The following is a 62,346-nucleotide window of genomic DNA, read 5'->3' on the forward strand; positions in this document are numbered from 1 at the left end:
AATTTGATCCATGTAAGTATTTTCCACAGCCTGCTCTATTTGCTTGCACCAAGAATTTATCCTTGGAGCTTTAATTGTTGTTTCAAGCCCTGCAGAGCATCTTGAGTAGAGGAAGCACCATCCCCAAAGATCGATCAGTCCAGGTTTACTCAAACTAAGTACACTTCCCACCTTTGCCCCTTCAGGATCCTGAGGTGACTGGTATTTTAGTGTTTCACCTTGATACCTCTGAAACTAGCATGTAGAAAATATAGTGCAAAATTATGTTAAAACTGTAATAAAATGTGTTACTGTACTTAATTGTCATAAGTCATTCTATTAAACTGCTGAGGAATATTAACAAGGGATATGATAATATCACCATCTAAAATTCATATACATTTTTAGCAGTTGTTAAATGTGTTATAATTATTTAATAGCTTTGCAACTGGTTGTGTTTGATACTTAACTGCTGTGGGTAAGGAACTGTGCTATTATTTTAACTATCTGGAAAAGACAACTCAGTTTAACCTGACAATTACCCACAAAAATGATTAAGTGGCAGAAAAGTATTTTTATTATTTTTTCTCCCCTCAGAGGCAAACATAAGGCAAAGGTAGCCTACATCTTCCAAGTGTGCTTGTTTATTTTGCCTGCATCAACATATGGATTAGATTGCTGAAATGGTCTCTACTGAGGTACTGCATCTAAAAAAATCCTTCAGAAACAGCAGAAATAGGTTTTATAATACTCATTATCTGCTCCTTAATTGCAAGGTTTGTGTAGGAGAGAAGAAATGTGTGGAATAGTATTGTCATGACCTATAATTCACATTTTCTAAAGTATTTAGGCAGGTGTTTAGGTGTGAAGTCCCTCCATGGGCAGTGAAGCTCCCGCTCTTACATCCTGCAAATCAAAAAGATGCTGCTACCTCCAAGGAGAACTGGAAAGAATTCAGACATCAAAATGTGCAACCTGAAAATCCCTGCTCAGCCCTCATCCAAACCTTGAAAAGCCTCACAAGCTGCGTCTGGAGATGCCTTAATTTTTAACCTTTAAAATCCCTGAGAACCTCCTGTTCTGCTTCTGTGCCTGCCCAGAAGTGCTCAGCCTGAGGAGGACAGATGAAAAGTGCTTCATTCTCACCCAAGTCCACATAGACAGTCCCTCCCGCCAAGAGACTCAGCCTGATCAGGCATTCTGAGAAACTGCTTATGGCATGCCTGAGAGATATCTATGACAAATGTATAGCAGTGGCTGCTGCTTTCCTTGAAAATGTGCACAGAATGGCTCTAAGTCTGCGTACTCATACAGCTACGGGAGACACAGATTCAAGTCACTTCCCCAGCTAAAGCAATTCAAGCACACCTTCCCCCACCCCTGAAAGAAGGACAGAATTTCTCAGTATCATCTTATCTCTAGCACTCAGAATATGTCTGAAATCCCATTTAAGAACTCTTTTCGAGTATTGGGCTGAAAGTTGAAATCAATCATAAATGAAGGGAGGGGGATGCCTGATAATGTTTACTTGCATTTGGTGCCTAGTTCATTTTGACAAGCCATTTAAAATGGTTGAAGGACTGCCTGTATGGGAGATCCTTCCTCTTGCAGTGCTCCATCTTACTGCAGGTGCCTTTGACTTCAAGTCCTATCTGTCAAGCTAATGAAGATTTTTTGGAGTGGTATCTTGGTACCACTCATGGTTTCATCTCTTTGTGTTAGAAAAGCTGACACTCAGAACTAAAACAAAAAACCACTTTTGAGTGGACTACTACACGCATGTGTTTCAGGGAGGAAAGGGCTATTTAGGGCTAATGGGCTTCCTGCTTGCTTTTCCTATGAGACCTAACACAAAATGGCTGGAAAACATGGAACCCATGTTTTGCCTTGCCTGTCTGCATGGTTTTTCATGGTTTTGAGTAATTTGAAGGTCACTTAGTATGCAAAGGTACATATTTTAGCTTACTATCTGGTATCAATAGTTAAATGAAATAAGCAATAACAGATTATTGAATAAGAATCTGTCAGTAAACGATCTAAACTCCTACTCAAGCTCTTTACATCTGCCCCTGCCACCAGCTACACTTTACAATGGATCAAATCTCTAATAATAGCAGTTGTTCATTCTTGCTTACAGGGAATTTTCTGAAAAGGCTAAATTTTGTCTTGTGCTTGCTACCTGACCAAAGTCAGTGGAGAACCTTGGAATAGAATTTGACCAAAGAAATAAGAGATGAAGGCAAGGAAAAATGGATAAGGTCATCCTTCAGCCACCGCAGAGACATTTATCTGTCTGACACATTTCTGGGAGATCATTTCTGCAGCTGATCCTAGCAGTATCTTTTTGTTTGACTGCCTTCTCCTCCTCTGACAGCTGTTATTCAGCCCTGTAAACCAGAACTGAGACTTAAAATCAGCAGATAAAGCCACTTTTAACAGGAGATGGAGCTCTCACAACACTTATGAACAATTTTTGAGGGTGCTGTTTACCCAAGGCAGGCAGAAGACAGAAACCTGTCCTTGTTTTTATCAAGGAGGAAGAGGTGCATGCTCATGGGAGGCATTCAGAATTTAGATTGCCTACTGCACAAAAAAGACTAGGGATGTGAACATATTTAGGAACTAGGGGTATCCACTACCTGCAAATTATTTGGCCCTTGTCTGTATTTTAAGTCATGAGAAAGTGTCCACACATGAAAGGAGAAATGCCATGACTTTCCTCCACCTGCTCCAGCACTGGTGGTCACATGCACAATGTGACACGAGTGTTCCAGGTGAGGTCCAAGAGGGTGGTGAAACACAAATGAACCTCTCAGGTCATTGGGCTTGTTTGAGGAAAACTTACTGAGGGGACAGTAGAAGAACTGACGCTTGCTTTCCCTCATCCCTTTGTTTCCTCCAAAGCCCCCACCAAAAGGCTCATTTTGCCTTTCCAGAATCATCCCCTTTGTGTTTACAGATACGGTTAACCTAAATAGTTAATGTTTCCAACAAATTAATATATTCAAATATTCTGGTTTTTTTTAAGAAAAATGGAGGAATATGTTCCTTTATTTAGTAAAAAGAATAACATATAATGATCTTATCATAGATTTTTGGTAACCTGCAAGAGAACAGATGCGCACCTCTTCCCTTTTCTTTGCCTACACCCCTTCTACAGAATTTTTTTTGTCCAGTATAGACGTTATTCCTTTTTGCTTTTTACATGTGTGCTCAAATGAACAAGACAATAGTGACAGCACAGCTATGGGGAAGTGAGAACATAAAAATCTGTAAGAACAAATCCAGCTCTCAATGTGATGATATAAATCCCAAGCTTCTCTTTTGGCTGCAGTGAACATACTGCTGACTTAGGCCTTAAGGTTGCACCAAAATCAAGTGCATGTTTAAGACTGCTGTAGGACGTCATTATTAATGTCAGTGAGACCCTCCTTGTATACCAAGGCTTTTTTGTGGGGAATCTCAGTGTAATTTCCAAAGAACAAGGAATGTGTCACTGGAAATAAAATGAAGCTGAAAGACTTCACATACTAATTTGAAACTAACCCTTTTCGCTTGTTTTCTCTAGATGACAGAAAGAGTAGTGAGTCATAATCTGTCATAAATCTGAGGAATGTTGAAGAAAGAGGGATTCTTCAAAGGGAGATCAAGAACAGAAACTTGTTATAGATTTACAATGTACACAGATATGTAATGAAAATGGTATACAATCTGATGAGACAAACCCCCACATTTAAACAAAAACCCAATAAAACAGAACATCATTGTCCTAATAACACAGCCAACTTGTGAAACTGTTTTGACTTAATGTTTCAAAATTATAAATTAGTTATTTTCATTTACCAGTAGTGTAGGAGTCAGAGCAGTTAGCTGAAATTTTGAAGAAAATGCTATTGCTTCCTTCTTCTATCTGAAAGGTTCAAATCCTTATCAGAAGTTCCTAAATGCCACTCCACTAGGGATTTCCTGATACTGTGTCATCCTCTAAAAATAATTAAATACAGGCTGCAGTGAAGATCAGAATCTTTCCAGCTCTCTGGCTAGAGATCCAGACTCACTGCTTTGCTATTATTCTCAGTAAGTGTTTATATGTGGTATATGAAATAGAACAATAAGAGAGGAAACGGAAACCTTTTTTTCAATTAATAGCTCATTTTAGCAATTGAGGACTTCCCTGTGGTAAAGCCTGATTCAGATCTTCTCCATTCAGGAAGAGATTCTGAATCAGAGAGGTCTTCACTGCTGAATACTGAAGACATGACTCTACAAAATCCATCATTAGTTATTTGGTATAACTGTCTAGCCAGGAGATGAAGACATTCATCTGAGGGAAGTGGGGCTATAGTCCCTATTCTAGCGTATGCTTACTTGGCTCTGCAAGGATACTCAGGCAGCCTAATATTTGTCCAGTCTCACGGATGGTGGATTATGGTGTTTCCAGTCCACCTAAAAGGGAGCTAAATCTGAATCACCCACACTCTTGACCCGTGCTCACAGAACGTAAGTTTTGGATGAAACAAAGATGATGATCTTTTCTGATGAATTTCTAAATCTAGGTCATCATCACATTAGTTTCATACAAGCTCTGGCAATCAGATGCATGGTGTCAATGAAACAACAATTTGTCAAGAAAAACCAAAGTGTTTTAAGTCTCTTTCTTCTGGACTATTCTTTCTTACTCTTCAATTTGCCACCCAAAGCTAAAAAATAGTGATTTCTATGGCTTTAGTTTTGATTAGGTGTTGCAATTCTTCCACACAGACTGTCTTTGAAAAGGGAGTTTAGCCTGCTATCCTGTTGTAAAATTGATGTCTCAAATTAGAGAACAGAGCAACAAAACTGATTGAGGAACTGAGAAAGTGAAACGTAGAGCAGGAAAAAGATACGAATTTATGTAGGCTTAACACTGATTGTTAAGAGGGAATTTATTGAACCTTATAAAATCCTCAACTGCATGCATAATATCCCTGTAGTTTACTGTTTTCTTTAATATAAAGAATTATAAATATGGAACAGATGGTATAAAACACCTTTTCCATACTGAGAATCATAAGTACATCTTACTGCAGAAAGGTTGTCAGAACAGTCTCTATGGGGAGTAAAAAAATTCAAACCTGTGTTTTATCTGAGTGGAAAATGCTTGTGAGAAGTTTTGATCACTTGGGTTTATATTAATTTTTGAACTTCAAAAGCCATCTCTGCCTACTAGATAACTTGGTGAGATAGAATCATGGAATGCTTTGGGTTGGAAGGCACTTCAAAGATCATCTGGGTCCAACTCCCCGCCATGGGCAGGAACACCTCCCAGTAGACCCCGTTGCTCAAAGCCTTATCCAATCTGGCCTTTAACACTTTCAGGGATGGGGCATCCAAAGCTTCTCCTGGTAACCTGTTCCAGTGCTCCACCACCCTCACAATAAATAATTTCTTCCTGAAATCTAATCTAAACCTTCTCTCTTTCATTTTAAAACCATCGCCCTTTGTCCTGTCACCCAGAGAGTTGTTGGATGCTGGTTCCCCAGGGAAGTGGTCTGACAGACTTCAAGAAGCATTTGGATGATACTCTCAGGCACATAGTGTGACTCTTAGGGATGGTCCTGTGCAGGGCCAGGAGCTGGACTTGATGATCCTTGGGGGTCTCTTCCAACCTGGCATATTCTGTGATTATGTGATTTTCCAGTGTGTCTGAAATTCCCTTTTAGCTATCCCTTACAGTCTGTACATTTTAAGATCCTATTAATATTCCCTGAAAGGGCATTGAAAATTGTCTCTGAACTGGCTATCTAAACCTCTCGTTCAAAAATATTGTTCAGACCTATTTGTGGGGAGGTTCACCGATGAATTCTGCTGACTTGTACATTCTATCGTGTGATCATAGCATATGGTAAGAGAAAGGACTTTTGAAGAAGAACCTAGAGGTCTGCAAGACGGAAATGAAGTTAATCCCAAAAAACTGCATAATCTGTAAAGGTAGGCAAATGTCCTTTCAAATTAATGCAGTTCATTTCAAGAGTTAACTTCTTCTCCAGAGTTATCTTCCTCCCTTCACCATGTATATGTCAAAAAAAAAAAAATTGCCAAAAGCCTAATCCTGAGTTCATTTACACCAGAATTAATTCAGAGTTTGGGAGCCCCTGGTGGTCTAGTGGTTAAGGACGCGGCGCTGTCACCGCAGAGACCCGGGTTCGATTCCCGGTCAGGGCCCCTCCCTGGGCAGATGGAGCTCGTTAGCCCTGTAAGGCAATCCATCTACGTCCTGAGGACCTCGCTGCCACCGTCCAAGCTCGCTTGGCCCTGGCAGATGAACTTTAGGATTAAAGGGTGGACTCAGTTCCGTGCACACTGTGTCTCACCTAAAAAATCCAATGTGCAGGCTGGAAGGTGTAAAGACCTTCCCCGGTTCTTCGTTCGCAAAGACTGGCCATTAATTCAGAGTTATCTTGTTGTAACTGAAAAATGAAATGGTGATAATCGATCACAGTATTTCCAAGTGAAATTACAATCTATTGCTTCCTGTTTTGTCAGGGTAAATCAGGAAGATTTTGATAGTGATATTTCTGGCATTACAGTTTAGTTGAGATTAATTTGAGTCTGTATTTCAGGAACTGATATTGTATGTGTACTTTAAATGAGGAGGGATGAAGAAATGTATCCCAAAGTCATATCCTGGTTGGGGATTGAATGACCATGTAATTAGACTTCAATATTATATTCCCTTTACTTAAAACAGTCTTTACTGGCTCATTTCTTCTTTATTGTCATTAGCTTTGGATTGTTTTCCAGAAGATTGCTTTATAAGCTACTGTGTCCAGTGCTAGACACTCTACAAGCACAGAACAGATCTGCTGCTGTGAAAAATACATTCCTTGAGATAAAAAATTGGTGAAATCTGTATGTCTGTAGATGCTAAACATAGGTAGACAGGAATTTATATTTTTATCCTTTGATCTGGTTTAATGTAACACTGCCTTAATCTAGAAATATATAACAATGTAAAAGTGACACTGTGCCTGTGGATTTACTGATGGAGCATAGTCCTTCGGACAATGTCCTGTGGCATCCTGCCAGTTTGGAGCATGGAAAAAAGATACTGGATCTATGTACCCATCAATAAGAGGCATGCACAATAACGCAAAAGCACTCAACATGTCTAAGATCCAGAGTGCAACCCATGTGCTTGCCCCAGTGTTGTACTGATATTTAAGAGTCTACGAGTTGGCCTCCCGAACTTTTGCAGAGCCTTTGGTTCTTCATACCTTGAGATAGTGTAAAGAGAAAATGCTTTTTATGTTTCCCGAGAGATTTCTTTTAATTAAGTGAGAAAACAGGCGTTTTGGCAAATTTAAAAGGGGTAACATACAACCAAGAAAAGCATTTCACCAAAGTACCCAGCACACACCAAGCCACACAATTTAGTAAAATACAACTCATTGGTTTTAAGTTACCCAAATGAGATTAAGGAACGACTAAAGAAAAAAAGAGAGATTAAAAGAGTAAAGAAAGAAAAGATATTAAGAAAAGATATTAAGAGAAGAATAGCTACCACTGAAGAATCCTATGGAAGTCTGGTTCCACATGGCAACGGTGGTCCTGAGAGAAAACACAAGATAGAGTACATGTGCTCCTGCATTTATGTGGTTTGGCTACTGTGGCCAGCCCTCCCAGGTGGGATGTCCTTCTCTCTGACCACTCAGTGCTCTCCTAGCTGGAGTGAGGGGTGGTGTAGACAATCAGTGTTTGGGTTGAGGTTCCAGGGGGTGGCTACCAGGCAGGCCTTTTGATTGACAGCTTCTCCACGTGGGCTCTGTGCACCCTGCCATGTGGCTCTTGTGGCTGCCATGAGTCTGCAGGCCTGACCATGTGGATTCCAACTTGGCCCCTCCCCCAGCACACACACGTGTTGGTTCCAACACAGTAATAAAATCTAGTGAGATTTGATTCAAATCCAGTGTCCCACAGCATGGAAGCCAGGAGATGCTCTCGACCTCTGTGACACTATGGGAGAAAAGAATCATGCTGCCTAAGAAGGAAGACTGAGTGGTGTCATTATGAATGATCCATAAAATATCATTGAAATGCAAAATTTCTTGTTTTTATCTATTTCCATCTACAACTATTTTCTACTGTTCTCCCTTAATGCAAGTGTCATTTGCTTTCATGATATATTCCTCTTTTTAGTCCCACTCCCTCTATTTATTAACCAGATAATCCATCTTTACTATACAACCAGTGCCATGATTGCAAATCCTACAGGTTTTCAAAATGGCTATAAAGTAAAACTTTTTAAGAGCCTCAGGATGGTGACTGGTTGCATAAAACAGATTATTCCTGTCTAGGGTTTCAGGAAATTGTTGTATTCCACTTATTACCTGTCTTTGAAATGAAAACATCAAGATAGTTTATCTCTGAAATGCTACACTTCATAGTATACGAGACCAAAAACTTAATAGCATCATGAATTTCATATAAAATAACAATACATTTTTCCAAGATAGCTTTCTCCCTATCCCACATCATGAAATCACAGTCAATAAACTTATACACTGTTGTGTCATATAAACGTATTAAAATCCTTGATTGACTGAACTAATCTTTTTTCAAAATAGGCTGTAAATAAATAAGTATGGTGCAGGATACAAACCCTGGCTATATGCCTCTCATGAAGAGGAAAGTCCAGTCAGGTTCTGACATTTAAGAGCAGTATAAGTGAAATGTTAATGGGCACAAAGCGCTCTTGAAGCACCCTGGAAATTACAAGCAATCCGAACAGCCCTTAATGGTCTTCCTATCTATTGACTATCTTTTGCTGTCACTTACATCTCAGCAATTACTTGGTCTGCAGCAGAGTTACAAGGAGGTGTAGATTTAAATTATGCATAGACATAGGGGCGTGGATTCATTCTACTCAATTTAGACATCTCACTGAGATGCTGGAGTTAGGAATCTGGTCACTTTGCATTCCACAGTCAGTGGGTAAAGACAAACCTCCAGAGGGCAATGCAGCTCTTAAATGGGCAGAATCATCCTCTGGATGTCATTGTCCCTCTATATTTACTGCAGAGAGAGCTTTGGGCAAAGATGCTCTTCACTTAGGGGTTTCAGTTAGATTGGATTAAACTAGAGACGGCATTTTCTCATGTAGTGGAATAGGTAAGTTCTGAAGTCGTGAAGGTTGCACTGAGTTAAAATACATGTAACTGAGAGACAAAGAGCTCTATCTATATTAGGAAGTGGACATAACTATGAATAAGTTGTTTCTTGTAGCTACTGGAGGCTGGACAGGGGGGAAAAATGGCACATTCACCAGGCATAATAATTTGTGCTTTCCACTAAATAACTGCCAGCTACTTCTTAAAGCTCATCTTCTCATCCTTCAAATAGTTAATTTCTTCAGCACTTTATGCCTTGGACCCCAGAGACATTTCATTTAATTTCTCTGACCTGTAACTGAGCTGATGCTGCAGTGACATCTGAAGATAGACTTGAAAGCTATGAGTCTCCCCCTGAATCAGCAACAAGAGAAGCAAAACTAAGAAGCAAAATCCTGCACCTATGGGCTCAACAGCAAAGTTCCCATGGACTTCCCTGAGCCAGGGTTTTGCTCAGTGACTCTGCAACAAACATAATCACTTCTGTCATTTTGTCTCTCTCCCACTCTCAGTTGTCTGCAGTGCTGTTTGTAATTTTCATGGTTTAGATTTTAAACATTTTATGTAGGGACCCTGCCTGAATATGTCTGTAAATCACCTATCACACAGCTGTGCAGTGATACAATAATAATAATAATTAATTAATAATGGGCCTCTGCCTTAGAAGTGTCAAGAACTGGCAACTGACATTGATGTCGACCCCTCTCAGAGGAATCTAGTCATTAATAATAAATAATAGCAGGAAAATAATGATATCACATTCTGTTTTTTCTCGGCGCTGTGATGATCAAATCTTTCTTTCCATTTGCTAATACACTTGTATAGATCAAGTTACATATAGGACACACACCTGCAGTCATACTAGCTGACTGCCCTTCACAAGCTCTGGGCTGTCTTCAGCTATTTGGCAAGTTAGTGAAATCTGCAATCTCCACAACCTGAAAGCAATATATCTGAGGGACCAGAACTCCAAGTGTCCTGCAAAACAGTGATGTGAAGGTTAATTATGCATATAGCCAGTTATATAGAATCATAGGAACATAGAATCATTTAGGCTGGAAGAGACCCTTAAAATCACTGGTCCCAACCAGAAACCTAAGACTGTCGAGTCCACCATTAAACCATGTCCCTAAGCACCACATCAACACATTGATGCTGAAAAAATGCCCCAGCTGCGATTTTGTAAAGGGTTCCTCCAGTTTCTGCAGTGCTTATGTGTACAAGGTGTCTGTCAAAACAATGCTACATGTGAAAGATTCATTCTTCAGCTGCCATGTCTTTAACCTTGACTTGGAAGAGTGATTGTGCTGTGCAATTTGTCAATCCACATCAGATTAAGGATATCACTAATTGCATTATACAGCCAATCCAGTCTCTCTTGATGCAAACAAACAAACAAAAATCCCCCAATATTCCTACAACAAAGGTTTCAAAATTCAGGCTGGTATTTATACTACAGAGTTCCAAAATTCCATGGACAAGATGGAAACTTAGTCTGTGACATCCCAGTTTTTCCTTGCTAAGTCTGTAAAGCAAGTGTCTTATGATGGGCCAAACTAAGCCTCTCCTGCCGTCTGAGCACGTGCTGATGTAACAACGGCACACTGCTTTACTACTAGGCTTGCAGATAAAGATGATTGTGAGCACTGGGACAAGCTGAGGATTTTCTAGGATTTTCTGCCCTTTTCAGCGTTCATGTTCTATATCCCATTTGAAATAGTTTGATCAATGCTGAATAAATATTATTGTAAAGGTGGATAATAATCCTTGTAATGGTGACAATTTTTACTATAATTAAGATCGTATTGCTATAAATAACTCTGATTTTAAAGTAATTTTAAACTCCTTTTATTTAAATCCCAAATAGACTAATATCCTTACCACCCCTTTCTTCTCTCTCGTTAGAATTTGCTTACTTTCACATGCCTTGGAACTTCCCTCTGTAACCCTGTGCATCCAGCCTGCCTACAGATAACCTTGCAACCTAATCTAAGGCACTAGTGTTGCAAGGAGAGTATTTGTTTCACTGCTGACTGCAATGAACTTTCTCTGCTGCTACACAGAGGACTCCACCTGAGGCTGTCAATCAATCATCTTTCAAACATAAAAATCACTTTGGTAATGAAAGGGTTATTTTTCACATAATTTTCTGCTTTTTTTAAACTACTGTTTGTCTGAGTCCCTCATGCTACGTTATTACATCAAAGTTGATTGAAAGGAGTTAAATGGTAATCACTTGATTTTTAACATTGCTGGAATCTCAGAGGACTGTGTTACTTGTAATTACAACATTTTTCTTTACTTCACTTTGAATCTTAGTAGAAAATGCTTTCTCCAGTATTCCTGGTTAGTCTGCCTTTAGAATAGCTTTGTTTCTTCAGATCATCAGTTCTTGCAATGCTAGCCGATAAAACAAAAAACTGCACAGTGCTTACTTTGCCGCCTAGCTGTGTATATACATATATATATGTGTATGTATATATGCATGTATTTTGCCAAGACTGTCTAAAATCTTAGGGGATTTCTGCAAATTTGCTTAAAAACATGTGTGAATGATGTCTCTATTGCCTGACTTTTCAGAAGAATTGACATTCTTGACCATAAAGTTAACAAGCAAAATTATGAGAAGAAAAAAGAAAGGGAGAACAAGAGAAAGCCATATATATTAGAAAGAACAGTTTACAGTTATTGATATGGCATTAAGTTTTGGTTTGTGTTGTGCTTTACACTGCTTTTGTTGCATTCTATTTTGTAGGAAGGCCACTAAATTAACAACCTGACATCCAGAGGAGAAGGAAGGCTGAGACAGCAGCACCAAGTCACACAGAGAATGGAGACTATGATGGAAGCCATGCTTGTTCTTGGTAGCAATACAGAATTCAATCCAAATTCATATACTTCAGAGCTGGATTGCTTCATCCTTGAAAGAGGAAGGAGAAAAATTAGAATTTTTGTAAGCAGCATGTTTTTTCTTTGGTAGCTAGGATTACAGGCTCAATTGGAATGCCTAAACACAGACAGTTATTGCCATTTCAGATACTTCCTGGTCATTTGCTGCACTCCCTTTGGCCATGGACTTCTGCTAAGTCCTATGTTACCTCTGCTCTCTCCTTATTGACTTCCTGGTTACAGCAGACATTTCAAGAGGTGTGGTAGCCTGTTTTATCCAGAGCAGAGTCTTAAGCTTTCATGTCACTTCAATCAAGAAATAATTCACTTTCAATTTCATGATAAATTTTCACATCTCAGATCAGGGATATGACTTATAATTTTTAGGATGTGTGTGAGTTCTAGATAGAGGAGTGAGTACCCTGTAAGTGCTATTAGAGGTTTTAGGACGGCTAATGTGTTTTGTGATCATTATTATATCCTTACGTTTGCAGATGTAGCATGTGCTAAGCTGGAAACTTCACTGCAGAACTGGAGCTGAGGGTACACGTACAGAGTTCCCATTTAAAACAGAAGTTATTTTTTTTTTTTTTTATGTTCTTTAGCATGAAGATGCAGAAACATCAAGTAATTATGTTAGTACCTGAAATAATAATTTTCTTGTAGAACAGAAATATTTGTTTAAATTTTTAATTTTAATTGCTTTCTAATGGCATGAAAACTCACAGTTGTTGGCAGCAGTTGTGGCCTGAAATTGATTAATTTAAAGATATTTAAGAAAACTTGTGAACCTTATGTGGGTCCCATATCAACAGTCACAAATTTTAACCCAGCAGAAAATTAAACTCTCACAGAAATTTAGGACTCTGCCAGCTCAATCTTTCATAATTACGTTGTGCTTATATTTTTTTTCCCACTTAATCAAGGTGCTATTTGAGAGTTCCAAAAAGGTACTTGAGTATTGCAGTTCTCAGAGCAGTTTTTCACATAGCAAAAGTTTGAATTTGTACATTTTATATTAAGCAGGTGTCGATTGGAGGTGTAGACGTTTCTTGGAGTGGGAACCAGAACTCCATCTACCCATCCCCCATATAATTCAGTTTCTGACCCAGTGAAGCTTAGATCTTTCCTTAGGTCACAGACTCTTTATAGGGCTTACATAAGGCTAACTTTTGAGAAAGAGTTTTAAACTCTTTCCTTTGGAGTATTGCTTTTTCATAACTCAGAATAAAATGTGTACTTTGAATTTCTTCAAGAGAATTTCAGTATTGTAGAATATATTAAAAAATATATATTTCCACATTGTAAGCTGCATTAGTAAACAGAAAACCAATTTAATTTCTAAAATGTGTCTTTATAATTAATTTCAGTACAGTTCAGTGGGTTTTCAAAGGGTGATAGCTTTCACTGTGGGAGAACTGTTTTCTCTGGTAGATACTTTCAATAGATATTAATGAAAATGTGTAATCAATGTCACTGTAATGTCCCTGAAAATAATACTTCCAGGGATGTCTATCCAGACATGATTTATAAGTACAGGCCTATTTTAGGGTGCTATTGAATGCTGTATCTTTGAACTCCACAAACAGATCCATTCCCAAGAGTCAGCTTCTTGTATGCACTATCGGTTGTGTAGATTTTTAGGGAGGGACAGGACTGAAATAATTTAACATAAAAGAATGGGAGAAATTATAAATATAATTATTATTTTTTTAGTGGACCTTTTGTAAAAATTTGAGTATTATGATTTCCCATGTTGTCATTTTCTTCAGCTGTAAATCTGTTTCCCTGAATGAGACTGTATGTGATTCATTTCTACCAACACAGACAGAGTGCAAAAAGCTTCACACCTCTCTGAGAGTAGGTAATGACGATGACAGTTGTGCCAGTCAGTGCAATGCAGAAGTGCCAAAGGTGTATGGTGCTTCTTGCACCTGCAGAAAGAGTCCTTGGTGTGCTACAGCCAGTATCACTGCTGGAAGAAGAGGAAAACTGTTCTTTGAGTATCTTGTAGGCACATCAAAGATGAGCTGTGAAATCTGCATTACCTTCCTGAATATACGGGATATAAGGTACAAGTGCAGGCCAGTTATATTAAAGGCAAACCCAGAATTTGTGACTTTTTCCAAAACCTTTGCTATAGAATGCATCCCTTCCGATAGCAAAGGTGTGATGTCCCATCCTTAAGGTGAAGGGAGCACTCAAGATTCACAAATGGATATCTTTTAATGAACAGGTTTCCCTGCCTTGGAGACGGGCTCCTTGTTTGCTATGGGAATTAGTTATCATGTGCAGTCTGTTCTTTCAGATCTTTCTGGAAACTGGTCATGGAGCTTCAGGGCTCCTGGTTGGTCTTAATCCCCCCCTACAGTTCATGCCCATTTCTTGGCCTCATTCCTGTGCTTGTGTTTATCTCCAGAAACTAAACTGGGGATTTCTGACCAACAAAATGCTGCCCTGTCTCCTCATGTCCCTCTTCTCCAGCCACATCTTGTTCTTTCCCATAGTATTTTATTAGCAACAATCCTTGGCTATTACCATCAATCCTCATCTGTCACTACCAACAGCCCTTGGATGGCTCCACAGACATCTGGCTATTGGTGTTTGAGACATACACATTAGCCCCTTATCTTCTCGGATTCTACAAAAGACTGTCCTCTAAACCCCTGGCTCTAAAACTATGAAGTATTTGTCCATGAAATATTGCTAAATTACCTTTTGTGTTTCTGAACTGTTTTATTATGTTCCCAAAATGCAGTTGTCCTTAAAAGAAAGTATATCTGACTGTGGAATGCTACGTTCTCTTGTGTTTCAGACATTTATACACAAAATGCTATTTATTTTTTTCTTATCCAGTGCTTCAGTGAGACTTGTGGTGTGACTGAGGACAACTTGCATGAGTAAGAGCTCTTAGGATCAAAGGCTTTAAAATATTCTGTACTTGTTAAACTGCTGATGGAAGTAGAGTAGCACACACACACACACAAAAGACACAAAGAACTGATTATGAGCAAGCCTCATTTGAAAGCAGGTGCTGTTGTAGTTACCCAGCAGAAGACTCGGTTCACAAGTTGTCCGTAGACTACAGAAGAAAGAAGGTTTAATACAAAAAGATTGTCTCATTGACCCAGCTTGATCTGTTTCAAAGGCAAAGTTGTAAGTGTACTACAATGGGCTTCACATATTGATCTGTACAAGGAAAGAACGACACAGCTCAGCCCACACCATTGTCCTTTTTTTTACCTTTTGTCCCCTGCCCCTACTTCTTTTCAAGATAAAAGAAAAGTTGCAATTAGTTCACCTTAAAGAGATTAGATTTCCTTCTCAAAATCTGGAAAAGATGCTAAGAAATCATAGGTATCCTGGAAAGGTTTATTTTTGCTTTATGAGTTTTAGACTTCACACAACTAATAAATATTTCTAAATGAAAAAGAGGTAAGTAAGAGAAGAATTGGAAAAATTTTTTTCTTTTTTTCTCTCTCATACACACATAAATGCACACACACACAGACACACAGTAGTTTTGCAGACTGAAATGAATACGGACATCCCTGCAAATAATCTCTCAGCTCCTCGTTTTTCATTTTTGTGAGGATAATGAAATCTTATTAAAAAGACTAACAACAAAATGTTTTCCCACGAGTCAAAACCGATTTTCTCATATGAATGAAGAAGTTCTATACAGTGAATAGTGTGGTGTATTGGAAAAATTTTAATGACCTAGATTTGGATGTTTGTATGTGGCAATTATATAGGTCAGCCTCAGCCAAAAAAGATGTCTTAGCTACCAAAAGTCATATTTGCAGAAATCAGAATGAGGAAATGTAATTATTTTGTAAAAAAATCTCCAATGGAGCTGTTGCCTTACAATTAAAATGGCTGAATGCTGAATGTTGACTCACCTAACCTGTACTTATTCATCCACCCAATAAAATTTACATCACCTGAATTAGGTCTCTTAGATAGTGAAGAGGAATGATCAGTTAAGCATGTTTTGCACCGAAGCCAGCATGCTGATTGCTTACTCAAAGGTAGTTACTAGAAAATTCAGGTAGTTATTACAGTTACATTGGCTAAATCTGGAAAAAAATGTTTTAAAGCCTTGCTTGCATTTAACAAGCTGCTCTGTGCTCCTTCCTATTGTAGAGGATGTCCAAATCTTTATCGTCCTTGTGAGTTAAACAGCATATCTTTGAAGGACCAAGAGTAGTTCAGGCCTTTACAACTGTAGTGCAGGAAAAAAAAGAGATGCCATTTCACTTCTATGTTCCAAAAGGATAATATGAACTGATCATCCTTTTCAGTTTTTGTAATAGATTCAGGTTTTCTTAGGTGGGGGCAGAAACTGAATTACAATCTCCTATGCCTGAAGAAGTGCTCCTGGTAAAACTGATAGATCCTTATAAGGCTGGGAAGGGATCTAGGCAGAAAATTTGTCAGTGTGATCAAGGCCAAGGTGTGCTGGGATTGCTCAAAAAGAGAACTGTGTGTGTCAAAGGAACTTTGTGTGTGAAATCATGGATGAATCAGAAGCCTGAAGACTATGTGTACATCCTTGTCTGGGTAGCAACTAGGTAAAGGCTGGAGGACTGGTATTTGGAGAGGAGACATGGCAGTGGCCATGGGATATCTTTCATAAATTTCTTTGTGGAGCTATTGCCTGGTAAAAAGTGACCCCAAGACTCTATAGAGACACATCTGCATATGTCAAAATACTGTCTTTTCCATCTGTATTTTCATATAGGGTGAATAAAGCCATCTGTGACAAATAGCTCTTTTCCATACAGAAGTCCTTCCTGTGGAAGCCAGGACATGCATTAAATAATTTTTCATTTGGGATCTTGGTATTCCACCCTTCCCCCTTCCCCCCCCCGCAGTGGCATATAACTTGGTTTCTAGGTCTGCAGGTCCATCAAACTTTTGACATCAAGGTTGTTATGTTTCCATTCCTAACAATTTTATTTGGCTTATTGTTTGCAAGAAAAACAAAGCCACACAATTCAGTCATTATAAAAGGTCATTATTAATTTATTCCTGTTGTGCTAGAACTTGTTAGTCTGTCTGTGTGCTTAAAATGCCTTTGTATCTTGTACTTTGTTATTTCCTAGGCATGTAATTTAATTAACACATGTACACTGCTTTGAAGATGCAAAGAGATATATAAATGCTTAAAGCACCAAATTAAGGTTTTACAAGTGAAACAGTGGGGCAGCAGGTGGGAAGTATGACATATAAGCAGAAGTGCTTGAAGGTAATTTTGCAAAGGGTGACAGCAAGTATAATCCCCCTAAATTGCTATGAGGAGCAAGAAAAAAACATTGTCAACCATTAAAAAAAGCACCTGGCTCTTGCTACCATCCAGTGATGAAGAATCAAGTGCTTGCTGCTATTCAATTCTCTAGTTCCTCTTAAATACGATGGATGATTTTTTTATGGTGACTTCACCATGTAATCCTGGGAATGAGGAAAGAAAGTACCACAGGGGAGTATAATACCTAGCCATTTAGGTCTGTATTCTACCAACTGTTAAAACAGGAAGAAAATGGATTCATTAGGGTCATGTGAATAAAGTTAAACAGATTCATGCCTGTCAATTATAGACAGCACCGAGTAAGGGATAGGCGACATTGTATCATCTTTCTTAGTGAGCTGTACATCTTGTGAAAGCTATTTTACAAGGAAGGGTCATAAATAGCAAAACTACTTTAGGACTTCAGCTGCATCACTGGCATTAGTCCCATAATACCACCATAAAATGACACAATGTCTTACATGTGGTATGCAAAGAGCTCAGATGAGAGGAATGAACTGATGTTAAGACAAATTCATTGGCTTGGGACTTAGAAGCTTTCTGATAGTTTACAGTTAAGACACAATTTTAATCAGCAAGGGTGGAGTCAGATGCCTAAACGCAGACATGTACTGCCATTTGAAATTCTGTATCTGAGCCTGGGCTAGCAGATACAATCCAAGTCCCATGAGAGACATATGCCTTCCAGAGCAGCAGCTGAAGCTTGGGAGAGCATTGCTCTGCCAGTCTTGCTTGCCAGCCCTGCATGGATATTAGAAGATGTTAGGATGTTTCAGATGGCATTGACTGCCTATATTTATGCAACTGAATCCCATCCATGCAGTCAAGTGCCACTGTTTGGCATCAGAAAGAGTGATAGTGTCATGGCTTCTATTCAATTTACAGGCCATTAATCTCTCTTGTGGAACATTTGCATGCAGCACACATCAATGCAGTATCACAAATGTTAGTTACAGACTGCATTAATAAAGTTAGATTTCAGCTAAAAGAAAATAAAATTGCTCCAATGCATATTTCAGGTGTAATTCCCTATGAATGAGTAGGTTCATTCCATTTAGGATTTGACAAGCACTTTGAAGTTGTGTAAAGTCTTATAACATCCCAACTCAAAGATCAGCCAATCAACACTAATACCACATTGCAGATGTGGTAATACAAGGGAAGCATTTACTTTGTCTCAGGTGGAAATTGCTCTTGTGCATTTTATTGTGATCTTAAAATTTATTATCTTATGTGGAAACATTTTCATTTTTCTACATGTGCTTTGTCATGTTTTAGCTGGAGGTGGGGAGGAATCAACATATTTATCAGCATATTTATCACTCTGACTGACACGTTCACTTTTGATGGGTTTTATCTTGCACATGCTTATTATATTATTCACAACAGGATCCTTATTATGAAGTGGATGAATGCTACTGTTCATTCAAAACAGATGCACATTAAGTGACAGTCACTGAGTCATTGCCTTTTATATGACAAGGAGATCAGTACAAAGTTGGCTTTCATTTGACACAGTTACATCAGTTTGCAGAGGATAGCTATCCTTTAGTACCAACAATACCATCCTAATTTCTACTGTACATCTTGCTGTTTCCGTGATGTCCTACCTTGGTTTTGTCATTGCTGTTGTTATTTTCACAAGAGCCACCAAATATCGTGAAGCAAAACTCATTATCAGCTTTCTTAGGCTGCAGTGCTGTATCTCTCTCTTTCCTTTTCTGATAAACAGTGAATAGACATAAGGGTTCATCTTTTATACAAATATGTAAAGCTCTGTTGCCACTAGTCTTCCAGGTTTGACTTTCATTCTAATTGCCATGGGAAAACAATTTATAGATTTTAGCTTTTCTTCTCTCTAGAGATGTGTAAATTTTCAAATTCAATCATTATAATGATGAACATGTGTTGAAGAAACATAATAAAAGTGGTATATACCTGTCAGGGATTTTTTTTTATTCAGTATATCCAAGTAAAATCTATCATAATCACTGTATCTATTTTTCAAAGGCAAGAGAACAACAAGACATTTCTAGAATTGCAGTTAATGATGACAGCTGAAAGATATAATAGTGTGTGAAAAAGCCTATATGTAGAGTTACATTTTTCTGTTTACTGCTAATGCAGTGTATCTTGCATATTCTCTTGATGAGCTTGTGCAGTCTTAGTTTCTGTAGAGGCCTGAGTGAAATTAAGGATGCACTGTTTTGTTGTTATCAGCACAAAGTTGAGATTTTTCTAGAAGAAAGTCACCTCACGCCAACGTATCAGCTTTTACAAAGCTCTGCTTTGCTGTCATACACACAAGTGAAATTCGACTCTAGCTGTTCATAGAATTGACTTTCTTTTTTGCTTCTGTAGAAATAAAAAAGATCAAATGCATGTACATGATCTAAAAGTAATCCTTCTATATTGCCTACTGCCTGAATAGGTTGACTAATGATAACTGATGATTATCTGCTTGGAAAATAATGGGAAAATTTCCCTTGCTGCAACTTCACTGACTTCAGACTGCACTGTTTTAATTACATCTTGTTCAGACCAGACTCAATAAAGAACTAGTAGATGTGCTAAAGGGAGAAATTTTCCTTTGGTCAGATGTCAGACTATTACTATTTATTTAAGTGGTCTAACATGACAGCCTTGACCTACTTGGTCTTTTCTTCTGCTAATGGATGTGAAATTGAAACAATTCACTTAGCATTTTAGACTGTCATTGAAAAAAAATGTACAAACATGCCAGAATGGAGACATTTCTTGCCCATTTATGCCACTGCAAGCTGCTTAAGAGTTGCTTTGCTGCACTGTTCACAGTGAAGAGGACATAAAACCCTCTTGCGACAAATTATTGCACTCAGAGTACAAAACCAAGGTAAATTCATTTCAGCCACTCCATGACTAGCTGGTTTTGAGGATATCAGGCAAAATCTTTAACCCTAACATCAGTGAAAGTTTCTTGTTCAGTTTGATTATACTTGAACTCATAGAGCTCCTATCATATTTCTTTAAAAGTCATGGACTGATAGTTCCCACAGTGAGAAACTCATCTGATGCAATATGAACATTGAATAGCGCTGGGGTGTCTTGCCATTGTGAAAGTATGCTTGGGGAGCTGAATAGAGCAGTAGGAAAAGGAGCTGCAGGTCCTGACTCTGACATGAGTTTAATTTGTGAGCCTTTGAAGGTAATTTCTTCTGTATCGCTTTCCTTTCTTTTTTTCTCCCCCCTTTTTTTTTTTTTTTAAGTAATTAGTTTATACTTGTAAATTTTCTCTTTTCAATGAAAGTGATGCTATTTTGGGGTTTAATCAAGCATTTTTGCAGTGCTTTATTGATGAAAGACACAGTATCAATGCTCTCTGAAGCATGTGCAGATCCACATTTAACAGGAAAACATTCTTTAAGGATGCTGCTGTAAAATAGGAACAGGAGCGTAAGTGCTGAAATCTGCTCAGCAGTGCGAGGAGCTATTTGGGAGGAATCTGTACACAAAGAAAGTAAGGGCAGACCCCTTATGCAGCTACTGTAATTTCTCCTTTAGTCTCAGCATCTCATCAGACTTCCCCAACTTCCTTTTACCCCTTTCCTCCCACCTTATCCTTTCTGTTAACCAGAGTCCCATTACAACTGCAGCCTTTCTCAGACTGCAGTCTTGCATCTGGCATTTGCTTCTACATAATTCCATACCTCCCTTTCCAGCCCATTTGGAAAAGCATTCTGAAAAAAGATTTATGCTTTTGTCAAAAGAGCAGGGAGAACAGGGAGAGAGGTGCTGTGCTACTGGAAAATGAACCAAGAGGCCTCCCTCAGTGGCAACCCTTCCTCTCTTGTCCCTCTAGCAGTAGTGACAACTTTCCTTTCGTTCCTTGTGTTACAAATGCTAATTTCTTGCTTCCCAGCTCTCCAGCAGCCCATGAGTAAGTGGGGAGGGATGAGGACGGTTTCATGCATACACAGCTTCTCCCCATTTGATTCCTGGTTCTGTAGGCTAATAAATGGACTATAGTGGCTCACATCCTCATATATTCACATGGCCAGCAGGGTTGAAGAACTTAGCACGAAGGTGCAGAGGACCAAGAATTATTCCTTTTAACAGCCTGCAATAATTTTTCAATTTATTCAGGCTGTCCTCTCTGCAAGTAAACCGAACAATTAAAGGGCATTCACTTACTTTTCATGCACTGAAAGTATGAATTTTTCATTACACTCCAATTCACATTTTTTTTTTCCAGCTTCATTAACTGTCTACTGTGAACTTTACTGTCTACACATTCATACTTTAACTAGCTGGTGTATTTGGGGGAATATATTTTGCAGATTCTTCCTCTGTACAAATCTTGTTATTCTCTGAAAGGGAAAAGAGAAAGAAAGGGAAGAATAAATAATGATCAAAAAGCATATTTCTTTTCAGGCATCGGCACTCAGCACTCCGCTGCAAACCATGCTGTGTAGGATCTTGTAAAGCTTGATTGGAAACATGTTATTATATTAAAAATGTGCATATCTCTTCCATCCCCCACTCTTCCTTTCTCTTACAATTAACCAAAAAAATGGTTTTCAAGGGGATTTTCCTCTGGCAAACAGCTGTGTTCTCTGCTAAGGTTACTCTTTCTGTAGAGCCTCAAATACACCGGTTTTTAAGACCTTATTAAAGACAAAGTCAGAGCAAATAGACTGGCAGCATTACGGCCGTTTCAGGTGAAAACGACAGGTCTTTTCAGAGACTCCTCTGGGGGCACGTAATGAAAAGTATTTGGGAGATATCCCCGTCGTGAATGCCCAGCTGCCTAACTCAGATCTATTGCAGCAGTTCAGGGATGAAATAGAGAGTGACCTGACCCGATTAAACCTTGACAGCACCCTGCTACCGACAATACACACGTCCTAAGTGCTGCCCCCATGTACAGGCATGCATACACACTGTTAATGTTGTGGGCTGTGTTTACAAAGTCATTGAAGTCAGCATGATGTTGGACAGTGGCAGAAGCAGTCCATTCCAATCTAATGCACAAAAAGGCTGTCACACAGGAGGAGAAAGATTACATTCACTTGCAGTGTAGCTGTGAAAGTGGGCTATTAACTTCTAATACAGCCCTTTTTTTTTTCTTCAGGAAAGCTACAGAGACATGACATTAAACCTGTGACTGTCAGAGAAAGCGAGGGCAAACAGGGGTGTGTTGGTGAGGTCTCAGGTCAGGGTGTTGTGCTGTGAGTGCAGCCTTCCCTCTGGAGTTGGCAGCTGCTGCCCTCCATCCTTCTCCACCTTTCTGTGCTAATGCTATAGGGGTTCCTCTCACTCAGACATGTATGTGGCCTGTTGAATGTCTGGTCCTGAGTGCTAGCAAGTGAGAAGAGAGAAAAGAGAAGATTTCTGAAATAAATCTAGCTGACAGTGCTGAGATTTTGGCATGGAATGTTTTTCTTTTGGCTCTTTATGATGATGGCATCTGGCTAATTAGAAAGCATCAATGCTACAAGGACTTGAACTGTATAGGTTTATCATGCTCAGCATGGGGCTGCTTGAATCTTGATCTGGGGCTCCTTTCTCTTCTAGTAAGTGTCTATCACCGACTGCATTTTAGTGTTTGTGGATTTGTATTTTACTTGAGTAACGATTTCTGAAGTTTGGCAAAAAAGTGAAGAATTAATGGGATTTGTTCCTCAAATGTTTCCTTCCTTTTCCAGTTCTTCACCATTTTAATTTCTACACTGCAGAACAGTAATTTTGAACCACATGCCAAAGCCCAAGGTCAACTCTGCTCACTTGGGACGTGCATTTTGAAACACAAAGTTTCCTGGCATCTGAAACATAATCTGAATTTAATTGTTCTGAATGCTATCTAAAAGAGTAGAGAGGTTTGAAGAAAAAAAAAATTGAGATGAATTTCCCTGTCATAGAAATGTTCTCATAGGTCTCTGACCCAAGCCCTCCTCTTAATCTAAGGTCCACCAAGTAAAAGATGGCAGAAGGTAACAGTCACATAGCAAAGTTCCTGGGTTTTCAGATATTTAGACTGGAATTAATTTTCTTTCTTGCTTAAATATCACTTACTGTTTTAGATCGGGTCCCTGGAATTTAAAAGTCTCTCATTTGCCAGGATTTAATCACATTTTATGAGGGTCATGTGTCCAATTGTATGTTTTCAAGTAGTTCAGTGGAGCTTTGGAGATAGGCCTATAATGAAGGATTCACTTGTTAACTTTAAATTACCTCTAGAGACATACACTGACTTGACCATTCACAGTGACAGCTCATCTATCTATCTGTTGGAAGAGACAAGTTTTAAACATTAGAATTTTTTGATGAAAATGAAGTGTTATTGTTACCATTCTATAGCAAAATACTAAGGCCATGGAAGTTAGAACTAGACACTGAATTTGGATCTTCAGAGTTGTGCTTTTCGGTTCAGTGCATTCCTGTTCAGATGTATAAATAATCCCTTTACACTCGAGGTGTAAATTCCCTGAGAACCTTAAAAGAGCTGATATTTCAAAGTCAGATTCCCCATTTCAGCATGAATGTGTGATAAAGAAGTGGGAAGAACAAGAAAAAATATGTTAAATTAACTTGAAGAGTTTACCTTTGACATTTGTGGAACCTGTCTCTGACTCAAATGCTGTAATGAATGAATGAATTATTTTACATTTTAGGCAAATGTTGGGAAGACTATTTGTATCACAGCATATGGTGAAATGAGCAGTTTCCTACGTGTGCTCCGGATGGGGAAGAAGATGTTTGTGAGAGCTTCATTCCGTCCAGCACCAATCAGTTAAGGCCTATGCCTGTTGCAGGGCTCAACACTTGCTATCCCTTGGGATTTACCTGTGCAACCATCACAGGCCAATATCTTTTTTGGTTTTCTTTCAGTTGGGTTACTCAGATGCAACTAAGGGCAAAAATGAGGCTGCAGTATTTTTATTATTGGAAAATATGCATGCTGTGGAAAGAAGATAGGGTTTTTTCCTAGCTCAGGTTCAATCTTCAAACTAGTAGTTGGGAAAAAAAAACATCTTTGTGGGAAAAAATAGGGAATCTCCCTTGGGTGTCTGAGGAAAAACAAACTGGGAGCCCCCTGAATCCTGAAGTTGTTTTTACAGAGTCAGTTTTAGAGCAGAAACACACTTTAACCCCAAACTGGTATAAACGACTGTGCCAAATTGCATATACACTATCTGAATAATTACATATACACTATCTGAATAGGAAAGTTGTACTCTAATTGTTGGATATAAGCTTGACTGCCTTTGAATTAACAGTTAAAGCTGTATTCATTAATCTGAACAGGGAAGAGTGGGCAGACTGTCACAACATACCTCAGTTCAGTAGTCATGCAGAGCAGGTGAGAGAATGCTAACTTACAAAGTGAAGCAGCTGATCTCTATCAGCCCCAGCACTTAATGATGAAGAGAAAAAATCAACCAACTGCAATATCCAGAGAAAGATTTATGGTATATCTGAAAGTCCAGAGTCCCAACAGGCAATGTACAACCTACAATTACCCAGAATTATTAGTCTTAATGTTTTTAAATGCTTTACTAACTCGAGATCTACTAAGGACAGAATTGTAAATGTATTATGGTCAATTTGCTGTATCCACAGCTTCTGGGGAAAAAGAAATCCCTTTTGGAAACAAGCATGAAATTTATTACTTTTGAAGGAGGCATTGGAAATGAGAAAGCTAATTCGGAAAGAAAATGACCTGACCCAAAACTAGGGATGAGATAAGGTGAGACATAAATTTTCTCCAAAAAGTATTGATTAAGGGAACAACCTGGGTTCATAAAACTGGATCAAATCCAATTTCAGTGTCTACTGAAATTTTCACTTCTTCATCCTTTTTTTTTTTTTTCACTTTAGAGACAGGTTAAAGTTTAACAGATTCACCCCTGAGAACTGGAATATTTAACTTTTAAATGGCATTGTTGTTAAACGGAAACTGCTGTAGTGTGTGAACTGTGACATAAGAACTCTGGCAAGTCTTACTGGGATAACTTAAGATGTTACAGTCCTCAGTTGTCTGTCCTACCTCTTGCCAGAAGATACCAGTACTCTCATGGAAGCTGGTATAAAGGAATTGCCTGCACTCTACCCATTCTGTTTTACATTCTGGCATGTTGGTTAAATCCACCTTCATCAGCAAAGAGATCTAAAACCAGTCAGGCTAAGATACTCAAGCTGTGCCTTATTTTTTTCTGCAGGCTTTATAACTGAGGTGATATCTGCCAGCAGAGAGGTAGGTGTTGGAGTTATTTGAGCCAACATTTTAAACACAGCCAGACTTATAAGAGATAACACATAAAACCCCTGAGTTCTTTTTTTGTTTGTTTTTGTTTTTGCCTTAGTCTTGCCTACTGACAATATTATGGAGTGGGATGCAGCAGAGGCAGCAATTCCATAGATAATAGTTGTGAGAAGGAGCATTCATCTGAAAGAAATTAAATGGTTTCTGCAAATGTATCTCAACTGGAAATGTAGTCACAACTTGAAGCAGCTTGGAAATTGCTGATCATAACAGTCTTGTAAACAGTACTTCTGAGAGATCTGTGCTACTGTGAGTTGCCTGTCCAAATCACCTGGGACGGGTCTTCAAGTGACCAATTCCTTGTGCTGTCCCTCACTCTCTGAGATGACACACCACCTTTCAAGAGTGATTCATACAATGAGCCCTAACAAAACACATAATTGTTTTCAGGTTTCCTACCTGGATGATCCTAGTTACCTAATCAGTGACTCTGAGCAGTACCAGCTGCACCATGCCTCTCACATTTTTTGTGTGAAGCTCACCTGGGAAGAATCCAGAATATTGGGGGAAATTAAGTGTGCTAAAAGACAGCTTTTGGTAATGAGATGAGGAATGAGAGATCTCACACTGGGCAAAGTCAGTGGAATCAGCCATGTGGAATCACCTTCTTTTCAGTACAAATTGAATATTTTCTGTCTTCATTTCCTTTACAAGAGAGGCTTTGTAAAATTTGCTCTCACTGACAGAACTTGGTTTATAGTTTCTCACTGTAGCTGGATCTGGATAGCCTCGAGACAAGCATTATATGAGAGAAAGGAGGTATTCCAATCTATCTGAATAAAGCACTGGTGAAACTTTCATGAGAAAACCTATGCTCCTTTATAGGAAATTTGTATATATCTCAGAAAGACTGCCTGCTTCTGATTGTGGAAATGACACAAGTAATATATACTATGCCATTTTCTGGGTTGAGATTAATAGCCCATAGTCAACATGTAGTCTAGGATCTATTTTTGCACACAGAAAATGATGCTCTCTTGCATGAACCATGAAGGATGAAAAATCTTGCTTCTTACTGAGATTTTTTTTCCCCCCATGGCAAAGAATTCCCTTGTCTAGCAAAAAAAAAAAAAAAAAAAAGAGCTGTGAAGCAAATTTGTTATTAATGCTGTGCCATAGGAACTCTGGAATACCAAGACTCCAGTATCAGATTTTGTGGACATTGTAGACACCTAATCACAGATGTGTTGGTATTTTCTCTATTATTTTACATGAATATCCACTAAAACTAGACTTGCCTGCACTTGTGATGGAACACAATTCTGTGGTGTGCAGAAGACTATGCTGCCTGAATGGCATTTCACGAAGGCAGATCCCTGGCTCCTTATATACTGCTACCAGAAGTTACTGCTTATTGTGATACTCAGTCAAGCTGAGTGTTGTACATGTTGAAATGCCTGTGAGAAAGGTAAGTTCATCTTTTAAATATCTGTTAGGTAGTTCAGGATCTCAGTACTTATGTAATATGAATTCCTTGAATCGAAATGAGTAATTTAACTCGTAAACATTCATGCAAAATAAAGTGAAGGATGAAGAAAGTTATTGTCTATCTGTTAAACTTGAATATAATGTTTATATTTTTTCATATTTGTTTGCCAACCTGGCATTTATAAGTCCTTGTGCATTTTCTGACTTCTTCTTGACCAGTGATAACCATTTTTACTTCAGACCTAAAAGGTACCATTATGGCCAAAGTGTGCTCACTAAGCAGTGTTCACATTATGAAAACAAGAATGGTGAGCATGTTAGTATTGAGATGAAAATAGACTCATTTATTTACTAGTCTTTTGTAATACACTTTTTTTCTGTCTCTGTGTGCCTTGGCCTCCATTATACTTCTAATGCTAAGGTTGAGGGCTCAGTCACTGTATGGGCCATTCACTTAAAGAGTTAGATTTGATGATCCTTGGGGATCCTTTTCAACTCAGAATATTCTGTTATTCTGTGATTCTGTGATTCCTCTACAGGTACCGATATGGAATCAAAGAATGGTTTGGCTTGGAAGGGACCTTAAAACAGAGATCATCTACTTCCACCACGTTCCACTAGACCAGGTTACTCAGAGCCCCATCAATAGATAGATAACCCCAATAGATATCTCATCTCTGAACTGACAACATGAAACAAAAAGAGAAAGCAGCACATGCGCTAATTCATTTTGAAAGTAAAAGAGATGAGTTAATTTCTTAAGTCAGAGCCTAGGTGCTCAGCTGTACATCATGTATTATCTTCATTAATCTATTGTTACAGAACAGGGGCAGAGTGGTGAAGCATTCAAAACTCAGATACACTTTTGAGCATAATGAGTAAACACAGAATTTAGTACTCCCCTTTGTATTCCTATATGCTACTCGGAAAGTAGGGAAAAGTAATGGGCATGCTTACGTGAAAACAGATGTGTAAGCATCTGTATTGGGCATTGAGTGATTTAGAAAAATGAGAAAATATGCCAGTGATATTAGTCAAATCTTTACATGTACTCCCATGTAATTTTTAGAGATCTAGAAGCAACATGTTGGTATAGATTTTGATTTGCAAACTGAATGGTGAGTAGATGATGGATTCCATGCTGTGCTTGGACACAGTTCTCAGCTCCCTCCTACCCTGTGAGAAATGACTGCAATCATAAACCCATCACATAATGAAGACTTCAGTAGGAGCAGGAAACACTACCACACCAGGAATTTGCAGGACATCTGGTAAATCAACAGCATTATCACAAACATCATGGCCAACAGTCTGAGCTGTAGCAACAGTATATTCATTTTCCAAATGTTCCAACTGAGAAAGATACTCAGACCATTCCCACTATACACCAGATGGTTGATTGGGAAGCCAATATTTTCTCTATACACAGAAGCTTACTCTTTCATCATTAGGAAACATTTTGCATAGGGACCAGATATTTTATTAGAGATAGGATTTTCTCTGGTCCATGTTCTACTGAAGAAATATATGTCCTGTACAACATGCACACCACAATATGGGCAACTGCAAGATATTGGAAGAAGTGTTCTGGCAAGCCGCAGGTATATGAGAAACCTGTATGACAAAATGCCCCCCCCTTTCATTTTGAATGGTGGTTAACATACTTTAAGTGAACTACAATGCACTAAATTGTATTAAATACTGCACAATATCAAAGCCATATGAAAATGAATTAGAATGTACTACAGCAACACAGTAGCTCAGCCTAGTGCTTAGTGGTAAGATAATTTAGGCTTCGAGTAATTAGCATAGCACAATTTCTAGTGCCTTAGTCAAGAAAAACTGTCTCAAAAATCAGTAGAAGTTTTGTCTTATTGAATACATACTTGGGCATAGAAAACTGAATTGACTTTGTGTGTTGACTTTGCCAAGTGCTCTCCAAATCATAATAGTGAATTTGCCTACAGGGAGAGAGAAAAATCCTTGTATTACTAAAAGTTCCAGTTATGCTTTCAGTTGGATAACAAAGGTTTTGATGTAAACCTTTTGTCTTTCTTCTGTTTATCTGTGTTTTAGCTGTAGTTGTAAATCACTGGATGGGCTCCTAGCTCTGTTAATCCCAGTTTTAGCAAATGTCCTATAAAAGACAGGAATTTCCTTAAAGCTGTTCCAGTCTGATATTTGATTCTTCTATGAAACCAAAGAGAAATCAAAGATTTTTTTATATGGAGGGTGTATGGCCTATACTTTTTAAAACACTAAGTTATTTTTTTCTTGCAACTTCATCAAACTCTTACTGCTTGACCGCAATATTTCGATTATTATTGTATATGTCAGACTGCTGGTTTTAAAGAAATCATCAGCAGCAATAGTAAAATTTCTGCAAAGGCCTAGGAAAATATGTTGTCCTATTATTTTTAGATTCTCCTAGACTTTATCAGGGGAATTTTAGTGCTATATTTGAACAAATATTTGAAATTAAGCAGTGGGATTAGCCTGGATGTTGGGAACATGTCATCTGCTTAGTTCTACATCCCTTAGAAAACTCAAGAGAGACTTGGTAGAGTTTGAAAGCTACATCCTCTGAAGTGTCCATACTTTGTGAGCATTATTGATCAAGATATACAGAGGATGAACTAGATTTTTCCTGAAACTGCTCTTCCTAGCAGTGAGAAGAATCTGGATGGCTATTGAGGCTGGATAATGTAGTGACATATTTCAGTCAGCACTTGCACACTTGTGCATACTCACTCAAAAAAGCATCTAAATGGATACACATTTTACTCAGAATCTATGCTTCCTTTCATCTTCCCAATTTTTAAAATTTCGCTTCATTTCTCTAAACCCTGATTTCTCAGAGCCATATTCATATGCTTAACTTAAGAACAGTAAAACCACTGAAGCCAACAGAACTGATATATGTAAAATTTGAAGTATGTTTGCAGGATTTAGCATTTAACTTTACTTCTGAGATCTCTCAGTTTGGAAGTCTAAGAGCTTTATGACCTTTCAAGCATGGATTATCCTTATTTTCTACAGAAGTGGTGCTAAACATACTGCTTGTACTTAGGAATAACAGAAACTCTCTAGGAGTGTGCTGGCCTCCTTTGGGTAGAATTGTGGTATTACGCTGGTTGTGAAGGGTGAATAACAGAGACAACACAGAGGTCTCCAGACTGGATCAGTCCAGACAAAGTAGTTCAAATCCTGGTCTCAGTAAAGTAAATGGCAGCTATGCCTTGTGACTTTAACTGTCAGTGAAGAGAAATGACCGTGTAATTGCTAAAATCTGATACTAAGCTGGTAGCAAAGAGGCCACATTTCATGGGTACAGATGTGTTTGGGGTTTTTAATTTTTAAAAACCCAACCCAAGAACAGAAAAAGGCAGGCTGATGCATTAAAACAGGACTTAACAGAAAGAGTTAATTCCGGTCATACTTTGCTTAAAAAAAAAAAAAAAAAAAAAAAAAGGAGAGGTTTAATATACTTTTCAATCATGTCAACTGAAATGCAACTTTCCCCAATGATAGACTTACCTACATCTATCACAAGGTAAACAATCTGTGCTAAAAGCATAAAGACTTATTTTTCCTTTATTCTTATCTCAGTGAAACAGTCCACTGACAGAAGTGCCTTTTGTTTGGAAGAGATTTGGTCGTGTTTCACCCTAAACTAATGCAGAAATAGAGGTGTATTAGAGAAGTTTTGACTGCTGGCGGCACTGGAATTCATTGCCCGTTATTTTAGTCTCTAACAAATAAACACAGCTTACTGTTGCCAAATAACTACATGCAGATTTGCAATTCCTTAATAGTAAGTTATTAGCTTTCTCAAGAGTAAAAAAGTCATTAATGATAGGCGCTTGCAGAAAGAAAAGGGAAAAGGACAAAAAGGCATTAACCTGTGAGACTCCATTTTGATAAAACTCAGTGACAGGAAGCAATATTTCTGAAGGGACAATCCTCCAGCTATTGAAAGTCTAAGAGAAGAAGTATGTGGAAGCTGTTAAGGTGTAACATCAGTCTGAAATTAGAGAGGATTTTTTTTTAAGTTGGAGAGTGGGGTGGTTTTGTTTTGCTTTAGTGCCTTGCAGAATTTGGCCCCTCTGTACTAGATTTCCAAGAGTTCCAGCAGGTAATGTGTGAATATTCCAGGCAAAACTGTCACATCTCGATGCCTGTCAGTTGGAATCTGTTTCCAATGACTGAAGTCTGGAAGAATCAGGATGGAGCTGAACAACCGAGTTCCTCTGGCAACCCCTTGCATGAGTGTGATTTGCTCGTAATAGCACATCCAGGGGCATTCTTAACTTATGGGACACAATTTTTTGGCTTACGTCAGTTATCTGCAAAATGAAAATACATTTTCAGTATTCTTCAGGCCTTTTTCATCCTCTTAAGAAACATAGCTCATCTGTCTTTTGAAATCTCCTTTTGGTACAAGCGGCATGAGTCCCTTCCGTCTTTCACACAGTACGGTAACTTGCAATTGTACATGGTCACTTAGTGAAGTAAAAAGAGTAAAAATTCCAGTTTGATAGTTCTTATACTCCATTTTATCATTATTAAATGATTAATCAACTGTAGGCATGTAAGCTACAGCATCATAATGATACAAAGTTTTAAAAGACTGAAGTTTTAGCATATCATCTGCATGACAGATTTGGCTAAATCATCTGAATATATTTATGTAAATATGATGTGCTCTGCACTGGAAAGAGCTGAATAAATTTATTGGAGCTTCTACTACTTCTTAAATTTATAAAGTAAATTTGTTTCTGTAGTATAATAATAAAAAAAAATTAATTGCCTTGCCTCTCCCCTGTACCCACAATATCATGAAATCAAGTTATTTGCCTGCCTTTGTCCTTAGCTTAATTACAGCCTCTGACACCTTCTTAAAACACTCCTGTTTTCTAGCCTTTCACCTTTCCTTTGCAATCTCTTAATTACTCTTTCAAAAAAGAAGATTAGGTATGACAGTCTTGACCTCCCTTTTTTCTCCCTATTCCTCAAACTCTCTAAAGCTTCTTTACATTTCAGATCACATTCTCCTTTGTGCTATTCTATCCTTTAGTTGGGTATTTTGATATTCACTGTTGGTTTCCCACTTGCTTTCTCTTGCTGCTCTTCCACTACCTTAGTGAAATCCTCCCACCCTTTTTTTCTTTGTTAGATGCAGGATTTTGTTAGGGATTAATATCTCTTTAAGAGACTAACTGAAGACAAAATTTCATTTATTATTTTTATATCAGTCATTCTCATATCAACATCTTCATTGTCATCTCTCCCTTCACCAAATTTGCCTTTATTGTCTCTCTTAAGATATTCTGTATATTCCACCTCCCCTGAAGTATAGTAGATATAAAAGCAAATTCCTCACCCTTTTTCTGAAACCCTGTCAGCTGCTAATTCCCTGCTGGTGTTGTTAAAAAAACTCATTGACAGATTCTGTAACTGTGGAGATCATTTTAGACCCTCCTTCTCTCCTGCTTTGCAAATGAGAAAACATCTCTCTCTGTGTATCAATACCACTATTTTATTGCTTTTGCAAAATGTCTAAGAACTCTCTCTTTCCAAACAGACATTGAAAACCCTCCTATATTCACACAATTTAAACAGTTTGAGTTCTAGTTAAATCTTCCTTGTCATATATGCTTAGGAAGCATATAATTTTTTTTTCTGTAAAACAGGCGATCTCAACATTTTCCCCAACAATTTTTCTTTTTTGGGTGCTGTTGACTCTCATCATTGGTTCTCCGCTCCTCTGTCTGCTTCGGACGTTTGTTCTCCTAATCCTTCCTGAATGTTATCTCATCCCAAATTTTAGGTGAATGGTGAAGGATGAGTAAAGTCGCTGTTTGTCCACAGGAGTGTATTAGGTTTGCCCAAGTAGCTGAGATCCTAGCACCAAGGTCTTGCAGTTTAAGGGTGGATGGTGCAAACATCTGACAAAAGAAAGCAAACACTGGCAGAATAAAATACATTTTGAATATCAGTTTTACAGAGGTGTTATTTTTAAAATCGGATAGTTAACTAAGGGAGCAAATATACTGTAAACATCAGTTTTCTCACTGTTGTAATTCTCAACTGGATAAGGAAATTTCCTCAATTTTATATATTTGATCCCTAGGCATCTGATTTGGCATTATGTGTTACACTGCCAGAACAAGATGTCTAAACCATTCTGCTTGAATGTTTGAGATGTGCATTCTTAACATCTTTAGAAAGAAACATAAAGAAACACTTGCACACTTAAAGGCCTTTCTTGGAAACCAGCCTAACAGCTCAGCTTTTGGAGTTGTGCAACCAGATTGATTCCATTTTCCCCCTTTCTTCTTCTCAGAACTATTTCTTTCCCCATGTTTCTTCCCATTTCAGCTACTTTAAATTGTTTGAAAATAGATGCCTAGATACTGACCACAGAGGGACACAGACATTCAGAGATCCTTTCCAGACTAAAAAGGGGTAGTTAAGTTAGGAAGAAAGATTTGACTGAGAGGCAAAGTAAACTCAACAATTAGTATAGGCTAGACCCCTGTCTTCTGGACAATTAGCTGTCTAGTTAGGTGAATTAGATGAACATCACTCCAAAGCATTACAATTATTTCAACAGGATATTACCTAAAAAAAAAATAACCAAGAAGAAATGCAATTTCATTATTATGGTAATGGTACTATCGTAATGGTACCAACTCTGCTCATATTCTTTGTTTCTCCATGGGGCTAATGAGCTTAGGGGTAGTGCTGCTATGCCTTGTGCCATACACACAATAACTTTCTGACTCTGACAGCAGACTAGACTGGACCAGTACACATGGCACAAGTAATAGTAGATGATTCTCTGTGCTGTTTAACAGGTAGCATTTTAGCTTGGGGCAGTCAGCATTTTCTAGACAACACCTGAAGAGGGTTTGTTCCTTTCAGGCACTGCTGTATCTTGTCTTCAGGAACAGAGAACATGGCTGGATGTCATTTCTTTAATGATGTACCTTTAACTCTGCAACTAGCCTAGCTAGCTCTTCACAACACAACACTCAGTAGTCACACACTTAGTAACCTGGTAAAATTTTACTGCTGGACACTCCTGAACACGTTACTGACTTTGACAATAGATTGATCCCTTTACCACTGAGATTCACAGCCAAAACCAGATTACGGTATTCCTGCACCGGTCTCAAAAGTCATGTACTATAACAGCAGATAGAATCATAGATTCACAGAATTGTTTAGGTTGCAAAAGATTCTAAGATCATTCAGTCCAATCCAGCAAACTGCCAAATCTACTGCAAAACCATGTCCCTAAGTGCCACATTAAAACATCTTTTAAATACCTCCAGGATTGGTGACTCAATCACTTTCCTGGGCATTATATTCCAGAGCTTGACAACCCTTTCAGTGTTGAAATGTTTCCTAATATGGAAATGAAATATCAACTCTTTGATGGCTGCAGCCACACTATCAGCTCATAGGTTTAGGATGGAGATTCTGGAAATGGTATAAGCAGTTTCCCTGAGACCCTGAGGTTCCTAATGAAAACTTTAATGGAAATTGGATCTGAAAATTTTCACAGGCCAAGGTATAAATCCTGTCATGGCTCACTAGGAAAGTACAGGCAGAAGTTTGATCAAATCATCATTATGTGATCTCACATTTCGGCCCTTGCTGTCATTAGAAGATAAGGAATTCTGTATCTAATTATCACTTTGTTTATTTGTGAGGGAATATGTTTCAGGAAGATGATTTTGTTATGAGACTGCACAGCAGAGAAGGAAGTAGTGATAAAAAGAAATTATATTCCTAGGAAACCAGGGGAGAACTACAGGTTTCTCTTGCTTAGGACTGAGGCAAAAAGGCAAAACTGATCCCCAATCTCTCTCCAAGTGTCACAGTCTAACCTGCTAAGGAGTTTTAAGAAGTCTCATTAACTCAGTGTTCCTGCATCTAATAAATTTTCTTGAAAATAGCTTAGCTTGTTTTGCTAAACCAAACATGAATAACCTCCAATTGAGTAGTTTGGAAGGTAATTCTAACTGTCTTTATTTATATTTGTATAGATTGGCTTCATGGCAGGATCTCTTACAATAAAATGCAGCATAATAACTATCTACTAATGATACTTTGGCTTGAAATATCGCCAGGAAGTTTAAATTGGTATCCACCTATTTTTAGCAGAAATAGCTGCAAACAGTTCACAAAATAAGCCCCAGCTGTAATAACAAGAAAAAACTGACATAAAGCAAATGCTCACCATGGGTGAATTTCCACCTACTCTTCACAAATAGAATGAGATCATAAACAGTGGGAGGCTGTCCTGTCTCTAATTTTAATTGTTTTATTTTTCAGTTCACAGCCTGATTAGATTGAGAATGGTAGGCAGGTATAATTTAATTTTAGCACTGACCCCCTACAGGATGGATTACAAAAGTGATGAGCCCTAGTATGAATAGACTGTTTACTGGTTCATGTGCATGCAAAAATCTTGTTACACAATTTATCTTCTGCAAATTCATTTTGCAGTTTGAAGTGAAGTTCACTATGTACTCTAACAGAAACCAAGCACTATTATCAGCATACACATATCCTTCATGGATTTAACAAAGTGATCCAATGAAATTTTCCCTTACATACTCTGTGATATATTTATATAATTGGCATCACCTTATGAGCAGATCATTGACATATTTTATGAATTGGCAGGGAATATAAAACATGGAGAACCGTAACCATTCCATAGTCAAAACTGAAATGTGACTTCCATTTTAAATCTGATACAGAAATTCCATTCAATTTTTTAATCAAAGGCTTACCTACCTGAAAACAGTCACCTGGGATTTTTTCTACTATAATTCAAAAATTTTTACTTAAATATTTGTAAAGATGATGCAATTAAACCAGTTCCTTGTTTTAACTTACAAGTAGGAAGGAAAACAAGCAGCTTCTTTTTGAGATGCAGAGTTTACCACAGTTTCAAGCCTTCAGATAGTTTTTTCTTTGACAGTTCAACAGTGTCATGTCAATGCTTTTACTGGATTCTCATCAACCATGATACAATATTAGCTGTTCTGTTCCACTCAATACCATCATCATCTGGTACCCTCCAAGGGACACTTCTTAAATAGGAAATTTATTGATAGGTAAGGGATCAGTGAAGAACATGAACCCTACAGAGGTAATAAAAGAAGAAATTTGGAACATCATTAGACTAACAGCCCTTTGCAGGTCCTTAACAGTTTACGCTCCTCCTATGTGTGTAAATGATTTTCACATTCAAAAACAGGATAAAACTATACTGAGCATAATATCTAATGGGACATTTTTTCATTTCCCTCCACTTTTTACCTGCTGAGATCTGGACTTGAGCACATGAATGATTGCACATCTGCCATCCATACAAAATCTATCTGTAGAGAATGACTGAAATATTGCTTAGAATTGCTTTGGAATTAGAATTATTTGAATTAGAATTAATTACAAATCCCCAAGGCACCTTAGTAGAATTCAAAAAGGTAATTAAGTATGTAATATTTTCATAACAGAACAACTTATCTGCATGTGCTCAAAAGTGAAGATTTCAGGAAGTGAAGACCCCAAAATATGCCCAAAACTCTCCATGTGCATGCATCACAGCATGACATATTGTGCATGTGAACTGGAAATAATCTCAGATGGTGCCAGGGATCTGCAGTGCTAACATACACTACAGTTTTACTAATCTGCCAGTGTCTCAAAGCTTTGGCAGAGCTGTTGCACAGCGCACAGATACATAGAGAAAAACTGCTCTGGAATAAGCATAGGCTGTTTTATTTTCTACATTTACAAGTCACTAAAAAGAGTTTTCTTTCCTTTAGACCACAAATTTTATTAACTTGCTCACATACCACTGTGTGACTTCAAGCAGTTCTTGGGTCTGAATTTTCTTCCACTGTTGTTTGCTCTTATATGCCTTGGTTTTGCATTTGTACAATAAACAATCTGGTTCTCACCTCACATATTGTTTGGCAGAGAGAAATGAGAGTGATTTTATGCAGTAGCAAAGTGAACTTCTGTAAACATTTGGTTTCCTCTGAGATATTTCCATATCCCAAATACAGAGCTATCAGAGCTGTGTTAAAGATGGAATGCATGGCATAAGAGGTGAAATGTAAAGATGAGGTTGACAGTATGTTTGAACTAGTACCTTTGGGGAAATAAGGTTCAACACTATAAATTAAAGATAGATTCAGGCTATGTTTTGAAACTCCTTGGAGACATGCCTTCAACAAAGAAAAGGAGGAAGGGCTGTATGAAAGCCTTGGAGGGAACAAGGCTGTGAAAAACTGAAAGTTATAAAAAAAACCAACTGAGGGCTAAAATAAACATATTAGGTAAAGTAGTTTAGATTCCTTTATACCCAACCCCTCAAAATTTCTCCCCTGTTAGGTAGATGTGTCCCTAAGGGTTTTCCTCAGATGCTGAAGAACTGAAGATGCTGAAGACGGTGGCTGCATCAGGTTTGTACCTTGTGGTTATATATTACTTTGGATTTGGCTTACATTCATAGCGATTTCAACTCATCCTTCCTCTCTCAGTGTATTTTGTTAGCACTAAGGTCTTGGTCTCCTGGTCATCTAGAAAGCCTTTGAGGAGCATGAGCATCCCTATCCAGGATTTCCTCTGGGTGTTGAGAAGAAGGATGGACATAGTAAGATTGCTGTGATTCTCATGGGACTCTTCACCTGCAGTCTGGGCTCAGCTGCTGCCCAGTCCTGGCTGCTCAGTTGTGCTCAGACAGTATGGACACAGCCGACAAGAGGAGAGCAGCAGCAGACAGATGGAAGATTTCAGCTGAGCAGAAAGGGACTTAACTGAGAATCTCAGAAGCTGTGACAACTCTGGAGAAGACTGAGCTTTGCAGTATTGTCTGTGTGCTGCTACAGGATGGTTACCCTCACAGGTGTCATTAAGCATGCACAACCCTACTGGGGCAACACCATACTAGGGTCTTCTGGGGTGAGTCTTACACACACATATCAAGCCAGGACTAGTTCTGGGGTTCAAGGAGAGGACAGCGAGTTACCAAACCAGGTGGCAGGCTTTCTGGGGCTCAGCTGAACCATGGAAGGAAAGAACCTGGCAGCACTGTTAGTGGTACCAGTGTTCAGAGTGGCTTACATCTTGTTGCAAAAATGTTCCTTCTGTCCCAGGAAAGAGGAGAAACTCTACTGTAGAGGGGAAAACTACTAAAATAGGACATTATAGCAGCCTGTCCTCCAGTCATCAGTCTACACACAGCTTCTGGTTTTGAGAGTCTATAAATATGTAAAAAATAGCCTTTGAACCTGAGAAAACAGCATCCTGCCTGTTTTGTGGGGCAAAAGTTTAATCAAAATGATTAAGAATCTCAGGTAGTGAAAAATGCTTTGTAGTCTTCTTGCCTAAATGCAAGATTAAGATCCTTGCTTGCCCTAGTACTGCTAAAGGATACCTCCTTCAGGATTTTATTTATCCTATTCATCGGGACTGTTTTTCTAATGAGTTTTACAAAACTGTTTGAAAACATTAATTTCCTCTTGTTCAGATGCTGCTACTAGAGATCTTCTTTCCCTGCCATAACAAAGCTGCCAGAGAATCTGCCAGATCAAGCCCTTGCTTTTTCTTCTAAAGACTTGCTTTGTTCAAAATGAATTGCATGATGGACAATCTCAGCACATCTGTGCTCTTTTAAATGCTGCAATATGCTGTTAAAGAGATACATTCTTTCTGCTGCCACAGCCACATTTAATAAGGCCATGGGAGACATTTGGAAATAGGCAGTAATGTTTATTCCTCGGCTTTTTTGAGGAGGAAGCAAAGTGCACCTAAAGCACTGCTGATTAATTCCAACAGATACCATTTTCCATGAAGGTACCCTGCACCCAGTGGGCATCCTAATAATAGCAGCAAGAGATTCAGCCAAAAGGAAAGGGAAAAATTCAATCCATACAGCAGTTGAACAGGTTTCCACATTTAATTTTACATATATCATTTGTAGTTGTTCAGAAATAATATTTTACAGAGTACATCAGTACACACTCCATGTGTTGCATTATATCAGGTTTTTGACTGTAAATAGTCTATGCCTGTTTCATCCTAGATGCAAAGCATTAGATTTTCAAAAGAGGAGTTGATTTTAAGTGTGTTCATTCTGCTGGGGAAGATTTTATAAAGCCATGCTGAACTACTTGCAAACATGAACGAGGTTTCCTGTATTTGGAACGTGGCAGGCAAAGTCTGAAACATATTTTTCTGCAAGTAATAGCTTTGAAAGAAAAGTATATGGGCTTTCTGTTTTGATATCCCTTTGTCCAACTGCTGAAGAGATCTTCAACCTCTGTGACACACTGGTAAGAGGGAGGTGACGTGCATCAGTGTCGGCATGAGGCAGGGGGCCTTGAGCTCCAGATTTCTAATCCTGTCTCTGAGAGAAATCAAACAAAATTAAAAACATCTCTGGGCTAGATAGTGCATAGCGTCGCTGTTTTGGCTCAGAAGTAGCGCTGAGGTGTGCAGCCCAGCAGGAGCTCCTGGAGGCAATGTGCTGTCATTCAAACCAGCACTAATGCTCTTGAACTCTGGTGAGCAGCCTGACCATGGGGCTCTAAGGACAGTATGAGTCCCTCCCTCAGCAACAACACTGCAGCTTTGGAGAGGGAGCAGCATGTGTTTGTCTCCAAAACATTGCCCTATGCACAGTCCTTTCAGTACTTTTTATGTTCCCTTTTCCTTTTCTCATCTCCTGCCTTTGTTTTCCACTGACCCACAGTCGCCTACACCCACGCACAGGCTTACAACAGCGCTTCCACTGCCCTGGAGTTTCAGCTTATGGCTCAGAGCTTCTGCCATCATTGAAAAGCACAAAGTACATCTGAGGATTTGGACTGAAAAGGAGGAATCAAGCTAGTCTCTCCCTTGATCTATGGTTGGTTTAGTGCCTAGCTGGTACCCTTGGGTATATGAAAGTGGTCTACAGGCAAACAGCCTTAACTAACTTGCAGCAGATGCCAACAGCAGCGGGGGCAGCTGGACATTTCCAGTGCATGATGAGACCTTGGATGCCACTCAACAAGAACTTTACCTCCCAGATGTATGCCACTGGAGGAGCTCCATCAGCTTGGGTGATTCTTCTGTGTGTGGCTGCAGTACTGGCAGGCTCTGAAGCAGTGTTTGCTGCCCTTTTCATGTTTATAATGCATTAGATTGAGAAGCTCTAGGACCCAGTTCTAAGATGCAAGAACATTATGCTTAGGTGATATGTTTAATTCATGTATGCTTGCAAATATGACAGGCAGGTTTCATTGTCAAAAGGACAATGGAGTTGTGCTCTGGTTTCTAATTGGAAAGCAATAACCTGAAATTCTCATATATGTTGCATATTTACCTTCAAATTTCAAAGGCTAAGGGTGCTTCCTTCTACTTACAAAGTTTTAATTGGCCACTACTTACACAGAAATCAGGGTATGTAAACAGATATTTGCAAGAATGGGTTCAGCTCTTTACTCATTTTAGTTGAGTTGCTATGCAAAGTAAATAAATCTAATCACTCTAAATATAGAAAGTGTGATGTGGTAAAGTGCAGGAGGGAATAAAAAATATTTTGGAATATATTTCCCCTATGCTTAGAGAGTAATGAACACATGCCCAAACTCGAAACTCTGCTCTAAAAAAACCCCTCAAAACAAAACCAAAACAAAACCCAAACAACAAAAAAACAACTGTCAGATTAAAACCATTCAGTTTGGGATAAAACTTAAATACCTGCATTTTCATATTTCTAACGCTGACTGTAAGAACAAAGGCTGCATTTTTCTGCCTTTATTTTTCTTGTATCTGAATGCAAGTTTTGGCAAGATTTATTGCTGAGCATTTCTCATAGTGAGCAAAATTATCAGAATTTGACCTACTGAAACTAATTCTAATCTAAATGGAGTCAGGTCTTCACAACATTTCTAGAACAAACATGCAAAACTTAACAGAGCTGATTTGTTCACGAGATAGAGATAGGAATGCAGAGAGTATTAGACTGAAACTTTGAAAACTGCCTGTTAATCACTAGTGTTGATCTAGAATCAGTGAGCCAGAAAATGATTCTTCATAGTCCTTTTTGTTTACTTCTGTATTTTCCACATACATACAGTTATTTACATTAATCTGAATTATAGAGCTGTGTGAATGGCTCTAATAAAAATCATTTCCCCCCTGTTCAGAAATGCTGGCTTTCATTCTCCTGAATTTGAATAATAGTGTTCATTGTAATGCACTCTTTAGCCCTCTAAGTGGCTAGTAAAAATTAATCTTCAACAGCAAAGAGAAGTACTGAGGTGATTCTTCTGCTCTGAGATCAAATTACTCAGATTTTAGTCTTTATAAAAAAGAATAGAATATGCTACATCCTGTTTACCAGGTATTTTAGGAGCAATCAGCATGAAAGCATGGAAATTTAGTCATCAAAAAATATGAAGGCATGCTGTGAAAAACCAGGGGGACTTTTAATTCATAGCATTAATTTATAAAGATTTGGTGTTTGCTTTTTTTTTCTTGGTGGGGGTGGGTGTTGTTTGTTTTTTTTTTTTTCTTGTTTTTGTTGTTGTTTTTAATTATTATCCTTTTGTTTTATCTCAGTAATAGAGTAAACTTGAATATGAAATAATTGCTCTCAGGCATTTCCCTACTGCAATTGTTAATATAGCCTATTATCTGGGGGGCTTTCAGATATTCTCTTAAAGAATTTGAAGGTTACCTTTATCTCTATGACCTATACTGGTTGCACCACGGTTGGTTGTGCAGAATTTCTTGTCTCACACCACACCACTGAATCTGAATGAGCAAATCTTAGCTGATCAGTATGGGAAGGCAGAAAGGAAGTCCATAAATGACAGAAGGGAGGAAAAAAGGCTGCAATGGAGCTCTGTAACTGACAAAATGTAGTTTTTCTTTTTTTTTAACAGCTGCTTGTATGGGAGGACACAGGACAAAAATAACCATTACTTAAGTCCCTCTGTGAATTTGTATATGAGAGAGAAAGAATTCAGCTAGAAATCATCCTTACTGTTTTCACCTGTTTTTTTTTAGCTTTGTTCTGCTTGAATAACAATACCCTTTCTTACTGATAGAATGATTTTTAGGAATGAAGAAAATAAACCAGATTTAGAGGTACATAAAATGACACACATACTGCCAAAATATCCTGCCCTGTCTGCTATAGTATGACCACTGAGTTGTTAGCTGTGCTCTCTATCTTATGTATAAATACCAATCTACCTGTCTGATTTCTCACTAACAGTATGTGACTACGAATTTCCAGTTATTCTATTTTCAACAATATTTTTTTCAGTTCCATAAAACCTTTCTCCTTCTTATTTCTTTTGGAAAAATAAGGGGGAGAAACTCTGTATGAATTTTCTCAATTTTGCTAAAAAACTCTGTCTTTTCTGCAATCACTGATACAGTTATTGTGAAGTGTTTTGTAGTTATAATGGACTTATTCCAGAAGCCTTGCAGTGGTGGTCCAATCCCTAATCCCTGCTCTAAATTGTTTCCTTTGGTGTCACATCACAAAATTAATCTTTCCATTTGCTTTGCAGAACCATTTAACAGTGTGTGAATCCATATAAAGAGCCATGAGGCAAAGTTTTTGATAAAAGTTAGCTGCAACCAAACCAGCCTGCATGTCTTATTTGTGAATAAGAAAATAAATTTTTCAGTAATGGCAGGTTTGACCGCAACTTTTAGTTTTTCTCCTGCCTTTCTGCTAGAATATGTAGCCCATTCAATAGTTTCCTTTTATTTTGAATATATTTTGCTGTGTAATCAGGTGGCTGTGGGATATGACCCAAAAACTGGTCATTCTGGTCACTTATTTATTCCAGTGATTTGAAATAGTGTTATGGTAACAATGCCTCACATGCAGAAAAGCAATGCCGGCAACAAGATTTCTGCTGAGGATCTGAGAGTGGATTTAAATGGTGTGTGGCAGTGGTCATAAAAGTACTCCAGATAGTAGACCAGTCTTTGGGAAAAGGTTCATATGATAAATAGAGAACCCCTTACTAGCCCTTTGAGTCTGATCCTACTATAATGGTAATATTAATGATGAAATTTGTTGGTTTCACACAGCCACTCAATGGACTGTATGAAATTAGTAGAGATGGTATTTGTTGAATTCTTGCTCTGTGTGAACCTGTCTTCAAACTAATACTGCAGTAAGGCAGAATGACTGAAAATACTGTCAGTAGGAGAATCTGAGGGAGTGCTGGAAGTGCACGATTCTGAGAAAGTTAGACTAAAAGAGATGGACTAGACTATAATTTGAATAAGATGCTGTAAAAAGTCTTAAATTCTGGAAAGTTTCTGACCCGATTGTCCCAGTAGTTCTTTATATAAACTAATCTAGTATTAGCTAGCTTGACTTGAAAGAAGAAAAGGAGAAAATAAATTGTAGTTAAATTTAATATTTGAAGTGTGAATCATCTTATCTAGCTTTCAGGATGTGATTCACTCCAGAGCTGGTCACCTGGACTCAGTTGCCCATTTTATATCTGTATATCAGTCAGATGTTTAAAGTCCCACTGCAGTCAGCATTGGACATATACCACTAACAAAACTTCATTTTTGGGCTTATCCCAAGCCCAAAAATCTCCTCTCTCATGCTTAGGTCTAATCCTGATCCTTCTTTTCCTCCCTAGGAATTATAGATTCCTCCCTAGGAAATATAGATTGTTGGTGCTAAATCCAGAGCATACCAAATTTTTGAAATGTTGGATTCTGTTTAGCTCTGGCAAAGTGCAAGTGCAAGATTATTGCAATCAAGATGCATTTTTTTTTCTCAGTTAGCCCAGTTCAGGAAGTCTTTATTTAGCTCTCTATGGAAGAAATGACATGACATGAAGAATGAAATAGTTTTTGAAAATAATTAAAAATTATGATGACATTTGCAAAATTGATTGTTCCTGTAGCAAAACCAAAGGACACAATATTTTTTGCATAATGCTAACCAAATGTCAACATTTCCCTGCTTGTGGGGGACCATGCTGAGGGAAGTCATATAGACGTGGTGTAGATTCACACTTAAGCTGACACTCTTGGTTACCTGCAGCCAGTTATCCTCACGGTTGAGTTGTTACAACGCTGGGGTGCATCATGTTAGTTTACAAGCTTCTCACTGCACTAAATGGAGCTAGCCACTGATCACAAGATGCAATTGTCCTCCTGTGACAGAATAACTCAGGATGAATTTAATCATCATTGCAGTCAGATGGGTGCACATGTTGTAACACCAAGAAAATACTTAAACATCTGCTTTATATAAAGCAACAGGGTTCATCTCATCCGCTGCATTTATTAATTTCTTCAGCAGAAGTCCCAGGAGCATGGGAATGCAGTATGGATCCAACCTTTTCTTCTCTTTTTCCTTTTCTCTTCCCTTCTGTCTTTTTTTTTTTTTTTTTTTTTTTTTTTTTTTTTTTTTTTTTTTTTTTTTTTTTTTTTTTTTTTTTTTTTTTTTTTTTTTTTTTTTTTTTTTTTTTTTTTTTTTTTTTTTTTTTTTTTTTTTTTTTTTTTTTTTTTTTTTTGGTGTGTTTGTTTTTTTTTTTTTGTCTCAAGATATAGTCACCTAATTTGGTAATTACAGCAGTTGAGGTAAGCAGTAATCCAGAAACAACCTGGATCAGCTCATTTTCTGGAAGAAAACTAAATGTGGTTTTAAGAGCATGACTTGGGGAGTATGGAGGTGGAGAGTGTTTATAAAAACACATCTGAGTTATTTTTAATGACTTGATTTTTGTATCATAGTTGGGTTATATTTCTAAATTGTTCTCTACAAATATTGGTAGCAATATGTTTTAAAATTCTGAAGTTTTCCTAATCAATTCCAAAACTAGCTCTCCTCTACCTTATAACGAAATCTACTATTACGAGAATAATTAGAATTTGAAGCAATACTACAACATGGAGATTAGAAATACTTGAAGTAAGTTGGAGGAAAACTTCATATGAATTTCTTGATTCATACCAAAACCTGTTTGATCTAATTTAGCATTAAGCATCCTTCACTAGTAGAATTCTTAAGCCAGGGGGAAATTTCAGCCCCACAGATTATCTGCATGGAAAAGAACATATCAATTCTTAGAGCCTAGTTCTTTCCCTTATAGATGCTAAAGCACCTGTGAGATATTGTCTGAAAAGTGTTATATTATTTTCTATTTAGAAATGAATTTACGTAGTTAAATCCTTGTCTGTTGAGATGAAAATGAACTCCTTGGGGCATACATCTGATGCCAGCAGGAATGACTAATTTGGAACTTGAAGCCTTTACTTCCTCCCCAGAGGATGTGGGAGATATATAAAAGTGCTTTAAAAATTATCCTTCACATTTGCATCCAGAGGAAAATACAGCAGCTCCAGTTTATTTGATTTGTTCATTAATTGCTCAGCTAATACTTGGAAAAAAGTACAACAAGAACAAAATGTAACCAGGCAACTTAACAGGTGGCATTGTGAAAAATTTCGAGCTACTAGGAGAGGGAACGTAACACAGAAATTGTATTGCCTATTAATCCAAAATAAACATGAAAGAAAAATCAATTCATATTTAGCTCTGTAATCTTTAGCAGTGTTAACCCCTAGCATATGGGAAAGAATATGAAAATGTGTGCCTGTGTGAAACTGGAATGGACAAAGAATTTTATGACATTTTATATGTCATAAAATGCATTTGATCCAATAGGGGTTTATAGCTAACAAATTTCAGAAAAATATTTTGTCCAGTCTTGCTGCTCAGACCCAGGTGTGGGTTCAGAAGTGTGGCAATCCTACCCAGACCTGTAGGGTGGATTACTAATTGGTGATCACCAGAGAATCTACTTAATTTAAAACAGTAAGTTTTCTTCAAGAAACATAGTGTCTAAGTTTTCAAGTCCTGCCATCTGCTACTCGATTGTTTCTGCAATAGCATTTCTATTTAACTTGCAACTGCATGTATAAATTTAAAAGCCTGATTTGGGATCACAATTAGTTGGTTCAAAGATCATTTACATAAAGCTACATCACAAAAGTTTGTGAGTTGTTACCTGAATGAAAACAAACAAACAAACAAACACCAAAACAACAAATCAAAAAATTCCAAACTTTTCTGAGATTACCTTTTTTGTTGTTGAAGAAGAGAACTATCAGATTGCTCATACTGTCACAGTCCATTGGCATCCTGGCTCCACTGGCATTGATTTACATTAACTTGAATCCACCTACCTCTGTATTACTTAGAAAGGGATTTCTTCACCTGTAAACATTATAGAAAGTTGTAAAAACGGCACATATAAAACTTCTCATTTAGAATACCTCTACACACTGGTAGATGTGTCAAAGTAAGTTGTGACTCTATGTACTTGTCATATGCAACAACCTGACTGTTTCCCAGCTTTCTAGGCATTGGTCATGGCATGTGGGCTGTACTTGATGAGCTAATTGCAGGTCTCCATATTTTTTTAAGTTTTTTTGCTTTACCCTAGTTGTGATACCAGTCCACACTGTCCTGGACCTATAAAAAAACAATTTCTATTTTAATTCCTTTTTATATATTTAATTAAAGGTGGAGGTTTTCTTTGTTTGTTTCTTTTGGGTGGTTGGTTTTTACTACTACAATGAACGTGTCTTTCAATTCAGAGAAGTATCCACAACATGTACAGTTATCCAACTCTGTCAGGGAGACAAGGGACAGACTGAAAATAAAGACAGCCCGTGTAGAGGAAAAATTAGTTTCAGTACCAGAAATGTGTTGTAACTGATTTGTATAGTATGGAATAATGCAAATACATCAGGGCTTCAGCTGTCTGTCTGCAATTGTTGGGAAGATTTTATTATTGTCTTGTGATGAATAGCTCTTCTCTCACTCTTTCTCTCAGGAAGACCAGAATCTGGACATTTCTATAGAGAGACAGTGATCATCTCTACTACAAGAAAGCAGGAGACATCTTTCAGTTTAAAAGTTTGATTACCAGCTTCACATCAAATATTTTGTCAAATTTCTAGTTAGGAAGAAAATTTATCCTAGTTCCGGGTAGAGCTTGGGACATTTTTACTCTCTTTTGTAGGGTGGACTGTGGTCTTCATTCATCATCTGGATATTATCATCTATCACATTCTCTATTACAGGAAGGGTCTATAACATTAGTGGCACATATAGTGTTCATTCTTTCTCCCTATAGCATTCACTAGATTCAAAGCCTTTGATCCCTTGTACTCAAAGTCCTTAGCTGTAGTGGTTTGGATGTTCAGTGGATTATGTTATGAAAACAGATTGGAGCTGTGATGTTTGCCATCCTGTGTTTCTACTTTCTGAAAAGTCAGAAGAACTTGATATGTTATACTGAGGATTAGAGTTGTCTGACTAAATGACTGTATCTACAGTGAAGATACTTAAAAGAGAAATACTGAACTTCTTTTATAGTCAGGGAAGAAAACTAGTAATTCCTTGTTGCTTACTGTATGAAGCAACTCAGTCCACACTAGACACCTGAAACTGCTCAAATGAATTATCCTCTATGAGTGTCTCCTATCTGTAAAGGAAACACAGGACGACAAGCTGAGATGTAGACATACAGAATGCTCAAATGTAGCCTCTTAGTACCACTGACAGGTTTTATTATCCAGAATTTCCACATAGGCTGTAAATTTGTCACAGATGGCAGATCCATATCTTTCTGATGGAAGCTAAAGGGCAGAAAGGATACTTTCTGGAACGTAAAGCAGCACAAAAAAGCCCCGTTTAGATGATGAAATTGTACATTTAGTGTGCTCCTTCTGAATTTTGCTTTTATTTTCTCCTTTCCTTTCAGCTGCAGCTGCCTGGTTAAAAAATAAAACTATTGTGTCTGTTCTTCTGGAGTGTCAGTGTTACTATTTCCTAGGAAAGAACTGGTTTTACTACCTAGAATCCAACTTTTTGTTTCATTTAGGTTATTGATGTGTTAGAAACCATGGTCACATAGGAATTAAGGCTTCTCCCCCAAAAATTGTGGCAGGATCAATAGCTCTACTGAAATACATCTATAACAAAGCACACAGCTATAACAAAGCACACAGCATGGGCAACAAACAGGACAAAAGGGAAGCCACTATGAAGCAGGAAAACTATGATATAATTGCAATCACAGAAAACTAGCCCGATGATTCACACAATTGGAGTGCTACAACAGATGGCTGTAAATTCTTCAGAAGGGATAGGCAAGGAATGAGAGTCAGTGGGAAAGCCCTATATGTTAGTGAGTGTTTTGGCTGTCTAGAGTTTGATGGTGGTGTTGATAATAGGGTTGAGTTTTATGTGTCGGAATCAGAGGTAACACCAACGAGGCAGATATCCTGGTGAGGGTCTGTTATAGACTGCCCAATGAGGATGAAGAGGTAGATAAAATATTCTACATTTTGGGGGCTTCAACTTACTAGACATCTTCTGGAAATACATCATTGAGGAAACAATCTGAGAGATTTGTGGAGTGGGTGGAGGAAACTTCCTGAAACGACTGGTGAAGAAGCCAACTAGAGGTGGTGTCTCACTGTTCCTGTTGTTTGTGAGAAGGACTGGTGGGAGATATGATGGTTGGAAGCTGTATTGGGTCTCTGGGTGAGATGGAATTCATTTCCCCATATCAACCTTCACAGTGCTGTGCTTTGCATTGGTAGATAGAAGGGTACTGGTAACACACCATTGTTTTGGCTACTGCTGAGCAGTGCTGGTTCTCAACCTTCTCCCGGCCCCATCAAGGGGCTGAAGGAGGGCAAGATTCTGGGAGGGAACACAACTAGGTTGGCTGACCCAAACTAACTGAAGGGATATTCCACACCATATGATGTCAGCTCAGATAAAGGAGCTAAGGAAAAGAGGAGGAAGGGGGGCATTTGTTATTTACAATGTTTGTCTTCCAGAACAACTGTCACGTGTGCTGAAGCCCTGCGTCCTGGGAAGTGGCCAGATGTCACTTGCTCATGGGAAGTAGAGAATAAGCCTTTTTTTTCTTTTACTTGTGCATGTGTGCAAACTTTTCCTTTTGCTTCAGTAAACTGCCCTATCTGAACCTAAAAGTTGGTTTCCGTCTTATTTTCTCTTCCCTGTCCAGCGGGGAAGGGGAGTGATAGAGTAGTGTGGTGACCACCTGGTATCCAGCCAAAGTCAATCCAACACAGAAGTCATCTTGGGTGCAGCGATCATGAAATTGCGGAGTGTTTGTTTCTTGAAGAAGTAAGGAGTGGGCCAGCAGAACTGCCATCTTGGAGTTCTGGAGGGCAGATTTTGGCATATTTAGGACACTGGTTGAGAAAGTCCCTTGGGAGGCAGTCCTGAAGGGCAAATGAGTCCATGAAGGCTGGACATTCTTCAGGAGGGGTGTCTTAAAAGGACAGGACCAGGCTGTCCCCAGGTGCTGAAAAAGGAGTTGTCAGGGAATAAGACCAGCTTGATTAAAGAGAGAGCATTGTCTGGAACTAAGAAAAGAAAGGAGAATTTATGACCTGTGAAAGAAGGTGCAGGCCTCTCAGGAGGACTAAAAGGATGTTGTGAGGTTATGCAGAGAGTACCCAAGGGTACTGAGGGAGCTGGTGGCAGAGCTCACCAAGGCACTGTCCATCGTTTGCCAGCAGTCCTGGTTAAGCAGAGTGATCCCAGTTGACTGGAGGCTAGTAAATGTGAAACCCACCTACAGGGAGGACTGGAAAGAGGATCCAAGGAACTACAGGGCTGTTAGCCTGACCTCAGTGCTGGGGAAGGTTATGGAGCAGATAATCTTGAATGTCTTGCTGCAGCATGTACAGGACAGGCTTCTTTGCAAGTTCATTCTGTTTATCAGGATTTTGAGAGTTGAAGTGTAAGGAAACACCTATGCTAACCTATATAACTTGAATCTGGACCTACAAGTCTGATCAAATTACTCAATATTTCCCTTATTAGAGAGCAATAAAAACTCCTAGACAACGATTAATTATATCCTAAATAATGTGTATAAACCAGATGAGTCACCTTCTAACAATGTTTATTTCTATCTGTTGACTAAGAAGGATGCTTAAAGGTATTCCTAGAACTTCAATACATAACCGTTAGAAGCCTAAAGCTGCTTGGGATGAACCACTAAAATACATCGACTGGGTTATTCTTGGAGTTACTGCTTTTCAGTTGACTCTTCAAAGGGTTTAGACAATTAGCTTTACAGAGATACTTAATGTCTGGGTGACCAAATTTAGTAAACTGAATCATATTCAAAATGAAGCTGAGATTTTAAATACATGTGACCTTTACTACACGTAGAAAAAGAAAGGAGAAAAAAAGTGAATTAAACATGTCCCATAATGTTCCATATTGTCCAATCAGAATTCATGTCATGTTCCTATAATAAAAATATAAATGCCTAAAACATAATAATACAATCAATGTACATTTTACTTGAAGTGGGAAGTTTCCCCTGCCCAGTATCCTGTATAGAGCATTGATCAAAACCAGATCATCATTAAAAGTACTGAAATAATGCATCCCTTGTATCAGGGTTTACAGGCCTATGACACCTTTAATAGTGGGTGCTTGGCATCAAGACAAAAGAGATCAGTATTACTTACGCCTTACAGGAACTGTGTAACATATATTAACTTCAGCAATTCAGCAAAAGAGGTCTGAACATTTTTTTTCATTACAAAGGAATTAAAACTTCATTCATGAATTCATGAATTATAGCTTGTTGTAATGCATCTAATGTATTTTAACTTGTGTTCAATGAACAACTTAAAAAGATAGAGCTTACATATTTAAATGACAATCTGCTGCTGTATCTGCCATCTTTCCAGCTACCACCAGGGTTTCAAGAAAGTGTTGCTGGTTTTCTTTTTCTCTTTCTTTTCTTTCCTCTTTCTTTCCTTCTTTTCTTCTCTTTGGAGGTTGGGGGAGGGGAATCTGCCACAATAAACTAGAAAAATCCATTCTGTCAAATTGCATGCCCTGCTGCTTCATCACCATTATTATACTGAGGTTTTACATTAAAGTACCCTGGATTTTAAATTGAAAGTCAAATATAATTTGCCACTAGAAGCATGAAGTGAGTGACTAGAAAAGCTGATAGGTAGGCGCAGCATGACAAATTGGTATCTATCTAATAATGAGCCTTACAAGGTCATGGATCACTACGAAACTCTAAATTTTATGTAAGTAGAACTGGACTACATTGTGTCAATTGTTGTTTCAGGGGAAAGGGCAATATATTTTAGATTGGCCCATACATTTTCAGAGCTAAAGCTAGACAGCTACAATAAGTCCCTTTTTGATAGAAAAGCAAACTAGGGAAAGCAACAGAGAAAGGAAGTGGGAGAAATTTTGGAGTTCCATGCACCCATTTGCAGGATAAATTATAGACAAATAAACTGTTTCAGAGTGTAGTTTTAGGCTCTAGAGAGGAAAAAGCCCACAGATTTATAAAGTATTTGAAAAAATCTTTAAACAAGTGGTCATTTCCTGGGATTTTAAGGGTAAATAGTGAAATCGATTTTGTGTCAACAAAAAGAGGAGAGGACCACCCTTGTTCTTACGCAAGAAGTAATCTTATTGTTAGACCATTACAATATTTGAAATATTCAAATCATTTCTCAGCAAATATTAAACAATAGACCCCTAGTGAAATTGATAAAGGTATAACTATTTATACCACAAAATAGATGATTTGGCAACATCATTCCTTAGTGATATATCCATAGAATTTGTGCAGCTGGCAAATGTTGTCATTTGAGACTTACACTCAGCTGAGATCATTTACTAGGAGTTGCTCTTCTAAGACACAAAGACCTTTATCAGTTTGTCTTATGACATTATTTTTATGTGCCTTTATGAGACACTGTGTAGGATTCATGTACCATAACTCTGACATCTAAAATGTAGTTAATCTTCTAAATTCTTTTGCATCACTGTAGTGAAATAGATGAATATCATCTTTTGGAGATGTTGAATTCTAGGCAGAGATTATTTTATTACAATATAGGCCTCTGGGACAGATCGCATTGTCTGCTAGAGTCTAGAAGGGCTTCTGGCAATAAGGGAAGCTTAGAGTGGAAATTTGGGCTTCATAACCTGTCCTTTAGATGTCTGAAGCTGGATTACATGGTTCCCAGAATATCTGCCTCTCTTCTCATCTGTCTCACCTAACAGAAAAACTGAAAACAGTGAGGACTGGAAAATCATTGCAGAAATAAATATATATTTGTGAAGGACAAGGGCTGGAAGGTGCACAGTGGGGGCAAGAAGTGTAACACTGGGGAGAGATATGTTTTAAGAACCTGTGGAGCTGATGGGTAACTGCTGTTCTGACACAAAGTGGAGAATGAAATTCAGCAGAAATAACCCAAAATGCTCACAAGCATCATTCAGCCAGACTGGAAACCACAATACATTTGTACAGAGAACATTAAATTTCACTGGGAGATTACTGTGATTTAATGTTCCTCTGTTGTCTTAGAAATGGGATGGTAGCAGCACTACCAAAGTAATAAATAGTGTTGTCTCCCTGTAAAGGTGCTGTGTATTGAAAATCAAAATGCACAAGTTGTGACCGTGTTAACAGTTCTAACTATGGAGTTTGGCTTTATAAAGTATCTTGTTTAATCTATTTCCATGTTGGAGGTCTCTTGTTTAATCTCTGCTATGTCAGGTAAAAGGGAGGAAACTGCAACAGCAGTGGCTGTGAACAAACAGCCCATGGTATTCAAAACGATTACAATTTTATTTCCTGGGCAATGACCCTTTCAAAATGCTACAAGTCTGTTAGCTGGAAATGGCTGATGTTTTTTTCTGTAATTCACATAAGGGACACATTGTGGTTTGCTTCTTGATTCTTCCAGTTTTACTGGTTTTCTTTAACCCACAATAAAACTCACATAATATGTGGGAGAAACAACCCAACCATTGGTGTTATGATTTAACCTATACAGTGAAATAAGTATAAAAGACTATTGCTGATTAGCACTGAAACAGATCCCTAACCTAGTGCTGAGCCCTGAAAATAACATGCTGATCAATGAGTTTGCTTTTTGGGGGACAAATAGTCAAAGCAGAGTCAGTGTGTGGAAGAACCATCCCTTGAAAGCACAGAACAGCCCCCAGAGCGCAAGAAAAAACCATGAGAAATAAGCAGCACGATTTATGAAAAGAAATCTTATCAGACAAATTTGATTGCTTCTTCTGATAGCATTACCAAATAAGCAAATGAAAGGAAAATGGCAGATCTAATATAGTTTGACTTCAGTAAAGCATTTGCTGTAGCACCCACGAAATCTTATACAGTTAATTCAAATTGACAAATACATGGACTGTCACATGGATTGAAGATTAGCTCAAAGGCAATAAACAAAGAATATTGATAGATCAAGTTGAAGCAAGATACATAGTCATTTCTTGCAATGCTGGTACTAAATCAAGACTGGTTTAACATCTTCATTCCTGATTTGGAAAAAAGAAGCCATCAGCTCGTAACAACATTTACTCATGGCATAAATGGGGTGGAGCTTTGAATGCCCTTATGGGGAAGGAAAAATACAATGTGTCAGAGATTGAAGTGATAAAATAATAAATAAATTATAAAAGTGCAAGGCACCACTTCTGGTAAAATTTGAATTGAATATTGAATGAGTATTTAACAACCTGGAAAAGATGGGAGAATAAAATATAACTGTGGCAGATAATGGGAACAACTTGAAAGGACAACCAAAAAGGGCAAGTGAAATTATAGGTGCCTCATGGAATAAGGCGATACAGTAATATGTGAGAATAGTAGTTTAATTTTGATCACAGAAACAGACTGAGTCTGTACAGCTCTGGCACTCAAAGCACAAAATTGGATTCTTGGAATGATTAATGAAATAAACTATAAGAGACTGAAGTGATATCCAAATGGTCAGATACAGTGAAGATAGATTAAAATGGATAGACTGTACTGGGCTAGATTAAAAATATTGGATCACGCAAGTATTGAAATACTCTTCTGCCCTGAATTTAGTAATCAGTATAAAAAAGCTTAAACTACCTGAAAATATAGATGTCCAGGTATGGTTAATTAACAAATAGAAGAGTATCTGGTAGTCTCCAAACATCAAAGAAGTAAAAATCTCAAGAATGTAGAGTTTTGCGTGATGCAGAAAAGTATAAACAAGAACAACGAGAGAAAGTTGAGAAAAAGTGTATTAAGGTGATTACAAGCAACACTTATTTGTCATATTAGAAGTGTATTGTCAGGGAGCAATGCTCCATGACTACAAATGCATTGTATTTGTTTGGGTTTCATGTTCATGGCAGCATTCAACACTTGCAATCAATTTTGCTTCTTTAAGAGAAAGTTTCCTTTAGTGCGAAGGGTGTTAGAGAGATAAAATATTTGGGACCATACCATATCCCATATGCAGAGTCTTTTCCACCCCAGATGGCACACCAAATGACGCCAAGTCCTAGAAATACTACTGAGTTATTACCTTCCAAACATGAAGCAGACTAAACCAGCACAGTGTATATAATAGATTCTCCTGCAAATGCTTCCAAAATTAAGGCTAGGTGCCTCTTTTTATATACAAAGCCCAGATGGTACATACAAACCAACTGTGAACTACATTGCTGGTGTGATGTTTAAACTTTACAAAAATGTATGCTAATATAACAAATCGCCTTTATCTACAAATGGAAGACTGAATAAATGAAAGAGATGCAGTTTTGCAGCTTGCATTGAAGATCTTCATTTAGACTTTGGCTATCACTCTGACTGGCCATTCTTATATTAAAATTAGATGCAGAACAAGTTTTACCCAAGTAGGAATATTTAAAATGAAAATATGGAATCTAATGTCTGAGCTTGTGAAAGTGCAATATAAGTTCTTTCAGCAAGACACTGATCATGGAGTAACCACTCAATACACTTAAAGACAATGCCTTTGTTGACTAAGTAGAGGAAAAAAGAATGGAAGCAAATGAATGATTTTCAGCTTAACATTTGAAGAAAATCAGGGCTTTGTGTTTGCAGTAGTTTGTCAGACTTTCTTCTCTTCAATATCTCATAGATCCATTAGCTTGTTTCAAGCAAAGAGATGAGACTTAAAGATTGGTACTAAATAAAAGAGGAATTAGGCAGATCCATGGTTTTACCACAAGTGGCACCACCTGGTTTCATGGTGATGGAACTGAGCAGAGGAGGAATGAAAGTCTGCATTATCAAAGTCCTTATAGCCTTCCTGCACTGAGAATACAGGAAAGCAATATTAACTGAAAAAAAAAGTTTTATGAACTAATCTAGAGTTTAGCTGGATACTAGCACACTTTAGACCGAGGTGCTTTTTTTGGTGCAAATTCTTTGTAGCAGTCCATACACAAGCTAAAAGTGAAGCTTTTCATGTGGCATTCTTAAGGAGTTTGTCAGCCTCTCCCTTTCTTGCTCTCTTTCCTTTTTCTGTTCTTTTCTTTCATTTCCCCTCACAGCTGTTCTTGTGGATATTCTGATGCCTATTAGTGTGTGCGGTCAGGCTGCATCCCTAATGCAATTAATTTAAAAAGTCAGTTAGGGATAAGGCAGGGATTCAAAGACAGCAGAATAGTCAGGAAGCTGAATTGGGTGGTTCTTTTCTGGACTTAGGAGAAAACCATGAAGAAAAAAAAAGTTTTATCTGAACTATAGTATAATTCAGTGAAAAGTCAGCATTTAACACCACCTTATTGCTCTACCTCTGATATTAGATATGTGAATATATCAAAGTAAGGACAGCCTTACCTCCAGGACACTGAGTGGTGAATCAATAGCATTTGCTCTGTGCTATCTAGCAACCTGATAGAAATAAAGACATATATGTTGCTGATACTGTATCAATAAAGCATGAGAAGTTCTGATGATCAGATTAGTATTTTTTTACTTGTTTAGGCATATTTTCAACAGAAGGAAAATGTAACAACAGGGTAAAATCATCAGGCTGTCACTATATGAGAGGCTGTTAAGGGTGGCTGTAGAAAAGACTAGATTTGCTCTGTGAGTCAGCATTTTAAAAATTACATATATTCAGACATGTGACAGCATATAGCTGACTTGTACTTCTGCAACAGGTCTAAATAGGTATGAAAAGTACCCCTTATATGATATACATTTAATCAAAAAATTCTGTATTTTTAAGCATATCAACTTAAACAACTTCAGCTTCTCTGAACAAATTTGAGGCATATGTCACAGCATCCAGTCTTACCAGAACACTGTCTGCTTACCTAACTGCTGAATGTTTTGGGTCTTTTAAGTATAAAGGTCATATCTTCATGCAGTGACTTCAGTGAATGTACACCAATTTAAACCAATTGAAAAAATGGTCTGCAAGAGCTTGTGGCCAGGATTTCTTACAATAAAAGTCTTGGCAAATCTGAAAGTCATTATTTTAATGTTACTGCAGACAGCTATTGTTAAACATGAGGCACAGTTTGGGGTAATTATAGCATTATAAAATTTTTTTATAATTCAACTTTTCTCAGCCTAAATTACCATATTTGAATCGTGTTTGTCTTCCTCCCATCCAGCCAAGTGTCCTACACAGAGAGCGCAGAACAGGAAGAGAAGCTCTGCTAGTCCAGACACCAAGAGTTTGTACCTTTTCTTTTTAGAAGTCTCGCCTAGGCATAAAGCAGTGGACAATTCTATGTGAATTCATCGTGATGAAATTTTGCAGCTTTCTGGACCTTGGTAGCATCTGGCTTTTCCTATGTTATCATGGCTAGGCTTTGGGAACGAAGATTTGAGAAGGGCTCTACCCATGCTTGCTACAAGCACACTGATGGCTAAAAAGGCCAATGTGAGATAGACAAGTCCGGTTGCAGAAGGCACAGCAGAAACACTCTCCAGGCGATATCAACAAACTGTGATTCTTTCTGCGTTGTCTTTTCTCTTCAAAAGTGATCCTGCGTGTGTTCTCAAAAGAAGCAGCAGGGTTATAGATGATATGTCTCCATGTTTGCCAATTGGAGGCCAGGGTAGACCAATGGTGGTGATCAGTATGACCAAGGCTGAGGGATTGTTTCAGGCAGTCCTTGTATCCCCTCTTCGGGGCTCCTTTCTTGAGGCAGCCAGTGGCAAGTTCCCCGTAGAGCACGATCTTAGGGAGGTGGTAGTCCTACATGCTGGAGACGTGCCCTGCCCAGCACAGCTGTGTTCTCAGCAGCATGGCCTCAATGCTCGTGACTGCTGCCTGTTCAAGGACAGACGTGTTGGTCACATAATCCGTCCAGTGGATGTTTAGGATTTACCTATGTGCCTATGCGTAAAAATGCCCACTGGTTGTAGCTGAGGTTTAAACTGGTGGATAGAGGGAGGGAAAACTTGTAAAACTGGGATCCCTAAATTATTTCTGGTATCTATTCTGATAGGGAGTGATGTAGCATATATATGCAATTCTTAAAGTCATGTTCTGAACGTGAGTCATGTGTCATCTGGCACAACGTCTCATGTCTTGCAGACTGCACTTCACAAGACACAACTATCCAGCTCACACATGGGGTGTGTCTAGCATTGTGGTCTAGGTATGATTCTCCCCATTACAGGCTCTGGCCATATCTCCTCTGTTGCCAGGTGACCCAGTCAGGGAAGAGGATTTTTCAGGACACGGCCCTCCCCCTTTTAATGGTTTTCAGAGGTGTATAAGAGAGCAGAGCTACTCTCTGGGTTCTGTAGTACTTGTGTGTGGAGCAGAAGAGTAAAATCATGGCTTGTCATGTAATCCCTTGTGATGGTACTGGCTAGAATTGCCTCTGTCGCTTTTGTCACCTATTGAGGTGTGATTTTTTTAAGGATTATCTGGAGCAGGAACTAAAGTCATAACCACCACAATGATAAAAAGCTCAGAAGGTGCAATATACTACTTGGAAAATGTGAGAATGTGAGATTTTGAGTTTTACAGGAAAGCTTTCAGGTCTGGTTTCTCTAAACCTGAGGACTCAAAATGGGTCAGGTTTTTTTTTATTTATTTATTTTAATTTTTTTTATTTTTGTTGGGTTTTTTGTTTGTTTGGTTTGGTTTTGGGTTTTTATTTGTTTGTTTGTTTGTTTTGATGCTTTTTTTTTTTTAATGAGAATATTTATTTGTCCCAGCACAGCTCTGCAAGAGTAAACTGAATTGATGCTTGTTCATGCATCCTGATTAAGGGCCTTACTGTCAGTTCGGTTTCTCTCTGTTGAGGCTCGAAATGTTAGTATTGAGTTCTTGCTATATCATCATGGTACTGTTTGTCTGAAATTGAGCTTGGAAAATGCGGAAGAAACTGTCAGGCATTCTGGCAAGTTCTGAATTGCTTTTCAATTCAGCTGTGTTCACGGTCAAAGGGAGTAATCCTTGGGGGGAGACATGATTAGCAGCAAAATATCCTGGCTTGTCTTTGTCATAGAAAGAAGGTTGTAGGTCCTTGGCAATGTGGGATTCAAGTGCCTCACTGGACCAAAGGGACGCATGTAAAACATGCTAAAGTGACATGTTAAACCCACACCGAACATTTGGCCAATGTTTCTCTTTGAAGGATAATTTGGGAGTGCATCTTCCCATTCATTAACCAATAAGTTTGCAAACCCAAACCCATTTGCTTATGAAAGTAGATATCTTTTTACTACAGCTATTCTCCTACTCCATTTATGGACGTTTAGAATTTCAGGCAAGTAGTGACAGAAACTGCTATGAAACTGAGGTTGCCAATCACACCCTTTGAATAAGAAATAGTGCATGCTGAATACTCAAGGACACAATTAAGTGAAAAATTTGCATCAGGAAAATTGATTGAGAATGTTTGTACGAAACACTACAAAAATTTAATGAAAATGAACACATTTATAGGGATCATAATACTTTTACTAATAATCTGCCAACAAAAACAAGGGTCCAGTTTATTAGCTAAAATGTTTCCCAAGAATAGTTTGCCCAGGTCTAGTGTGAAATGACATAGAATTCCATGCTGAATCATTCCTTTGAAATAAAATGGTTTGCAGCTAGTTAAATATCCCTGGATAATCACAGAGGTCAGAATCTATGACCTTGTTGTGTTACATGCCTATTTACAGTTCACTCCCACTGCAGGTAGTCAGTGCTTCAAGTACTTGCTCTCTTGAAACACAAAAAAAGAAGCCTCCATACTTGGCACTGGGAAAAACTCAACCATCTCCCTTTCTTCCTAATTTAGTCAAATTTTCTTCTTAGCATATAGAAATATCATAGCCCATGTGACAACTCATTCACCTCCTACAGTGCTAAACTCTTAATGATACTGAACAGTGTCACTTGCCACATTGTTTCATCAAACTTTTTTCATATTCTCTATATTTGTTCCTATTTACAGTATTTGTCAAAGTTCCAGTACAGAACTACTGAATCTAAGCATATAAAAATGCTTAAGTTACTTTGGGAGAATGCATTCTGGTCATTTCTCTCTTCTAACCCTCACAAATTTCCTCAGGGTTGGTAAATCTTTTATTTTTTATTGAATGTGTTTTTCTTTCCTGCTCCTCCATTTAACTGGAGCAAATTTGATAGCCATGGGCATTTTATTTTATTTTTGCCATCTGTTTTCCATTTTTATTAAATAGTTTATTGTTAATTGAAATTGCAAATTGGCCATATTATGTTTATGCTATAATAATAGTGTCTGGATTTAAAACTGTGGGAAAGATTGCTTCCCAACTGTTCTTATGATATATGGGCCTAGAGCCTCAAAATTACACCTGTCCTATGGGGGATTTCCTGCCCATTGAGTTGACCTCTTGAACAGCCAAGGTTCTTCTTGAGAAATAAAAGCTCTCCCTTTCTGTTCAAGTAGAGAGGCTGCTATGTTCCAGCATAGTAGCCTCAAATATTTTAAAATAAAGTCACTTACAGTAAGGTGGGTTCTTTAAGGGCCTGATCCAAAACTCCTCCTTATTTCTGGAAAAGAACAGCTGTACAAGAAACAAATGCTGAATTGCAAATATCTGCAACCAGACTTGAGAGAGGTTTTATTCTGTACTCTTTGACAGTCCAGCGTACTATTACTAGAGACATTAGAGAGGTATTGTGGGGCTATTGAAACTGCAAACTTACCCAGTGTATCACAATTACAGAAACACCTGTTCTAAGTAACATTTTGCTGAGCCACCATGAGAATTCAGTGCTCAATAGCCCTCAAAATTTCTCATTTCTTTCCTGTGGTGAGGTACTTTAGCAACTTCTCTCTGGACCATAACAGAAAATGCTTAAGGTCAATGGTTCAATATCTCTTAAAGAACAAGGCCCCACTTTCCTTCCCTCCTCCCGCCATTTCTTACTAATAGTGCCTTCTCAACACAGTTGTGATTCTTTGCTTACCAGTGTCTATTTCTTCATCTCTGTATTTTTGTTGTTTAGAGCTGAGGAAGAAATTAAATAAGTGGCAGATTAGTTACTGGTGTAGTCTACATTAACATGCAAAAGTGTTATTCAGAAGGAAGAAGAATCTATAGGAGAGAACAAATGCATTAAGATTACTGCTTAAAAAAAAAAAAAAGTACAAAACAGGAGCTCAGCCCAGACAACCTTAAAGTTCTATGCTGTGGATGAAAGACCTGATTCTGTATGGAGTTGGTGGGAGACAACAATTCTCTGCACATTAATGGCCAAGATTAAAAGCTCTGTTCTAGACATATTTCATCGTGCTCCATGTCTCATTTGAGTACAAAACAGAAGGTCAAGATTTTAGAGACCAGGATGTTAATTGCTGAGTGATATTGAAAATTTCATTCTCTTTCATTCCAACTCCTGCTTTGAAGTACTCTGGCTTTTTTGGGTATGGAGTAAAAAGAGAAAACTGGCAACAAACATATTAATCAAAGGCACTAGTAAAAGAGTCACCATAAAACTGTCTATAAAGAGTATATGGGATGAAGGAGACTAGTCTCTGCTCTTATGCTGTTTTGAATGCTGCTTTTTTTCCCCATCCTTTGTCTTGAGCTTGTCTATTTGTGCTAAAATATTTGAGGATAAAGACTGACCTTCTGTGTGCTTGTACACTATTATACATAAATCTTACAGGTCTCATGATGCACTTTTGCAGTTAGTATCTTATATTACTAGATGAAGACATGAGAATGGATAATGGGAGAAAAATGAACCAAACATTGAAAGATCCATTAAAAGCAATAAACAGGCACCCTTGGTGAGCACAAGCACCTGCTTCTTCTCCAGTGCATGACAAAAGCACCTTATTCTGCCAGCTATAACTCTAAACATAAAGTAAATGGACCCCAAACTGGAGCTGGATGAGGTAAAACCAGCAGTTTATCCAATAGATGTCACCTTTTTTCCTCTCTCTTTTTTTTTTTTTTCCTCTTCCCAGATGATCTGTGTACAGCTCTGGATTTGAGTGAAAGTATCCAGCTTTTGTAATTGTGTGAGGAAAGTTTTTTGTGTGTGGGACCCTTTGAACCTACTAGATTGGAGTAAATCACTTCACCTTGTTCTGTTAAGGAGAAGGAAGCTGTTCAGATAAGAATATTGATGTGTAAACATGTAAGTTCATGTTCAAAAGGAAAATAGATATTTCCTTGAACATACTTGTCCCTAAAATCACAAGGGTGAAGATTATGAAGATATAATCCTTCTAGACTGGAGCAGGGATAAAGCCAAGAATGTGAAGGCTTAATTCATAGAATCATAGGATCGTAGAATAGATTGGGTTGGAAAAGACCTCCAAGATCATCAAGTCCAACCCCTGATCCAACTCCAATTACTATAGCATGGCACTAAGGGCCACATCCAATCTCTTTTTAAAGACCTCCAGGGATGGTGAATCCACCACCTCTCTGGGTAGGCCATTCCAATGCCTGATTACCCTCTCTGTAAAGAATTTCTTCCTAACATCTAACCTAAACCTCCCCTGGCAGAGCTTGAGCCCTTGTCCCCTTGTCCTGTTGTTGGTTGCCTGGGAGAAGAGACCAACCCCCACCTGGCTATAACCTCCCTTCAGGTAGTTGAAGAGAGTGATGAGGTCACCTCTAAGCCTTCTCTTCTCCAGACTAAACAACCCCAGCTCCCTCAGCCTCTCCTCATAGGACTTGTGCTCAAGTCCCTTCACCAGCCTCGTTGCTCTTCTCTGGACCCACTCCAGCACCTCAATATCCTTCCTGAACTGAGGGGCCCAGAGCTGAACACAATACTCAAGGTGTGGTCTCACCAGTGCAGAGTACAGGGGAAGGATCACTTCCCTGCTCCTGCTGGCCACACTGTTCTTGATGCAGGCCAGGATGCCATTGGCC

At 38.2% G+C, this 62,346-nt stretch overlaps 1 long non-coding RNA gene across 1 annotated transcript; it reads right to left on the reverse strand.

Annotated features, from left to right (window-relative positions):
• Positions 1-32,183: 32,183 nt before the first annotated feature.
• LOC114059573 lies at positions 32,184-46,965 on the reverse strand. Its single transcript, XR_003571699.1, has 3 exons — positions 46,886-46,965; positions 36,601-36,607; positions 32,184-32,193 (listed from the first exon to the last, which is right to left on the reverse strand). It is a non-coding gene; the product is annotated as an uncharacterized LOC114059573 (long non-coding RNA).
• Between the last annotated feature and the right edge of the window lie 15,381 nt (positions 46,966-62,346).

The sequence above is a fragment of the Empidonax traillii genome, unplaced genomic scaffold, assembly GCF_003031625.1.
Source record: "Empidonax traillii isolate 1590-97213 ecotype Southwest subspecies unplaced genomic scaffold, ASM303162v1 scaffold233:size726426, whole genome shotgun sequence".
Taxonomy (NCBI): domain Eukaryota; kingdom Metazoa; phylum Chordata; class Aves; order Passeriformes; family Tyrannidae; genus Empidonax; species Empidonax traillii.